Genomic DNA, 71,942 nt, shown 5'->3' with positions numbered 1-71,942 from the left:
GGTGAAAAAAAGACGTAATTCCCTTAGGTTGATGACTTTCACAATCAGTATTCCATGTTGAATTTTTTGTTGTTGAAATGACCTGGAAACAACATTGATTCAGCCAGTTTTTGTCGTTGTTTTTTCATGAAAATATTGTTATTGTTCTGTGAAGATTTACAGTTTTCCTTGCAGAGGCCGAAGAACAACAAGATTCAACATTCTAGACACTTTCAGGTTCTAGGGTGTCTAGGCTATTAACACAATTTCTATTGTTTTTCTCCAATACAAAATCATTAATTTTATTGTTTTTCAAAGTACTTTTCAGTCGCTGTATGTCCTGTTCCGAGTATAAAAATACCATTTATATAGACAAATGTCTGAAAGTATTTGTTTTGTGGTGTCGGTTCTGTCCCATACAAAGTCAAATTGGCCCACATAGTTTCCTCAAGGCAAGAAGCACGGCTCCTCTGTTTTACAGGGTTTCCACATGATTAATTGTATTATTCTTATTGTGCTTTCGGTTTATATTTCAACAGTAAAACCATTGGGTGTTTTACATTGTGACAACATCTGAGAGGGACACCAAACATATAAAGCTGGATTCCCATATACCGCACAATATATTTCTCTGGTTATTTACTTAAATAACTGTACACTGACTTTGTAGAATAATCCGAGCAATGCATATGCTATACAACAGTTATGTGCCAATGTATGTGACAGGGCTTGTCCTCGAATCAGTACAGAGCGGGTATGCTGCTCATACTTGTTTCATTCAACTTCTTTATCCCCAGACATACTTTGACATGAAATGGTTTGGGATACACACTATATATGCAAAAGTATGTGGACGCCCCTCCAAATGAGTGGATTTGGCGCAGAGCCCTGACCTCAACCCCATCGAACACCTTTGGGATGAATTGGAACACTGACTACGAGCCAGGCCTAATCCCCCAACATCAGTGCCCGACCTCAATAACGCTCTTGTTTGTGGCTGAATGGAAGCAAGTCCCTGCATCAATGTTCCTGCATCAATGTTCCAACGTCTTGTGGAAAGCCTTCCCAGAAGAGTGGAGGCTGTTATAGCAGCAAAGAGGTGACCAACTCCATATTAATGCCCATGATTTTGGAATGGGATATTCGTCGAGCAGGTGTCCACATATTTTAGTCTAGGTTATGGCAAATAGCTCTATCTCAGACAAATTGCCTTTGACTTAATTCATACTCTCCCACTTGCAAAAATGACCTGAGGACGGACTTAGTGTAGAAATCTAAAGAGATGGTCTGTTTATTTCTCCATGTCCTGTTCATTTTGAGTGGGGCTCTTGATTTTGTCATATAAACTCAGCACTAAAAGAAACGTCCCTTTTTCAGGACCCTGTCTTTCAAAGATAATTTGTAAAAATCCAAATAACTTCACAGATTTTCATTGTAAAGAGTTTAAACACTTTCCCATACGTCAATGAACCATAAACAATTAATGAACATGCACCTGTGGAACAGTCGTTAAGACATTAACTACTTACAGACGGTAGGCAATTAAGGTCACAGTTATGAAAACTTAGGACACTAAAGAGGCCTTTCTACTGACTAAAAACACCAAAAGAAAGATGCCCAGGGTCCCTGCTCATCTGCGTGAACGTGCCTTAGGCATGCTGCAAGGAGGCATGAGGACTACAGATGTGGCCAATAAATTGCGATGTCCGTACTGTGAGACGCCTAAGACAGCGCTAAAGAGAGACAGGATGGACAGCTGATCGTCCTCGCAGTGGCAGACCACGTGTAACAACACCTGCACAGGATCGGTACCTCCGAACATCACTCCTGCGGGACAGGTACAGTATGGCAACAACAACTGCCCGAGTTACACCAGGAAAGCACCATCCCTCCATCAGTGCTCACACTGTCTGCAATATGCTGAGAGAGGCTGGACTGGGGGCTTGTAGACCTGTTGTAAGGCAGGTCCTCACCAGACCTGACCAGCAACAATCTCGCGTATACTCAGAAACCCACCGTTGTTGGTCCAGACAGGACTGGCAAAAAGTGTTCTTCTCTGACGAGTCGCGGTTTTGTCTCACCAGGCGTGATGGTCGGATTCGCGTTTATCGTCGAAGGAATGATCGTTACACCGAGGCCTGTACTCTGGAGCGGGATTGATTTGGAGGTGGAGGGTCAGTCATGGTCTGGGGCGGTGTGTCACAGCATCATCGGACTGAGCTTGTCGTCATTGCAGGAAATCTCGACGCTGTGCGTTACAGGGAAGGCATCCTCCTCCCGCATGTGGTACCCTTCCTGTAGGCTCATCCTAACATGACCCTCCATCATGACATTGCCACCAGCCATACTGCTCGTTCTGTGTGTGATTTCCTGCAAGACAGGAATGTCAGTATTCTGCCATGGCCAGCGAAGTGCCCGGATCTCAATCCCATTGAGCACGTCTGGGACCTGTTGGATTGGAGGGTGAGGGCTAGGGCCATTCCCCCCAGAAATGTCCGGGAACTTGCAGGTGCCTTGGTGGAAGAGTGGGGTACCATCTCACAGCAATAACTGGCAAATCTGGTGCAGACCATGAGGAAGAGATGCACAGAAGTATTTAATGCAGCTGGTGGCCACACCAGATACTGACTGTTACTTTTGATTTTGACCCCCCCTTTGTTCAGGGGACACATTATTCCATTTTTGTTAGTCACATGTCTATGGAACTTGCCCAGTTTATGTCTCAGTTGTTGAATCTTGTTCTGTTCATACAAATATTTACATGTTTACATGTTAAATTTGCTGAAAATTAACACAGTTGACAGTGAGAGGATGTTTCTTTTCTTGCTGAGTTTAGCTTGCAGTATGTTACATTTTTGACCATTTATAAAAAATATATGATTTATTGACTTTCTCTTGGTGCAGTCCCACAGACTAGTTCGTCACAACTACAGTAATATGAAAGTTATGTCAAGTAACGTCACGACTTCCGCCGAAATCGGCCCCTCTCCCTGTTCGAGCGGTGTTCGGCGGTCGACGTCACCGATCTTCTAGCCATCACTGATCCATTTTTCATTTTCCATTGGTTTTGTCTTGTCTTCCATCACACCTGGTTCCAATCCCATCAATTACATGTTGTGTATTTAACCCTCTGTTTCCCCTCATGTCCTTGTCAGTGATTGTTTGATTGTATGTTTATGCAAGTTATGTGTTGGTGTGCGACGGGTTTTGTACCCACTTTGATTGTTTTATGTATTTTGGTTTTTGGAGTTTCATGAACTTTTATTAAACGAATTCGTTTATACCAAGTTCGTTCTCCTGCGCCTGACTTCCCTGCCACCAACACGCACCCATTACAAGTAATATGATCTCCTGTCTTTCATGTCACACTGACTGTACATGTATGAATTTGTGAAAACTCCACCACCCAAACACTTATATAAACCTATGGGGGTTTATGGAGACATTATGAAGACATTATGCGGTTAACACAGGCTGACGTATGGTAACACACACACACTGTTAATGACTGCATTGAAAATGGGGTTGTCTGGGAGAGTTCTTGTCGTAGTGGATATCCAACTCCCTTCCACCACTTGGCCACCTGTACCGGGTTCAGTAGCACTCTATTTGGATAGTCCATCTGTAGATGCTCTACAGACTATCTACTAACTATCATTTTCAATTTACTTACCCTAACCTTAATCCTTATCCTAATCCAAACCTTAACCCTTATCCTAACCCTAAACGTAATCTTTACCCTAACCCTACAGTAGCCCTAACGCTAACCTTAGCCCTTATTCTAACCCTTATCCCCAACCTTAGCAAACAGTTGCTTATCAACAGATTCTTGATAGTCCATCCAAATCTAGTCGGATCCTTGGTTCTTTCACTGTATGATAGTTAAGATAATACCACATTTACATGGTTTGGGTCAACAGCAGGAAATTCCTCACTGTGAATCAGCCTGATAGAGACCACATCTGATCTCAGCTTACTATTAACACTCTTGTATATTTTTTTTACGATAACAAAAGTTGATGGCTTAATTAAATATTCCAGTTAAACACTACACAATCTGCAATGACTTTAAAGAATATTTCCAAACTAAATGACCACAGAGCGGGATGGCCCGGGCCTAAGATGCATTTAACAACGTTGCTGCATGTCATTGAACACGGGTTCCACTTTAACGAATGACATCAGCTTCATAAACTAATGCTGTGCATTATGGCTCACTTTCCCTGATTTCAGCTTTGCTTTAAGGCAGCCAAACCTGCCAGCTCTGCATTGACCAAACTAGGATTACAGTAAGGTCCTCAACATGCTCTATGTAGATCGTAAAAGTGGTTCTCCTAATTCCACTGCAGACTTTCCACAATGCAAAGTGTATCAAGAATACGGGCCCTGTGATCCAGTGATGTGATATCCACATTGATAATGAATGGTGTGTTTCATGCCTGGTCTGGGACTGGTACAAACATTCTTTCTTTCTTTCTTTCTCTCTCTCTCTCTCTCTCTCTCTCTCTCTCACACACACGCAGCTTTTTCTATACTGTGTAGTAAATCAGATAATGATTGGCCTCGGCTGTCACGTAATGGGGAAGTTCTAAAATGTTCATGTCATTATTTGTGGTGTTGGTTGGGATCACTTCATTTGAATTGGCATTGTTTGTTGATACGAACGTTGAAGTACACGCTCCAGGGACTGTAGGTGTTGGGGTCATGATTGACTGGGAAAAAGTCTCTCATCTTGGGGTGGTGTTAGAGGTGTCTTGGTGTTCAGCTCCTGGTGAACCACTGGTTGATTTGACAGCCCGGGAATATCAGACATCTCCGTGAGAATTCCAGACACAACCTGAAGAAGATGGAACTGTTGTGACTTGACATCAAACCAGATGAAAACGTAGCAAATGCAACATGTTTCAACTTGACACATCCACTCTCAAGCTTTCCAGACATCTGTCTGGGAGTTTCACTGTACATGTCTGATGTTGTGTCTTGTCTTCCTTTTTACAACATTTAGTTATACACGAATACACCCTAAATCATTCCACTGAACACCAAAGCCACTGGAGCCTATTTTATTATGATCATACCGTAGGAAATCAAGCTATAATGGATCACATTCAAAGTACTAAAGCAGACTCAACATGTAGCAATGCATACTCCAGTGAGTACGTCAGACACCTGTCAAACACTAACACAGGAATCCTGACAAGTTAATTGCAGGGTTAGGAGAGATAGTTTGACAAAGAAACCAGTCAGGGGTGCTACCTTAGTCTCATACCTACTACTTTAGTGGGTCATATTTCAATGCTCTCTAACTTTTATGAGAAGTAATCATATTCTAGAATTCAGAGAATGCATACTGTGGGTGTCTGGAAGTTCTCTTCCTCAATGTGCACAAGGATTCATCCATATCCTTGCACTCTCCATACAATGTATATTTTCTATAAAATATAAAGCAACATGTAAAGTGTTGGTGTCATGCTTCATGAGCTGAAATAAAAGATCACTAATTTGTTTACATCCCAGTTAGTGAGCATTTCTCCTTTGCCAAGATAATCCATCCACCTGACAGGTGTGGCATATCAAGAAGCTGATTAAACAGCATGATCATTACACATGTGCACCTTGTGCTGGGGACAATACAAAGCCACTCTAAAATGTGCAGTTTTGTCACACAACACAATGCAAAAGATGTCTCAAGGTTTGAGGGAGCGTGCAATTGGCATGCTGACTGCAGGAATGTCCACCAGACCTCCACATCCGGCTTCTTCACCTGCGGGATTGGCGTAGGGTGTGCTGAGGAGTATTTCTGTCTGTAATAAAGCCCTTTTGTGGGGAAAAACTAATTCTGATTGGCTGGGCCTGGCTCCCCAGTGGGTGGGCCTGGCTCCCAAGTGGGGGGCCTATGCCCTCCCAGGCCCACCCACGGCTGCGCCCCTGCCCAATCATGTGAAATCTATAGATTAGGGCCTCATGAATTTATTTCAGTTGACTGATTTCCTTATATGAACTGTAACTCAGTAAAATCTTTGAAATTGTTGCATGTTGTGTTTATATTTTTGTTCAGTATATATTATTTTCTTTACAACCTTTAATTTATCAGATTAAAATGGGTATACCAGTAGTTATAGTCGAGCTTCACAGATAATGGCACTGAGTCGCAGTAAAAAGAAGACTGAGGGTCAAAATGAGTCCAAACTTATCTTCCATGCTGATTGGGGTGTAGAATTGTGATGTTAATGCTGGCTAATGATGTCTTGTATTGAGGCCAATGGAGATGGGAGAATATGTCCTCTCTCTACACTGTTAAATGTACATGAATGCATTGATTCACTTAACACTTCCACCTCCACTTTGACTTTGGCTCTTCTTTGACCGTGGCTTAAGGACAAAGTGATGTTAGTGTGTATTACCTTACAGACCCACATGAAAGTTGTTGTACTTCAACCCTGGTTCAGATGCTGAAACATCCTTAACTAGTAATAAAGCCAGTATCTCCACATTTAGTGTTTTCTAACGTCATGTGACTGTAAGCACTGTCATGTATTTGATCTCAATTTCACAGGGCTTGTGTCCTCAGTTTATTTCTGTAACAATACAGGATATGTGTTTTTTTTCCTTCCTCTGCCTTGTCGATTGGTGAATGTTTGCATTGAGTGGCCACACTAACCACAGGAAGAGTGGGAGAGGATAGGTGGGACAGAAGTGGTAAACCTCATGACATCACAAGGCACAAGCCCTGCTTCCATTGGCTGGAGCTGGAGGCAGCTGGGTTTATAAGCCAACCAGCAGCCTCCGTTCAGCAGCATCCATCCACATCCAAACTGAACTGTGCTGTTCCTCCTCTGGCATCCAAGAGAATACTGAGCAGCTCTCCACTCATCCTGACTGACTAGTGTAGTGCTATCCTGTGGATTCTCTGACGAACACATCCAGGTAAAAACAGCATGGCTTATCACTGATATTGGTGCTCAGGTGCATAGATGTTATTGATTATTTTGGGAAACTGAAGGAGTTATCACATAGACAATGCAACTATAGCGGAGTAAATTCTGACATTGACATGTTATGCATGTGCTTTGTGCACATTAAATTCAAGTTTAGCCCTTCTACATGCATAATCCTCTCCTGTAAAAAGCTCAAATAAAATTGTGGGGAATGTTATTACATTTTGTGCAAAGATTGAAAAAGCTAGTTAATTTCAGCATTTAGATAGTAAAATAATAACCCTTTCAATGCCTAAATGCTTTGTACATTTGGGGCTTTTTATGGAAATGAGAATAAATGCATTATGTTTAGTGGCAAATTCATAATTTACCAGGAAAGAGAGCTTGGTGATCTGTTGTAATAATAAATATTTCTGGTAACCTGATTGAGCTGACTCTATCATAAACTAGGTTTTATAGTGTTGATGAACGTGACAGCAGGAAGAGGAAGCTCTGGGCTCAGCTCTCAAACCCACAGCTAATTTATTGTCAACTACTTGACTCCTATGTTCCAAGACTAAACCACAGCATTTAAGTGCTGCTGTGAGAACAAATAATAATAGCAGCAAAACTGAAAGGCTGGATTAGTTACTTCAGAAGTCAGATCTCATCTACACACAACATCCTCTGGGCATCCCTAGTAGTATCTCTAGCCTCCGTCACACTTCCGTCTGTCGACACCACAAATTTAAGGGCTCTTCATTCTGGAACCCAAAGATCAAATGACAAAGTAGAGTTGGCTTCCAAAATAAAGCTGAGGGGCGTTCATCATGTTCCCCGCCTCCCTGGACCGACTGTGGTCTTCCGGACTTCCACTTTTAACTTAGGGAATTATACACTATGCAGAGATCATTATAGGTATAGCTAAAACACTGCCTACTTGATGTAATGTTGTTCTAGCTGAGAGTAGCTCAGCTGGAAAACAAGGGAGACGTTCATGCATGGGGGTAGGATAGCTAGGCTAGGCTGGATGTCATTAGCTGGGAGCGAAGCCCACGTTGTCTGCCAACGGTTAGGGACTGACTTTAAAATGAGTGCACTTCCGCCAGAGTTCCTCCACTTAGCCATGGTGGAGACTCATCATGGTCCATGGTTAGTTCTCCCTGTATACTAATGAAGTTTTTAATGGTTTAACCATTACAAAGCAGGACTTCACAGGCAATTTGCAGTTAAACTCAGTCTAACTGCCTCCCATCCCGGCATTTCTGCTGTAATTGAAAAGAATGGATCACATTTTCAGTTTAAAAGGGTGTTAAATGGAGCTAACATACTGTACAGCTTTCAACAAAGTTTGTATCTTCAGTTCACATCATTTTTGCTGGATTCTCTCTCGTTTCAGATACACATTGTGACAATGAAGGCTGCAATTGTTTTCGCCCTGCTCTTTGCAACGGTCCTCTGTCGCCCGGTGAAACGCTCATCCAGCAGCAGTTCAGAGAGCTCAGAGGAAGTGGTGAGTGTTCCTCTCATATGAGAACAATATACATTGACAGACATGCGAACGGACAGACAGACGTGTGCTTGGTATAAACTAAAATGTATGTTCATGGGCCTCCGAGTGGTGCAGCGGTCTAAGACACTGCAGTGCTTGAGATGTCTCTACAGACCCGGTTCAATCCCAGGCTGTGTCACAACTGGCCATAACTGGGAGTCCCATAGGGACCTGCACAATTGGCCCAGCTTCGTCCGGATTAGGGGAGGGTTTAGCAGGGGGGTGCTTTACTTGGCTCATCACACTCTAGCAACTCCTTGTGGCAGGCTGGCCACCTGCAGGCTGACTTCGGTGGTCAGTTGGTGCAGCTGGCTTCTGGGTTAAGCGGACGGGTGTTAAGAAGCGCGGTTTGGTGGGTTATGTTTCGGAGGACGCATGGCTCGACCTTCGCTTCTCCCAAGCCCGTTGGAGAGTTGCAGCGATGAGACAGGGGAGAAAAAGGGGGTAGAAATAGTGAATAAATAAATTAATATTCATGTTGGCAGGTTAAACCAGCACCGGTGCTTCGGAAAGCCCTAGTAGATCTCACCCAGGCTGCATCTGTACAGGTAAGAGCATGTTCACCTTCTTTCAGGGTACATTACTTTATAATCTGTATGTGGATTGAAATGTATACATTTGTCCTATAGGGAAAACTGCAATAAATATGACAGTTGTTATTGAACTCTTTTTAATGCTGCGGTTTTCTTGTAGAATGTGGGTGCTGGTACAGCATCAGATGAGAGCTCCGACGAAGATGAAACAGAAGTAAAACATCATTCTCTTGTACCATAATTAAGCAATAAGGCCCGAGGAGGTATGGTATATGGCCAATATACCATGGACACAGCCCTTAGCCGTGGTATATTGGCCATATACCACAAACCCGAGGTGCCTTATTGCTATTATAAACTGGTTACCAACGTAATTAGAGCAGTAAAAATACATGTTTTGTCATACCCATGGTATACGGTCTGATATACCACAGCTGTCAACCAATCAGCATTCAGGGTTCAAACCACCCAGTTTATAATGTAGCATGAGATGCTAAGTCCCTCTTACACCTGATATAGTTGTCTCTATCTTTACTTTTGATGGATGTTGTTGATGACATGCTGATGGGTCCTGTTTGTCTATTTTCCAGGGAGCTGATCCTACATCAGACCCAACAGTGGACAGCACATCATCGACAGACAGTGCAGACAGTGACGAAAGCAAGGACAGCACAGGCAGCACAGACAGTGATGTAATACACCAAGTATAAAACTATTCATATGTAGGATATATTGAGTCACATTGTCACGTGTAGTTACGGCTCCAGTAAGTCGAAAGGACCACACAGACTGTAGTTTATAGTTCAATGAAGACGTCTAGGTAACCTTGACAGACGAAGCTCTTATTTTAACTTCACATCTTATAAAGGTGTTGTTGTGATGTGTTTTCAGGACACAGAGGAGTCAGAGTCCGGGGAAGCAGACACCACCGCTGCCCCTCCCACCGCGGAGCCCACTGTTGAGCCCACCCTGGCTCCCACCGAGGCCCCCATCTACGACGACGGACGCGGGGACAGCATGGGCTACCCCGGTGACTACAAGAAGTCTATCTATGTAGATACCAACAACATCGAGAAGGGACCCTCCCCATACAAATATTATGGAAAGATGGACGAGGGCATGTATGCTGGCAAGAAGGTGTCCGTCTATGACACCGGGCTCGGAAACGAGATTGAGAAGACGCTGACCGTGTTCAAGGTACATTTGTCTCTCCTCTGTTAGAATTCTCCATCTAAAACTCACAGGCATTATTTCCTTCCATTTAGTTGTAAGAATTGTCTCTAAACATCCTTCCATCACCTCTCTCTAGGCCCTGCAGGTGCATGATTTGATGGAAGAGGACACCAGCACCCCCGAGGTGGAGAGCCAGGGTTTGGATGTCTCCAGCGGGACAGCCGAGGAGCCCAGCCTGCGCCAAGCGCACGTCGATGAAGCCAGCCAGGACAACGGTCCCTCTGAAAGCCCCGAGAGCCAAGGAGCTGAGAGCCTGGAGGAGGAAGAGGCAGATAGTGCCAGCGCTAGCGCCAGTGATGTGACTAGTGAGAGCACCAGTAGCGCTAGCAGCGACGGCACCAGCGAGAGCACTAGCGCCAGTGATGAGACTGACAGCAGCAACAGCAGTGAGGAGGCTACAGCCACGCCCGGGGCGGCAGACAGCGACGAGAGCCAGGAGAGTGACAGCAACTCGGCTGAGGAGGCGGCCACAGAGGCTACCATAGATACCGACGCTCCCGTTGTCATAGTTGCCTAGTAAAGGCCTGTCTCTCTCATCCTGCTGCTGTCGACAGTGAAGAATGCTACCAGGACCAGGACGGTGCTCTATGACCTTACATTAGGAGGTCAGAACAGAGAGAATAACAAACAGACGGCCCTTAAGGTCTAATACAGTACGTCAATAATTCCTGATAAGAGCAATACTAGCCAACACATCAGGACATACAGAACAGTCCATTTTTTCAATTGCACAATTATTTACACTACATGTTGTTTGTCCCATTTTTACTGTATGTATAATGTATCGTTTCTAAATAATTTCCTTTTTTTCATAAAACGCATGGTGGGTCTGTTATTTCACATTTGTATACTTTGTTGTATCTACTGAGCCATTGATCTCTGTGTATAGTACTATGCAGAGACTCATACATTACGAGCTAAATTACAGACTCAGCATTCACAGTTGTGTTCACCAGAGAAAGAGACTAGACACACAGTATTCTTTATGATATGAGGGCTCTCCTAAACCACACTCCATCACACACCATCATTCAGTTCATTCTGAGCTGAAATATGAACAAAAGGCCCTGTCATGGTCAACGTCTCATTCCTTACCCGAATGTCTCATCTGATGAGCTGTTGTCTCAGTCAGGAGGAAGACAGAGTTCATAAGAAGCTATGAACTCTTAGCAGTGTAGCACAGCAGATAACCACACGAGAGTGGAATGGATAACACCACCGTCAAATCAAATCACATCAAATTCGATTTGTCACATACACATAGTTAGCAGATGTTAATGCGAGTGTAGCGAAATCCTTGTGCTTCTAGTTCCGACGATGCAGTAATATCTAACAAGTAATCTAACCTAACAATTTCACAACAATTACCTTATACACACACAAGTGTAAAGGAATGAATAAGAATATGTACATAAAATATATGAATGAGCGATGGCCGAACGGCATAGGCAAGATGCAGTAGATGGTATAGAGTACAGTATATACATATGAGATGAGTAATGTAGGGTATGTAAACATTATATAAAGTGGCACTGTTTAAAGTGGCTAGTGATACATTTATTACATCAATGTTTCATTATTAAAGTGACTAGAGATGAGTCAGTATGTTGGCAGCAGCCACTCAATGTTAGTGGTGGCTGTTTAACAGTCTGATGGCCTTGAGATAGAAGTTGTTTTTCAGTCTCTCGGTCCCAGCTTTGATGCACCTTTACTGACCTTGCCTTCTGGATTATCCCCTGGGTGAACAGGCAGTGACTTGGGTGGTTGTTGTCCTTGATGATCCTTTTGGCCTTCCTGTGACATCGGGTGGTGTAGGTGTCCTGGAGGGCAGGTAGTTTGCCCCCGGTGATGCGTTGTGCGGACCTCACTACCCTCTGGAGAGCATTATGGTTGTGGGCGGAGCAGTTGCCGTACCAGGCGGTGATACTCTCGATTGTTCATCTGTAAAAGTTTGTGAGTGTTTTTGATGACAAGCCAAATTTCTTCAGCCTCCTGAGGTTGAAGAGGCGCTGCTGATGTTGTAGAGGTGTTTTGTTGACATTGAGTGTGAGGTTATTTTCCTGACACCACACTCCGAGGGCACTCACCTCCTCCCTGTAGACCGTCTCGTCGTTGTTGGTAATCAAGCCTACCACTGTAGTGTCGTCTGCAAACTTAATGATTGAGTTGGAGGCGTGCATGGCCACGCAGTCATGGGTGAACAGAGAGTACAGGAGAGGGCTGAGAACGCACCCTTGTGGGGACCCAGTGTTGCGAATCAGCGGGTGGAGATGTTGTTACCTACCCTCACCACCTGGGGGTGGCCTGTCAGGAAGTCCAGGACCCAGTTGCACAAGGTGGGGTTGAGACCCAGGGTCTCGAGCTTAATGACGAGTTTTGAGGGTACTATGGTGTTAAATCCTGAGCTGCATTCTTACATAGCTATTCCTCTTGTCCAGATGGGTTAGGGCAGTGTGCAGTGTGATTGTGATTGAGTCATCTGTGGACCTATTGGGGCGGTAAGCAAATTGGAGTGGGTCTAGGGTGTCAGGTAGGGTGGAGGTGATATGGTCCTTGACTAGACTCTCAAAGCACTTCATGATGATGGAAGTGAGTGCTATGGGGCGATAGTCATTTAGCTCAGTTACCTTAGCTTTCTTGGGAACAGGAACAATGGTGGCCCTTTTGAAGCATGTGGGAACAACAGACTGGGATAAGGATTGTTTGAATATGTCCGTAAACACACCAGCCAGCTGGTCTGCGCATTCTCTGAGGACGCGGCTGGGCGATGCCGTTTGGGCCGGCAGCCTTGCGAGGGTTAACACATTTAAATGTTTTACTCAGGTTGGCTGCAGTGAAGGAGAGCCCACAGGTTTTGGTAGTGGGCCATGTCAGTGGCACTGTGTTGTCCTCAAAGCGAGCAAAGAAGTTGTTTAGGAAGTTGACTAATAAAAACACTGTTAAACCAAAAAGTAAAACATTTATTTTGTAGAAATTATATTGTAACATAACATTTTTACTCATTATTCATATACAGTGGGGTGAACAAGTATTTGATACACTGTCAATTTTGCAGGTTTTCCTACTTACAAAGCATGTAGAGGTCTGTAATTTTTATCATAGGTACACTTCAACTGTGAGAGACGGAATGTAAAACAAAAATCCAGAAAATCACATTGTATGATTTTTAAGTAATAAATTAGCATTTTATTGCATGACATAAGTATTTGATACATCAGAAAAGCAGAACTTAATATTTGGTACAGAAACCTCTGTTTGCAATTACAGAGATCATATGTCTCCTGTAGTTCTTGACCAGGTTTGCACACACTGCAGCAGGGATTTTGGCCCACTCCAGCTGTCGCCGGGCAATACAGACTTTCAGCTCCCTCCAAAGATTTTCTATTGGGTTCGGGTCTGGAGACTGGCTAGGCCACTCCAGGACCTTGAGATGCTTCTTACGGAGCCACTCCTTAGTTGCCCTGGCTGTGTGTTTCGGGTCGTTGTCGTGCTGGAAGACCCAGCCACGACCCATCTTCAATGCTCTTACTGAGGGAAGGAGGTTGTTGACCAAGATCTCACGATACATGGTCCCATCCATCCTCCCCTCAATACGGTGCAGTCGTCCTGTCCCCTTTGCAGAAAAGCATCCCCGAAGAATGATGTTTCCAAACACGGCGAGTGGAGTTTAGACCAAAAAGCTCTATTGTTGTCTCATCAGACCACATGACCTTCTCCCATTCCTCATCTGGATCATCCAGATGGTCATTGGCAAACTTCAGACGGGCCTGGACATGCGCTGGCTTGAGCAGGGGGACCTTGCGTGCGCTGCAGGATTTTAATCCATGACGGCGTAGTGTGTTACTAATGGTTTTCTTTGAGACTATGGTCCCAGCTCTCTTCAGGTCATTGACCAGGTCCTGCCGTGTAGTTCTGGGCTGATCCCTCACCTTCCTCAGGATCATTGATGCCCCACGAGGTGAGATCTTGCATGGAGCCCCAGACCGAGAGTGATTGACCGTCATCTTGAACTTCTTCCATTTTCTAATAATTGCGCCAACAGTTGTTGCCTTCTCACCAAGCTGCTTGCTTATTGTCTTGTAGCCCTTCCCAGCCTTGTGCAGGTCTACAATTTAGCCCTGATGTCCTTACACAGCTCTCTGGTCTTGGCCATTGTGGAGAGGTTAGAGTCTGTTTGATTGAGTGTGTGGACATGTGTCTTTTATACAGGTAACGAGTTCAAACAGGTGCACTTAATACAGGTAATGAGTGGAGAACAGGAGGGATTCTTAAAGAAAAACAAACAGGTCTGTGAGAGCCGGAATTCTTACTGGTTGGTAGGTGATCAAATACTTATGTCATGCAATAAAATGCAAATTAAATACTTAAAAATCATACAATGTGATTTTCTGGATTTTTGTTTTAGATTCCGTCTCTCACAGTTGAAGTGTACCACTGTATTTGCCTCAAATATGTCATACCATATCTATGTAGGACAGCTGGTCTCCAACAAGTAAATTGTGAGCTAGCAATAGCTTATAGCCCACCTATGAGTATCTCACCAATCAATTCTGAAAGTACATGCATTTTTTTTACGTTTTCCATCACAAACTGTCATAAACATAAAGCTCCCTGCTACTAAACAATCAAAGCCACTTTGACATTATCCCATTGCTGGTTTGCCACTATTGCCTTCAAAAGCCAAACGTAAAACAATACACATTGCCTTGTCCCATGCCCTTCGGCACACTTCTCACACCTAGGAACCTCCCTCCAACACACTGCTGCCACGTGCCCTTAAGCCTGACACCTGTAACAACGTAACGTATTCGGCACAAAAGCTTGTATGGGATAACTTATACAGTATATCCTAACATCACTTTGTAGGGCAAACACTCAACATCAAAACTCAAGAGAACAGACATCGACTCTTCTGTTCCACCACTCACGCCACCCTTTCTCCGACGAGCATCACAAACACTGTAAATCTTCCCCTTCAGTTGGTCACATGTTCTGCTAGACCAGCAATCACTCAAATCAAATGTATTTATAAAGCCCTTCTTACATCAGCTGATATCTCAAAGTCTGTACAGAAACCAAGCCTATAACCCCAAACAGCAAGCAATGCAAGTGTAGAAGCACAATGGCTAGGAAAAACTCCCTAGAAAGGCCAAACCCTAGGAAGAAACCTAGAGAGGAACCAGGCTGTGAAGGGTGGCCAGTCCTCTTCTGGCTGTGCCGGGTGGAGAATATATCAGAACATGGCCAAGATTTTCAAATGTTCATAGATGACCAGCAGGGTCAAATAATAATAATCACTCTCAATTTTATTTGAGAAGACTGTACAACCACCACCAGTGTAACAAAACGGTGTGGTTAGCCTTAGTACCTACGATTTCCGGCACCAACAGAGATGGCCGCCTCGCTTCGCTTTCCTAGGAAACTATGCAGTATTTTGTTTTTTTACGTGTTATTTCTTACATTGGTTTCATTATGTTTCATTACATACAGTCGGGAGGAACTACTGAATATAAGAGCAACTTCAACTCACCATCGTTACGACCAGGAATATGACTTTCCCGAAGCGGATCCGGTGTTTTGCCTTCCACTCCAGAGACTGTAACGTTCTTTGCTTCACGAGAACCATGGCTCACTCGAGATACACTAACGGAGTCGGTGCAGCCAGCTGGTTTCTTCACTTATCGCGCAGACAGAAACAAGCATCTTTCTGGTAAGAAGAGGGGCGAGGGGATATGCCTTATGATTAACGAGACGTGGTGTGATCATAACAACATACAGGAACTCAAGTCCTTCTGTTCACCTGACTTAGAATTCCTCACAATCAAATGTCGACCGCATTATCTACCAAGGGAATTCTCTTCGATTATAATCACAGCCGTATATATTCCCCCCCAAGCAGACACATCGATGGTCCTGAACAAACTTTATTTGACTCTTTGTAAACTGGAAACCACATATCCTGAGGCTGCATTCATTGTAGTTTGGGATTTTAACAAGGCAAATCTGAAAACAAGACTCCCTAAATTCTATCAGCATATCGATTGCGCAACCAGGGCTGGTAAAACCCTGGAGCATTGTTATTCTAACTTCCGCGACACATATAAGGCCCTCCCCCGCCCTCCTTTCGGAAAAGCTGACCACGACTCCATTTTGTTGCTTCCAGCCTACAGACAGAAACTAAAACAAGAAGCTCCCGCACTCAGGTCTGTTTAACGCTGGTCCGACCAATCTGATTCCACGCTTCAAGACTGCTTTGATCACGTGGATTGGGATATGTTCTGCATTGCGTCCAACAACAACATTGACGAATACGCTGATGAGCGAGTTCATTAGAAAGTGCATCTGCGATGTCATACCCAGAGCAACTATTAAAACATTCCCAAACCAGAAATCGTGGATTGATGGCAGCATTCGCTCAAAACTGAAAGCGCAAACCACTGCTTTTAACCAGGGCAAGGTGATCGGAAACATGACCGAATACAAACAGTGTAGCTATTCCGTCCGAACAAGCTAAGCGTCAGTATAGAGACAAATTAGAGTTGCAATTCAACGGCTCAGACACAAGAGGTATGTGACAGGGTCTACAGTCAATCATGGATTACAAAAAGAAAACCAGCCCCGTCGCGGACCAGAATGTCTTGCACCCAGACAGACTAAATAACTTCTTTGCTCGCTTTGAGGACAATACAGTGCCACTGACACGGCCCGCTACCAAAACCTGCGGACTCTCCTTCACTGCAGCCAACGTGAGTAAAACATTTAAACGTGTTAACCCTCGCAAGGCTGCAGGCCCAGACGGCATCCCAAGCCGCGTTCTCAGAGCATGCGCAGACCAGCTGGCTGGTGTGTTCATGGACATATTTAATCAATCCCTATCCAAGTCTGCCGTTCCCACATGCTTCAAGAGGGACACCATTGTTCCTGTTCCCAAGAAAGCTAAGGTAACTGAGCTAAATGACTACCGCCCCGTAGCACTCACCTCCGTAATCAAGTTTGCAGACAACGCTACAGTGGTAGGCTTGATTACCAACAACGATGACACGGCCTACAGGGAGGAGGTGAGGGCCCTCGGAGTGTGGTGTCAGGAAAGTAAACTCACACTCAAAGTCAACTAAACAAAGGAGATGATTGTGGACTTCAGGAAACATCAGAGGGAGCACCCCCCTATCCACATCGACAGGACAGTAGTGGCGAGGGTAGTAAGTTTTAAGTTCCTAAGCATACACATCACGGACAGCGTTGTGAAGAAGGTGCAGCAGCGCCTCATCAACCTCAGGAGGCTGAAAAAATTTGGCTTGTCACCAAAAGCACTCACAAACTTCTAAAGATGCACAATCGAGAGCATCCTGTCGGGCTGTATCACCGCCTGGTACGGCAACTGCTCCGCCCACAACCGTAAGGCTCTCCAGAGGGTAGTGAGGTCTGCACAACGCATCACCGGGGGAAAACTACCTGCCCTCCAGGACACCTACACAACCCGGTGTCACAGGAAGGCCATAAAGATCATCAAGGACAACAACCACCCGAGCCACTGTCTGTTCACCCCGCTATCATCCAGAAGGCGAGGTCAGTACAGGTGCATCAAAGCAGGGACAGAGAGACTGAAAAACAACTTCTATCTCAAGGCCATCAGACTGTTAAACAGCCACCACTAACAGTGGCTGCTGTCAACGTACTGACTCAACTCCAGCTCATTTTAATAATGGAAATTGATGGAAAAAAATGTATCACTAGCCTCTTTAAACAATGCCACTTAATGTTTACATACCCTACATTACTCATCTCATATGTATATGTATATACTGTACTCTATCATCTACTGCATCTTGCCATCTTTATGTAATACATGTATCACCAAGAGGTAAAATATATAGTGAAAACAATAGTGGTCCTGAAACGGAACCTTGAGGAACACCGACATTTACTGTTGATTTGTCAGAGGACAAACCATCCACAGAGACAAACTGATATATTTCCGACAGATAAGATCTAAACCAGGCCAGAACTTGTCCGTGTAGACCAATTTGTCTTTCCAATCTCTCCAAAAGAATGTGGTGATCGATGGTATCAAAAGCAGCACTAAGGTCTAGGAGCACAAGGACAGATGCAGAGCCACCGTCTGACGCCATTAAAATGTAATTTACCACCTTCACAAGTACAATCATTCCTTTCAATGGCACCCTTTTCTTGAGAGCCAAACATTTCACATCTCATGTCCCCATTCTTTTGAAGTGGAGTGCCTGTCTGCTCCCTCTGACCAGCAGAAACACAAACAATTATCACAAGACCACTTCTGGTTACCTTCTGTTAATGCTGGGAGCTGCTGGTGAAGAAGTCATGTGCAGGAGAGCAGAGCGTTGTGAAACAAGCGCACACTTTATTTGGCAGGCAAAGTGTACAGCGTGAAAAATCACAACCTGATATATAGTTTTAAACAAACAAACCATCTACGTGAACAACATACACGGAACAAACCAGCTATACGCAAAACACCACGTAACACAAAACAATTTCACACAAAGACATGGAGGGGAACAGAGGAATAAATAAATGCAGTGTGATTAGGGGATGCAAACCAGGTGTGAAGCAAACAAGTCAAAACAAATGGAATGATGAAAATGAAGCGGCAATGTCTAGAAGACCGGTGATGTCGACCGCCGAACACCCCGAACACCGCCCGAACAAGTCGTGACACCTTCACCGATTCTACAGCACCCAACTCTGTTTTCACCCACCCTGAAACCACAAATGGATCAGCCAAAAGGCAAGGGTCCACTTTTTCAAAAAATGTCACTCCTACCGTCACAGACTGATCTTTATCCTGACCCTCGTTACAAAAGCCTCGGGTTCCAAGAACTTCACCACTCCTACCACCTCCGATAATTGGCCCTCACTTCCATTTCTCCTCCTGTCTTCGATCCGGCGTACAGCTCACTCTGCTAACACTTTCTACCATTCTTCTTTAACAAACCAGCTCCCTTTTATCCGCCATTCTTAACCGATTCATATCTCACCCTCTACGACTTCCTCTGCCTCTCTTTTTCCCTCCATTCCTCCTATGTATTCGAAGTATACGTCACCTTATGATAATATTGTACTTCCCCTAACATGCATCTCGTTCTTGCCCTCTCAAGTGACGCCATTCCCCTCGCTACCTGGGGAACCCTGATAGCAAATTTAAATCGTGTCCTGGTTTAATATTTATTGATTAACTTCGGAGACCTGTAAAAAGAACCGTGCGTCTATGATCTCGTGAGAGTAGCCTGGATCAAAATGTTCCTCTGCCCAGAGTACCTTAGGCCCGTTATTTTCTGGGTCTCCCAATATCCCAACTCAACACATTCATCTCTTGCTAGTTGCGCATTTATAGGGGAATTATACAACCAAAAAAACAAAACATTTAATGTAATTTTTTATTTTTTTTGTACTAAAAAATGATCTTCTGTTGTGATTTAAGAATTCGTATGGACTTAGAACATCCACAGACGAGGATGAGAATCACTACACATTCGTTGTTTCTCTATAAGTAATTGTAATAGTGAGAATACATGTTTTTTTAAGAAATCCCAAACCAGGAAAAATCTAATAGAGAAAACAGAATTCAGGAAAATACCAAATAGCATTTTAGGGGGGCCCCCTTAGAGTTGTTTATTAACCATCATTTTACCAAGTATATTGAGGGAAAACATGTTGTACAGCAAGGACCTAGGGAAGACTTGCAAGGATGAAGGAAAAGAGAAGAATGTACCTATTTGAAAGTTAAAAGAATGCTCTCATGCTGGAATAGGTTAGAGACCCCTGATGTGGAAAATGTCATAGTAGTCATATAAGTCAAGACATATTCAAATACACTACTGACATAAGGCAAAACATACAAAATCTTACCAGATACTCATTAGATTTTTGAAAAAAAAATATTCCCATGCCATACAAGATTCTTATTTGTTTTTCATTACTCTTTTCCATTTGGGAATGTACCTATAATACTATTCTGAAGCTGACAACAAAAGCTATAAATCCATTCAAAACTGTAAATACATTCAAGTAAATTTTCCATACAACAAATAATGATAAACTGGAAAAATGTAGCTTGAATTCTGACTAGTATTTATAAACATTTAAAGACGGTCTCCTCTGCTCTCTGTGACTGGAGGGGGAGTTGCTGGATTGGGAGTTGGCGGAGCTGGAGTTAGAATATCCTCAGTGACACATGCAGTAACGTCCCCTGGTGAAGGTGTCGTTTCATTGATGACTGGCCCATTTGTGGATGGTGGGATAGTTGACATGGCAGCAGTGGGTGGGTTCACTGTGGTTGGAGCAATTGGTCCAGGTGTCGTCCTCTCAGGGAAGATCTCCTCTGAACTTGATGAATCAGATTCTGAGGACTGGTTGGATTCTGAAGATTCTGAGGAAGAGGATACTGAAGAATCAAAGGCCTTTGGTGATCCCGGGCCTCTTCCCTTGCTGTGTCTGAAGACATCTTCAGAAGATTGGCCCCGCTCGTACCATTTCAACCATTCCAATGGATCTGATGCTTTATGGCCATTGTGGTGTCCACGCCTGCCAAACTGTGGAGTGAACAAAACACAAGACAACAGCACCTGAAAAATACTGTAACGATAGCCACTACCAGGGGAGCACCTTTGGTTTTAGAAGTGGGGGAGGGACATAATTATTATTATTTATTTTTTTATCCAGTCGGATAAACACTCCAAACAGCCTACCCGACAGGGGGGACAATTTGCAATTTCCCAGTGAAAGTTGCGCCTCTGGCCACTACTACTACTAATTATGGAAAAGGAAGGAAAATATCAAAATGTTCACCCACTTACCGGTTTTGTGAATGCTGTTGTGATAAACACAACAAGAAGTGCAGTCCTCAGTAGCTCCATCTTTGACAATTATTTTCTGATTTAAAAAAAATTAAAAATCAAATGTAGTTTACTCTGAGTAGAGGTCCTGTATGAGCCTACTGTGGAGGAGAACATAAAATGGACAGACATCCAAAGCTGGAGTTAATATAGCCAGTGTCAATGAGTAAACCAAGGGTTGGGCAGCCATCTAATCCTTGGAATGTTGCAGGAGGATGACTTGGCCGGATATTTCCCACTACAGTAGAATAGGCTTTCTGACTGTGTGTAACACCCATCTGCCATTTCATCACTGAAAATGTTCCTCTCTGAACTCCAAAACTGAAATAACTCCAGTGTAAACAAAATAGTAAATCAGCTAGGCAGCCCCTCCTTTGTTGAAGAGATCCATTGTGTTGAAACATCTGAAAATGAAAAAAGCTGCTACGATATCTGTCACTAGAAAGATTTATATATTTGCCAGAAGCAACACTGTGGTTTTATTTTACATAGTTTGAACTATTTGATTAGTCAGGTTCTTGCCTCACTAGCTCAAACTAGTGACGATAATCATTTAAACCACAAGCTTAGCCAACAATATATCATGGAAATTCCCTGAAACCAACTAATTTATGATTCAAAATGTGTAGACATGCCTTGCGGCAGGTAGCCTAGCGGGTTGTGCATTGGGCTGGAAACTGAAAGGTTGGTGGTTCAATTACACAAGCCGATAAGGAAAAACCTCCGTTGATGTGCCCTTGAGCAAGGCACTTAATCCTAATTTTCTCCAGGGGCATCATACTACTATGGCTGACCTTGTAAAACAACAGATTTCCCTGGATCCTGGTATGTGACAATATGTTACTCATTGACACTGGCTATATTAGCACCAGCTTTGGATGTCTGTCCATTTTATGTTCTCCTCCACAGTAGGCTCATACAGGACCTCTACTCAGAGTAAACAATATTTAGATTTTTGGACTTTTTTTATCAGAAAATAATTGTAAAATATGGAGCTACTGAGGCCTGCACTTCTTGTTGTGTTTATCACAACAGCATTCACAAAACCTGTAAGGGTTTTCGTCTTCCTCCTCTGACGAAGAGGAGTAGTAGGAAGGATCGGAGGACCAATGTGCAACGTGGTACATGTCCATTTTAATATAAAAAACTGAACACAACAAAAATACAAACTAACACCGTGAATGCACAAACGAAAATCGAAACAGCCCCGTATGGTACAGACACAGGAGACAATCACCCACAACTCAAAAGTGAAACCAGGCTACCTAAGTATGGTTCTCAATCAGGGACAACGATTGACAGCCCACCCAACTCACGCCCTAACCATACTAACACAAAGACATAACAAAAGAGCTAAGGTCAGAACGTGACAAAACCGGTAAAGTGGTGAACATTTTGATATTTTCCTTCCTTTTCCATAATTAGTAGTAGTAGTGGCCAGGGGCGCAACTTTCACTGGGAAATTGTTAATTGTCCCCCTGTCGGGTAGGCTGTTTTGAGTGTTTATCCGACTGGATTAAAAAATATAAGAATAATTATGTCCCCCCCACTTCTAAAACCAAAGTTGCTCATTGGGTTGATCCAATATGGGTTGGGGCTAGGAAAACATAATATAGGGTTATGCTGTGGATGTTAAATACATTTTAAAATTGAAGATAATGTTTGGTGGCTCCTCAGACCCTCTCACTACACACACAAAATCAAACACTCAAATGAGGCTGATATACACTGAGTGTACAAAACATTAGGACCAACATCCTAATATTGAGTTGGACCCCCTTTTGCCCTCAGAACAGACTCAATTCGTTGGATCATGGACCTCTACAAGGTTTCGAAAGCGTAGCACATAGAAGCTGACCCATGTTGACGCCGATGCTTCCCACAGTTGTGTCAAGTTGGCTTTATGTCCTTCGGGTGGTGGACCATTCATGATACACACAGGAAACTGTTGAGTGTCAAAAACCCAGCAGCATTGCAGTTCTTGACACACTCAAACTAGTATGTCTGGCACCTACTAACATATCCGGTTCAAAGGCACATTCACCCTCTGAATGGCACACATACACAAGCCATGTCTCAAGGCTTAAAAATCCTTCTTTAACCCGTCTCCTCCCCTTCATCTAGGCGGATTGAAGTGGATTTAACAGGTGACATTAATAAGGGATGTCGTGTAAAGAGCAGATGTTCTTAATGTTTTCTATACTCAGTGTATTTTGATACCTTGCCTTAGAGATCTTACAACACAACAAAAACAGTTGAGTATCAACAGCTAGTGTAAACTAAACAGCGCCAACTAAAACAGATATCAACACTACAGAGTAGATACATTTCCTGGGACATTCCCCCTGACTGTGTTTCACTGAACCAATCATCATCGTCATCCTTTAGGAAAGTTTCTTCCCAGAACCAAGGTTGATGACAAATGGGGGAATTTTGGTGTCAGAGAATAGGGATAATGTGTTTACATGTCTAATGGAAATTCCCTGTTAGAAACAACTCATTGTTAATTACCGTCGAAGAGTAAACCTACTGGGCAAAAACTGGTTGAATCAATGTTGTTTCTGTGGAAAACTGATTGGATTTGAAAACGTAAAGGAATTTAGCTTCCCCCTCACCCAATTTAACCTAAATCCAATGACAGTGACATTTTTGGTTGATTTCACGTTAGTTGAAAACTCAACCCATTGTAAATCAAAACTTGAACTGACATTCCTTGTCAGTACCCTGTCAACCATTTTGAAAAATGTACTATATTGAGACTGATGACAATGACAAAAAGTCAATTAAATCCAGTCATAGCTGCTGTAATCTCATGCAAGGAGCTGTCAAAAAGGTAGCTGTCAGCGTCAGTGGTGTATAGGTGAGGACGGAGTCAAGCGCAGGACACACAACTGAGTAAAAATAACGTACTTTACTCTGGGAAAATAAACAGTACAATAAATTCACGTAGGGATAACAAACCCTAACACACAAGACTAACAAATAACAGGAACAATCACACACAAAATATAATGAGAACCAGAGGGTTAAATAGGGAAATAATAATAACGTAATGGGAACCAGGTGTGTACAATCAAGACATAACAAATGGGAAAAGAAATGTGGATCAGCGGCAGCTAGAAAACTGGTGACGAAGACCTCTGAACGCCGCCCGAACAATGAGAGGCACAAACTTTGGCGGAAGTCGTGACAGTAGCAGTCTAAAATGGAGATAGAAATATCTAGGGAATCTATGTAATGAAGAATCATGGTTTGTTAAGCAATTTCCTTTTATAACGTCAGAAATATTGACTAACAAGTTCAATCTTGCCCAACCTGTTGCATCCAGGGTGGTTCCTACATGAACCTTGGTTCCAACCACCGACAGAGGGTAGATGTGAGGACGCAGAGCCTCGAAGCAGATCGATGGCACAGTCCCGGGGCGATGAGGAGGGAGACAGGTGGTGCAGGTTTTGGAAGATACTTCCCGCAGGTCCTGGTATACCTCCAGGATGTTGGGCTAAAGGGCAACCACAGGACTCTCAACCAACGTGGAACCACAGGGGACGGGAAAGCAGGTCCTCCGGCATTTGGGTCCCCAGTCCGTGGTTTTCATCCTCGACCATGAGATGGTGGGGTTATGGCGTTGAAACCAAGGGAGGCAGAGGATGATCTTGTGAGCTGGTGATGAAAGGCAGTGTTCTCCTGATGGATGGACTCCACAGTGAGGGTGAGTGGTTTGGTGATGTGCGTGATGGTCCCGGAACCTAGTGACAGATTATCGAGGGCTTGAACTGGGAAAGGAGAGGAGAGCGGGGATGAGGTGATGTTAAGAGAGGAGGCAAGGGTCTGGTCAATGAAGTTCCCCGAATACACTAACGCTGTAGAAACAATACATGAGGGACAGTCAACTAGTGTAATCAAATCCAAAAAGGGTTTGGCGGAAAGTGATGAAGAGGGGATACTCACTCCTGCCATAGGAGGTGGAAGATCACGTGATCGTCCCTCTGCTCTCGTGGATCCCGAATTGGGATGTACCGGACACTGCTGGAGCTGGTGCCCTCCTTCACCTCAATAGAGACAGAGCCCCAGCTGTCTTCATCTGCGTCGCTCCGCCACAGAGAGGCGTGTGACCCCTACCTACATGGGTTCAGGATCTGATCCAAAGTGTTCACTGGGGATGGGGGGGGGGAAGTGAGGAGAGCACCGACGCTACTGAAGTAGGTTATCGCGATGAGTGTGTCCACGGAGAGGTTGTCATCTCGACAGGACAGTGCCGGCTGGACCTCCTCGCACAGTCCTATTCAGAATAGCGTATAAAGCTCTGGCTCATTCCATGCACTGGATGCTGCTACTGTCCGGAAGGTGAGCGCGTACTTGGCAGCCGTCTGGTCCTCCTGCCAAAGATGGAGTAGGCACTCACATCCCTCTCTGCCCTCCGGTGAAGGATCGAAGACAGCCATGAACCCCCTCATACAAATAAAGCTCCTCCTCTCTAGGAAGCCACAGCATTTAGATGGGGTGCCGTCATATTTATCTGGGATCGTGGTGTTGACGAAGTTGGTATCAATTCTCGTCGACCGACTGGGAGATGTTCGGATTTCCTGCTGCTTCCATTTGTAGAGGCAGTTTTCTATAAAGTAGACGCTGGGAGTCGAGAAGCAGGTGCAGGTGGTAAGATTAATATAACAAAGAACATGGAACAATACAACATAAGAGTAGTGTCTTGACACAAACACAGAAACAATACTGACTAGGGAATGAACCTAAGGGAGTGCCAGATGAAGGGGAGGTAATGGAGTCCTGGTGTGCCTTGTGATGAAGCACAGGTGATGGTTGATGATGGACACCAAGGAACTCTCAACCTTCTCCACTACAGCCCCGTCGATGAGAATGGGGGTGTGCTCGGCCCTCCTTTTCCTGTAGTCCATAATCATCTCCTTTGTCTTGATCATGTTGAGGCAGGGGTTGTTGTCCTGGCACCACACTGCCAGGTCTCTGACCTCCTCTGGCTGTCTCATCGTTGTCGGTGATCAGGCCTATCACTGTTGTGTCGTCGGAAAACTTAATGATGGTGCTGGAGTCGTGCCTGGCCGCGCAGTAATGGGTGAACAGGAAGTACAGGAGGGGACTGAGCACGCACCCCTGAGGGGCCCCCTTGTTGAGGGTGAGCATGGCAGATGTGTTGTTACCTACCCTTACCACCTGGAGGTGTCCCGTCAGGAAGTCCAGGATCCAGTTGCAGAGGGAGGTGTTTAGTCCCAGGGTTCTGAGCTTAGTGATGAGCATTAAGGTCACTATGGTGTTGAACGCTGAGCTGTAGTCAATTAATAGCATTCCCACACAGGTGCTCCTTTTGTCCAGGTGGGAAAGGGCAATGTTGAGTGCAATAGAGATTACGTCATCTGTGGGTCTAGTGTTTCTGGGATAATGGTGTTGATTTGAGCCATGACCAGCCTTTCAAAGCACATCATGGCTACAGATGTGAGTGCTACGGGTCGGTAGTCATTTAGGCATGCTATCTTAGTGTTCTTGGGCAGAGAGACTATGGTGGTCTGCTTGAAACATGTTGGCATTACAGACTCGGTCAGGGACACGATGAAGTGTCAGTGAAAACACTTGCCAGTTGGTCAGCGCATGCTCGGAGTATACTCCTTGGTAATCCGTCTGGCCCTGCGGCCTTGTGAATGTTGATCAATATCAGAAGCACACATTCTTTACAATCACAAACACTCACCCCAAAATTGACTGGTTATTCCACTCCCCTTGTTTTGTCATCCACCTATGTTGAGAGAAAATAATCTAATATATCAGAACTGATGTTCAGGTGACGTACCATTTTGATAAATGTGTTACATTATTTTAATCACGCACTTACTGGGGCAGCAAGACAGAAGCTCACAAGTAGAATAACCGTCATTATAAGGCTACCTGTATGAAGGATAATCAGAATTGTATAGATCAGAATTACCTGACATGCCATTTACAATGAATAAAGTGAATCTACAAAATGTTCAAAGAGTATGAATCCAGTTAGATGACTGTGTATCCTACAATTCCAATTTGACATCTTAGTGGGCTTATATAAATGGTTCACCTATACTGAGCTATCCAATCAGATCACTGCCCTGTTATTTGTTTAATTAGTTTCAAGTCCCACCATAACTTAATTCAATATGAATCACTGATCAGTTATTATGAAATGAAAGATGTCTCCCATTGATTGTTTTAAAAAAAGTGTTTTTTTTGGGGGGGGGGGGTTGTTCCAATACTGCTGGACAGGAAACAACACACAGTACTGATGTATTTTCTGAGGTGAGCATATCATAGAAAGGGTGGAGCAATGCTGTGATGGTAAAGTCTAGACTTGATTCTGGTGGGTTCAATTGTAATTTGGGATTGTGGAAAAAAATAAATGAGCTTGGTTTGAAGTTTAATTCACATTCATAATGTTTAGGTAGTTGTCACGTTTACTCCTGCTCCCCCTGTCTCCTGGGGTGGCAGGGTAGCCTAGTAGTTAGAGTGTTGGACTAGTAACCAGAAGGTTGCATGTTCAAACCCCTGATCTGTTGTTCTGCCCCTGAACAGGCAGTTAACCCACTGCTCCTAGGCTGTCATTGAAAATAAGAATTTGTTCTTAACTGACTTGCCTAGTTAAATGAAGGTTAAAAGAAATCTCCTGCGCTTGACATTTTATCATCATTACGCACACCTGCCACCATTGTTATGCTCACCTAGACTCCATCATCTTCCTGATTACCTCCCCCATATCTGTCACTCCCCTTGGTTCTTTCCTCAGGGGTTATTGACTCTGGTTCATGTCTGCATTCCGCCCCCCTTTTTTGTATGTGTCTTGTTTTGGGCGAGAAATTATTAAATTTGCACTCTATACTTGCTTCCTGACTCCCAAGTGTGTATGTTACTGTAGATGGCTTTAGGTGTTTCATTATAAATGTTGACATTTGGATTGGTTCCTGTGGATCATGTTGGTGGATTTCATAGTGATTTCTATTTTTCATTATAAACTGGTTGGTTTGAGCCCAGAATGCTGATTGGCTGACAGCTGTGGTATATCAGACAGCACACCACGGGTGTGACAAAACATGTATTTTTACTGCTCTAATGAATTATTGGTAACCAGTTTATAATAGCAATAAGGTAGCTCACGGGTTTGATATATGGCCAGTATACCACAGCTAATTGCTGTATCCAGTCACTCCGTGTTGCATCGTGCATAAGAACAGGCCTTAGCTGTGGTATATTGGCAATATACCCCACCCCCTCTGGCGTTATTGATTTTATATTGTACAAGTATACTATTCTGCTTTTATCGAACCGCTAATCATACCCCTCAAAGCCCTCATAATCCTTGACCAAGCGCTTTATGCTAAAAGGATGTAGCTAATCCTATAGAGTAGACACCATTGGATTCCCAGTAGAGCAGTGTTTCCCAATCAGGGGTACTAGGACACAGGTGCTCCTTGAGAAGACTCATGAGACCACAGGGGTACTCTGGGCAGAGCAATATGTACTTGGTGGTACAGTAACCAAAAAAGGTTGGGAACCACTGATATAGAGGAATAACTGTAGCCCACATTAACTCCAGTCTGTATGTCATTGTCCTTCTCACAGAACAAACTTTTCAGTGTATGTCTTACTGCTCTGGCAAGTCTAATGGATCCTGAATAATAGCTAAGCACTTGAGTATTGCTATCTGTCTGATACCAGGGGACACAAGTGTATAAAATACATTTTCTGTTTATAATACTATAATATAGGTGGATCAACAAGAACCTGAAAAGAGTGGAAATGTTGAGGTAAGAGAACATTGCCATGTCTTCTTCACACTTTAAAGCATGTCTGTACTTACACGGCCATAGTGACGTTGTATTATCTGTTAGGAGGAGGTGGTGTTGGGAAAAGTCTCGCTCATGATTTATTTCTCATATCATTGATGATGTCTTCTCTCCCAGAGTCCAACTCTTATTGGAGCTCCATTGGCCCAACCCACTGGCACTACAGCTACCACCCGGACCATTACCAAACAACCCCTACAACCCTTACTACACATACCCCAACTACTACAACCCTTAGAATGTGCTCAACATGTATAACTACGGCTTGAACCCTACTATAAACAACCCTCTCAGTGCCTACACTCTGCCCCCATTGTGACCAGTCTGCCCAAGCTAACCCGCTGAGGGGAGAGGAATAGGCCTACTCATCATCATGTGTACATAGCCCACCTATAATTTAGCCCAAACAACTACCTCTTTCCCTAATGTATTTAATTAATTTATTTATTTTGCTCCTTTGCACCCCATTATTTTTTATTTCTACTTTGCACATTCTTCCACTGCAAATCTACCATTCCAGTGTTTTACTTGTTATATTCTATTTACTTTGCCACCATGGCCTTTTTTGCCTTTACCTCCCTTATCTCACCTCATTTGCTCACATCGTATATAGACTTGTTTATACTGTATTATTGACTGTATGTTTGTTTTACTCCATGTGTAACTCTGTATCGTTGTATGTGTCAAACTGCTTTGCTTTATCTTGGCCAGGCCGCAATTGTAAATGAGAACTTGTTCTCAACTTGCCTACCTGGTTAAATAAAGGTGAAATAAATGTATAAATACATAAATAAATGTGGTCTCATGAGCTGTGCAGTAATTTGAGCCATTTCTCAATACAATAAAGACTTCAATCAAATTCAGACATATCGTTTTTTTTTTTCGTTGTCGGGGCAAGGTGGATTTCAATTGTTTTTTAAATAGTCAAAAAACTGACAGGAGAAAGCAATTTATTGCATGAGTCAGGTTAACGTCATTGTACTGAAGCCTCCATCACTAGTGGCTAGCGACATCTAGTGTCCGATGAGTATATTGACTAAAACAACTGTTCTGAGAGGTGAATTGTCTGTTGAACCAGAAGTGAAGAAAAGCAGCGAAGGGACGGTGACACAGCAAGTTAGGTATGTAGGTGCGGTATGTCCAATAGCATGTCCCCCCCTATGCATAAAAACGAGTTTACACATGCAAAATGTCCAAACAGCCTTAACAGCGTGCACGAAGGTACATTTTCAAGACACTTGAACAATAATATGTTGGTATTGAAAGAAAACCAGTGTGTGTGTGTGCGGCCTACAAGCAGACAGCTGTGTCCTGTGTCCCATAAGTGTATGTCCCATAGTGTGTGTCCCATAAGTGTGTGTCCCATAGGTGTGTGCCGGCATGACAATAATACTACACTACCCACAACACCATGCGTTAGACAGACACAGCCATGTTGTAGGAAATCCGTTTGTGGTGGATTACAGTAATCCGACAGCAGAGTCTGGACGATACATTTGATCACGACCAAAACCCAAACCGAGAGGCCTGGACCAAATGAGGTACAGCCAAGAACAAACAGATGAAATTAAGACATGAACTGATGCGCGGTGTGTAAACCTGAGCAAAGTGACAGTGAGATTGGCTGGAAATCGTTTCCTGGACTGGAGCGGTCGATTCATCTGACAGAAATTGACAGCAGCTGGCTAGCTAACGTTACCTCCGCAGCGCAGGGCAGAGAGACAAGGCAGGAAAAAAGCTTTAATTTAGTGGTTAAAGTGATCTTCCCCTTTCCCTCCCCCTCACATCTATAGCTAGCTAACTAATTTACGCTCCTGCCTAGTTGATCTGCACTGCCCTAGTCTACAAGCCCGCTGCCGTAGAGGAAGGCTGCGGATCCAGAGGTGCTGTTCCAGCTAGCTAGCTAGCAGCACGGCTAGCTCATTTTACCAGCTAGCCTGCTAGCTACGCCGAGGAATTCACACCATTAGCTAGCTGTTTCCTGCTGGGGAAGACACACCGAGATGTCGGTGACGAAAGACCAAACGCCAACCAAACTGTCCACCACCGAGCGGCCCATTAAAGGTATACAGTCGTATCTCTATTAATTCAGCAAGTGGTTGCAGAGAATTTAACGTTAGCTAGCTTGTTACACGATTATTACAGCTAGTTAGTTAACTAGCAATCAAGCTAACTAGCTAGTTAGGTCATTGTTGTTCACTGTTTGGCGCAAGTGGGATAATATGGCATCTTTTTATTTCCTAGCATCCCTTGCTAGCTTGTTAGCCTGCAGTACAAGTAGGAGGACATGACATGTCATGATAGAATGTCAAGCAGCTAGCTATTAAATATTTGACACCGTCAATCTTGGACTAACAAACTAGGTAGTCAACTGTTTTTGAGCCTCCTAATTGATTCTATTTTTGTTGAATCTGACTGAACTGAAATAAATGTGTGTATGTCTGGTTCAGTAGACGTGTGTGTGTGTGTGTGTGTGTGTGTGTGTGTGTGTGTGTGTGTGTGTGTGTGTGTGTGTGTGTGAGAGAGAGAAAAAGAGAGGGTGTGTGTGGGTCTACACACACACACACACACACTGTTCCTGCGGCATATGCTGAATGACTGTCAGTGGATTGAGTGCCATAGAGCGGGTCTTTTTGATTTACAGCCAGGGTGGCCTATTAGGAGGTGTGGATTTGCTTTGCTACCAAATTGCAACATTTGCTTTTGAAGAATCTGCTTCTATTTGTAATGGACTTGAATGGTACAGCATGCAAATGGCAGGCCTAACAGTGCATAGCTACTGCTCTGTCTCAACTGTAACAGGTAGCAGGTACTGCGTGTAGCCTGATCTAACCCGGATCTATATTATGAAAATAACAGGACTCATGGACTTTGGGTTTGGCCACAGGGATTGACGAGGAGTAAGTAGTGACCTCTGGCTTTATGACAATGTACTTTGTTGTGGACCCAAAAAGAGAGAGTGTGAGTGAGTGATAGGCTCAGTGGGTAAGTGGTGCTTAGGAGCATGAAGATGATGTCATTATACCTGCATCTCTCTGACGCTGCCAGGCTAACCATCATCCGACAGAAAGCACTAGGCTATATACGACCACATTGCTAGCCCTCACAACCTCATACATAGGTCTATTGCATGACTCTGACATGACCACTGACCTCCCTGGCTGTGACTGACCAAGATGCTCCCCTCTCCCTCCACCGCTCAGACTGTTCTACCTCCATTCTTGCTTCTTGCTCCCTTATCTTTTGATTTTGTTGTATTTCATCTTATTAATTGAAATGTTTTTCTTGTATGTGTTAGTGTACTCTAATTCAGCTTGTAGCTGGCATAGTACACATTCAATTACATTTCAAAAATATTCTTTAAATTATATACACACACGATGTAACTTGTGTAAATCCAAATCTGCTTAATCTGATGTTACCTGTAGTTTTAAATGCAATTTTTTTATAGCTTTTAAAATCAAATAGAAAGTTGGCATCTCTCATGCTAATATTTTGATTAGTGGGGGACCGTTCTTTTGTCAAAAATAATGCGGCCTATGCCTTTAAATGTTTCTAGTGCGACGCGAGCATGCTTTTTAAAAGAATTGGCTGCGATCAATAATCCGTTTTTGGTCAGAGGTGTGTGTGTGGGCGCCTGTGTGAGTGGGTTGTCAATGCTCTGTGAGGGTTGACGTTTTGACCTTTTGGCTTATTTACCGAAGGTAACCTGATCAGGCCAGCCAGCTGCATCACTGCCCGTGTAACGACTATGTCACACATGCATGTATGGATATGGGCACTGATGCAGGTCCCAGGGAAGAACTCTATGGATATGGGCCCGGGACTAGAGTGTGTTGAGTGTGGAGTCACTCTGGATAAGATGAACCAGTATTCAGTGTATGGGTTACATATGATGAACTAGTTTAGTGTGACATGATTGGCTCAGTCTGTCTGTGTGACCTGCTTCTGTTTTGAAGTTTTACACTAACTAGATCACTCGGCCGAGAAAGCCAATCAAGATATAGCTAGACCGAAGAGAATTAATATTTTTGCTATTTTCATAGCGGGAATTATGGATGCAATACCTGGCGCCACGCCGACGATAACATAGACCGGGTTCTAATGAATGAATGGTAGAATAATAATGTGGCTAGGACTTAACATTTAATATAGCCTGGAGACAGACAGAAGAGAGAGAGACACAGATAGAGATGGTTATTTGCCAGTCAAACCTGCTCTTCCTGACAGAAGTAACTAGTCCTAATGCAAATGTGACGCTCTATTCTTACCCACTCACTCAGCCATGCAGTACACCCATAAACGCTCTCTGTCTTTCTCTAGAGCCAACACCTCTCTGTGAAAGGATGGGCACCCTGAGGTCTCCAGAGGGTGTGTCCTGGGGTTCAATTGAACAATAGATACATTAGGGGGTGGGTCCTGGGGTTCAATTGACCAATAGATACATTAGGGGGTGGGTCCTGGGGTTCAATTGACCAATAGATTCTGGAGGGTGTTTAATGCACCAATTATTTACAGCGGTTAGTGTTAGTAGTAGAGGTAGACCGATTATGATTTTTCAATGCCGATAATGATTATTGGAGGACCAAAAAAAGCAGATACCGATTACTCGAGCCAGACGGCCCAAGCGGTTGCATATACCCTGACTCTGCTTGCACTGAACGCAAGAGAAGTGACACAATTTCCCTAGTTAATATTGCCTGCTAACATGAATTTCTTTTAACTAATATACAGGTATAAAAATATATACTTCTGTCTATTGATTTTAAGAAAGGCATTGATGTTTATGGTTAGGTACATTTGTGCAAAGATTGTGCTTTTATCGGCAATGTGCTTTTGTTAAATCATAACCTGTTTGGCGAAGTTGAAGTAGGCTGTGATTCAATGATAAATTAACAGGCACCGCATTGATTACAGTTAAAGTCGTAAGTTTACATACACTTAGGTTGGGGTCATTAAAACTTGTTTTTCAACCACTCCACAAATTTCTTTTTATCAAACTATAGTTTTGGCAAGTCAGTTAGGACATCTAATTTTTCCAACAATTGTTTACAGACAGTTTATTTCACTTATAATTCACGGTATCACAATTCCAGTGGGTCAGAAGTTTACATACACTTAGTTGACTGTGCCTTCAAACAGCGTGGAAAATTCCAGAAAATGTCATGGCTTTAGAAGCTTCTGATATGCTAATTGACATCATTTGAGTCAATTGGAGGTGTACCTGTGGATGTATTTCAAGGCCGACCTTCAAATGCAGTGCCTCTTTGCTTGACATCATGGGAAAATCAAAAGAAATCAGTCAAGACCTCAAACACAATTGTAGACCTCCAAGTCTGGTTCATCCTTGGGAGCAATTTCCAAACGCCTGAAGGTACCACATTCATCTGTACAAACAATAGTATGCAAGTATAAACACCATGGAACCACGCAGCCCTCGTACCGCTCAGGAAGGAGACGTGTTCTGTCTCCTAGAGATGAATGTACTTTGGTGCGAAAAGTGCAAATCAATCCCAGAACAACAGCAAAGGACCTTGTGAAGATGCTGGAGGAAACAGGTACACAAGTATCTACATCCACAGTAAAATGAGTCTTATATCGACATAACCTGAAAGTCCGCTCAGCGAGGAAGAAGCCACTGCTCCAAAACCACCATAAAAAAAGCCAGACTACAGTTTGTAACTGCACATGGGGACAAAGATCATACTTTTTTGAGAAATGTCCTCTGGTCTGATGAAACAAAAATAGAACTGTGGGGCCATAATGACCATTGATATGTTTGGAGGAAAGGGGGGGGGGCTTGCAAGCCGAAGAACACCATCCCAACCGTGAAGCACAGGGGTGGCAGCATCATGTTGTGGGGGTGCTTTGCTGCAGGAGGGACTGGTGCACTTCACAAAATAGATGGCATCACGAGGGAGGAAAATGATGTGTATATTTTGAAGCAACATCTCAAGACATCAGTCAGGAAGTTAAAGCTTGGTTGCAAATGGGTCTTCCAAATGGACAATGACCCCAAACATACTTCCAAAGTTGTGGCAAAAAAGGACAACACAGTCAAGGTATTGGAGTGGCCATCACAAAGCCTCGACCTCATCCTACAGAAGATTTGTGGGCAGAACTGAAAAAGCGTGTGCGAGCAAGGAGGCCTACAAACCTCACTCAGTTACATCAGCTCTGTCAGGAGGAATGGGCCAAAATTCACCCAACTTATTGTGGGAAGCTTGTGGAAGGCTACCCAAAACGTTTGACCCAAGTTAAACAATTTTAAAGGCAATGCTACCGAATACTAATTGAGTGTATGTAAACTTCTGACCCACTGGGAATGTGATGAAATCTGAAATAAATCATTCTCTCTACTAATTATTCTGACATTTCACATTCTTAAAATAAAATGGTGATCCAAACTGACCTAAGACAGGGAATGTTTACTGTGATTAAATGTCAGGAATTGTGAAAAACTGAGTTTAAATGTATTTGGCTAAGGTGTATGTAAACTGCCAACTTCAACTGTATATGCAATGCAGGACAAGCTAGTTAACTATACATGGTTGATGATATTACTAGGTTAACTAGTGAATATGTGAAGATTGATTGTTTTTAGTAAGAAGTTTAATGCTAGCAACTTACCTTGGCTCCTTGCAGCCACAATATCCTTTTGACTCTGCACTCGCGTTACAGGTGGTCAGCCTGCCATTGCAATGTAATCGGCATCCAAAAACTCCGATTTACCAATTTGTTATGAAAACCTGAAATCGGCCCTAACCTCTAGTTTTTTGTTTTTTTTTGTAATTTTTTTTTTAACCTAGGCAAGTCAGTTAAGAACAAATTCTTATTTTCAATGACGGCCTATGACGGTGGGTTAACTGCCTGTTCAGGGGCAGAACGACAGATTTTGTACCTTGTCAGCTCGGGGATTTGAACTTGCAACCTTTCGGTTACTAGTCCAATGCTCTAACCACTAGGCTACACTGCCGCCCCTTAGTAGTGTTAGTAGTGTGTATTCCGTTAATCCAGGCTGCATCACATCCGGCCGTGATTGGGACTCCCATAGGGCAGCGCACAATTAGCCCAGCATTGGTAGGGTAGGCCGTCATTGTAAATAAGAATTTGTTCTTAACTGACTTGCCTAGTTAAATAAAATGTAAAAAATGACATGTTGTTTTTATTGTGTTGTAGCGGTGCCCTACCCCCCTGGTTCCAAGCTGACTGTAAAGGACCTGTATGTAGATGGGAAGCCCAGTGTTGAGGTACTGAAGAGCCATCTGGTTAAGGAGGGCCGCCTTGAGGAGGAAGCAGCTCTACGCATCATCACTGATGGAGCCAACATCCTGCGACAAGAGAAATGCATGCTGGAGGTGGAAGCACCTATTACAGGTAACCTCTGACCTCTAATTAACCCCTAACATATTCAGACAGACGGACCTCTAACGTGTGTGTGTGTGTGTTGCAGTGTGTGGGGATGTCCATGGCCAGTTCTTTGACCTGATGAAGCTGTTTGAGGTGGGCGGCTCGCCCAACAGCACCCGCTACCTGTTCCTGGGGGACTATGTCGATCGAGGTTACTTCAGCATCGAGGTCAGTGTGTGTTTCAGCATCTGCTGTTTCATCTGACATTTGGAGTCATGGCCTGCTACACAGCCTTGAGTCGCAGGGCTTAGGAGCACATCTTTAAATAGACAGGAAGCACACTACCCAGTACCACCGCCCTCCCCCACACAGACGAACAGAAATGCACACTACCCTCCCTAACCCAACACACACTGTTGGGTTTAAAAATATTGTGGGAAGGCTGTGAATAGCATGTATTCTAATGAATTAAAGAGATTCTCCGGTACTTTTGTAGCTGTGAAAGTAGAGCTTTAGAGCCAGTAGCTGTGAAAGTAGCGCTTTAGAGCCAGTAGCTGTGAAAGTAGCGCTTTAGAGCCAGTAGTTGTGAAAATAGCGCTTTAGAGCCAGTAGTTGTGAAAGTAGAGCTTTAGAGCCAATAGTTGTGAAAGTAGCGCTTTAGAGCCAGTAGTTGTGAATGTAGCGCTTTAGAGACAAGTGGTCCCTGAAAATTCCGTACTACGTCACATAGTGTATGTGAAGGTATGTGCCCCACGTCATTGCTCTCTTTCTTTCTGCTGTGTGTGCGTCTTGCAAGCCCTTAATCAAATGGCAAGGAACTGAATCTCATTGTCTTGAACTTGATTTGCTAGGTGGCTGGCGCATGGGAGGAAATGTGAGAGAAGTTGGCTTTTATCATAGCTAACGCTAGCATCATGATAGGAATCGTAGCTAACGCTAGCATCATTATAGGAATCGTAGCTAACGCTAGCGGCATGGTAGGAATCGTAGCTAATGCTAGCATCATGATAGGAATCGTAGCTAACGCTAGCATCATGGTAGGAATTGTAGCTAACGCTAGCATCATGATAGGAATCGTAGCTAACCCTAGCGTCATGATAGGAATCGTAGCCAACGCTAGCGTCATGATAGGAATCGTAGCCAACGCTAGCGTCATGATAGGAATCGTAGCCAACGCTAGCGTCATGATAGGAATCGTAGCCAAGGCTAGCGTCATGATAGGAATCGTAGCCAACGCTAGCGTCATGATAGGAATCGTAGCCAAGGCTAGCGTCATGATAGGAATCGTAGCCAAGGCTAGCGTCATGACAGGAATCGTAGCCAATGCTAGCGTCATGACAGGAATCGTAGCCAATGCTAGCGTCATGACAGGAATCGTAGCCAATGCTAGCGTCATGACAGGAATCGTAGCCAATGCTAGCGTCATGACAGGAATCGTAGCCAATGCTAGCGTCATGACAGGAATCGTAGCCAACGCTAGCGTCATGACAGGAATCGTAGCCAACGCTAGCGTCATGACAGGAATCGTAGCTAACGCTAGCGTCATGATAGGAATCGTAGCTAACCCTAGCGTCATGATAGGAATCGTAGCCAACGCTAGCGTCATGATAGGAATCGTAGCCAACGCTAGCGTCATGATAGGAATCGTAGCCAACGCTAGCGTCATGATAGGAATCGTAGCCAACGCTAGCGTCATGATAGGAATCGTAGCCAAGGCTAGCGTCATGACAGGAATCGTAGCCAATGCTAGCGTCATGACAGGAATCGTAGCCAACGCTAGCGTCATGACAGGAATCGTAGCCAACGCTAGCGTCATGACAGGAATCGTAGCCAACGCTAGCGTCATGACAGGAATCGTAGCCAACGCTAGCGTCATGACAGGAATCGTAGCCAACGCTAGCGTCATGACAGGAATCGTAGCCAACGCTAGCGTCATGACAGGAATCGTAGCCAACGCTAGCGTCATGACAGGAATCGTAGCCAACGCTAGCGTCATGATAGGAATCGTGGCCAATGCTAGCGTCATGATAGGAATCGTGGCCAACGCTAGCGTCATGATAGGAATCGTGGCCAAAGCTAGCGTCATGACAGGAATCGTGGCCAACGCTAGAGTCATGACAGGAATCGTAGCCAACGCTAGCGTCATGATAGGAATCGTAGCCAACGCTAGCGTCATGATAGGAATCGTAGCCAACGCTAGCGTCATGATAGGAATCGTAGCCAACGTTAGCATCTTGGTAGGAATCGTAGCCAACGCTAGCGTCATGGTAGGAATCGTAGCCAACGCTAGCGTCATGATAGGAATCGTAGCCAACGTTAGGGTCATGATAGGAATCGTAGCCAACGTTTCCGTCATGGTAGGAATCGTAGCCAACGTTAGCGTCATGGTAGGAATCGTAGCCAACGTTAGCGTCATGGTAGGAATCGTAGCCAACGTTAGCGTCTTGGTAGGAATCGTAGCTAGCTATCGTTAGCGTCTTAGCTATGATTCTTATTATGATATTAACGTTAGCATCATGAGAGGGATCTCACACACACTCTTTCTATCTTCAGTGCGTGTTGTTCCTGTGGACTCTGAAGATCAACCACCCCACCACTCTGTTCCTACTCAGAGGAAACCATGAGTGCCGACATCTCACAGAGTACTTCACCTTTAAACAAGAGTGTGAGTGGTCCTTGTGTATTTAGTGTGAGTGGCCCTTGTGTATTTAGTGTGTGCGCCTGTGGGTGTGCCTATGTGTGGGTGGGTGCATGGGTGTAATAGTAATAATGTCCTCTTCGTTGTGTTCTAGGTAAGATAAAGTACTCTGAGCGTGTGTATGATGCGTGTATGGAGGCGTTTGACTGCCTTCCCTTGGCTGCGCTCCTCAACCAGCAGTTCCTATGTGTCCACGGAGGCCTGAGCCCTGAAATCACCTGCCTGGATGACATACGCAAGGTATGACCCCTGACCTCTATCCCCTGACCTGCTCTGGGTTAACTTAGCCAGCTAAACCAATTCAAATGATTATGTTAACTCATTAGACCAGTGTTTTAATTGGGAAACCCTGTAGATCAACTTTGTTTAACTCTTGTGTTGACCAGCTGGATCGGTTTAAGGAGCCCCCTGCATTCGGACCCATGTGTGACCTGCTGTGGTCAGACCCTGGAGAAGACTACGGCTCTGAGAAGACCCAGGAACACTTTGCTCATAACTCTGTTAGAGGCTGCTCCTACTTCTACAGTTACCCAGCAGTATGTGACTTTCTGATGAACAATAATCTGCTGTCAGTAATAAGAGCACATGAAGCCCAAGACGCTGGGTGAGTATTATCCATAATATGACGCATGAATAAATAATAATATTAGTAGTAGTATAATACTGTTTTGTGATATTAAAAGTGTATTTCCTGTTTAATTTGTATTTCAGGTATAGAATGTACAGGAAAAGCCAGACGACAGGTTTTCCTTCTCTGATCACGATCTTCTCTGCTCCGAATTACCTGGACGTGTACAACAACAAAGGTAAAGAAATGACCAAGGCCACACTCCATTTCAAACCATGACAACAGGGAAGAAACCATGACGACAGGATAGAAACCATGGCAACACATGGGTAGATAGATTATGTATATATGTGTGTGTGTGTGTGTCCTTGTAGCGGCGGTGCTGAAGTATGAGAACAACGTGATGAACATCAGGCAGTTCAACTGCTCCCCCCACCCCTACTGGCTGCCCAACTTCATGGACGTCTTCACCTGGTCTCTGCCCTTTGTAGGCGAGAAAGGTGAGTGTGTGTGTGTGTGTCTGATAACTTTGGGCTGCATGTTACCTTTGCAAAACTGACCTGTGAGATAACGTTGTGTGTTCGTGTGGTAACCCTGTGTGTTTTCTCCTACAGTGACAGAGATGCTGGTTAATGTGCTCAACATCTGCTCTGACGACGAGCTCATGTCTGAAGGAGACGACACCTGCGAGGGTAAAAAAAAAACACGCCCTGTTAAGAACTCTTTTTATTTATTTTTATATTTTTTTATATATATTGACTTTCAATGTAAGCAAATGATGAGAAGAGGCTGAAATAGCAGCATTTTGTTTCTTCAAGGAGGAACTGAAACCTTGGAAGTGAAGTTGTTTTTGACTGAAGTGCGTTATTGCTCATCACAGAGCAACGGTAGATGTGAAGGTAAATAGACAGACCTAAAGGGTTGTTAGAACAAAGATCTGTATATAATGACTAGGGATGGGGGTTTGAAATAATTTCACTATTGGAATATAGTATCATGCATTTTTTTTGCCGGATATTCGAAATACATGTGACTCTTCTAAACTGAGCACTGCTGCGTGAGGGATAAAGGCTGCCGCGCTATTGCTGCAGCTGGGCCGGTTTGTAATTTATGAGATGGGAACGAGCAGACGGGGGAAGAGAGAGCAACTCTACTACAGCCTAGACTATCTCACTTGTAGCAGCCACAATGTTATTTATGATCCCATATAACAGTGCCTGTCTTGACTGGAGTAGCCTAGCTAGAGAAGCTAGCTCCGCTAGTCAGCTAGTTGAGGCCACATGCTGCACTTTTTCCCAAACCCCCATTCAGATAAAACAACAGCCTACCTGTTGGTTGCCCTACTCCTTCTCATTTCTGTAACTTTTAATTCTGTAATTTCATCCATTTTGCATTGCTTTAGTAAACTCTCACTCCACTTGCTACACGCTGAGCCTCTTTGCCCCCTTGATTGGCCAACAAAAACAGCAAGTTACACACATGAAGGCTACCGGTCATCTGTCAGTATTTGTATGGGGCGCACCGTGCACATTGTAAAAACTAAATTGAAAATTTTGTTTTATGAAATTAATCATTTGAAAATCATGGTATATTCTTGTATGCAACTATGTCACATGAATATTACATTTTTTTTTAATTAGAAAAAGCCTTTTTAGTTATAAAATAGGCCTATCATTGTTTTCTCGCTACAATGTATACTCTCACAAGTATTCGAATACTAGCATCCGTTCAAATATTCAAAGAACCGTACACATCCCTAAAATTGACGCAATGCTCATCTGCCGCCCTTGAGTCCTTGTCTCAAAGGCAGGAAGGCAGGCAACAAGCTTAGGTGCAAGATAAGCCCATAGAAACACATTGGGGTATTTCTGGACAGATTTTGGCAAAAGTGAAACCTCTTGTGTCGCCTCTTCCCCTGGTTAAAAGCATCAATTCTAAGTTTGAGACTGAAGGTCTGCTTTTAAAGAGCAACTGCCCCTAAAAACCAACTTCTCATTTAGAAAATAGCCTATTAATATTAGTCAGAATATGAGTCAGAAATATTTATTCTACTCTCAAAATGTACTATGAAGTGTAAATAAGAACATTTTGGTCTTAAAGTCTGTCTCATCCAAAACAGAGTGTTGTGAGATTTGTGGACGAGACTGTGTTGTGAGATTTGTGGACGAGACAGTGTTGTGAGATTTGTGGACGAGACAGTGTTGTGAGATTTGTGGACGAGACAGTGTTGTGAGATTTGTGGACGAGACAGTGTTGTGTGATTTGTGGACGAGACAGAAACAGAACGTGAATGAAAGTGGGGTTTGTTTCAAATCAAACCATATGCCCCCAGCTGGCTGCACACAAGTAATTATCAATCCGGAGTGCAGCTGCACGCCACCGTATCGTAATACCTGTGGTAAATTTAGCCTAGGGACCATCGGTAAATTATGATTTATAAACCTCAAACCAACTATATATGTAAAAAAAAATCATGTACACATTTTGAAAGCATTTAATGATAACTAAAAGGTGTGCCAGCATGAAAATATGGACTCATTTACATTGTGTACTCTTTTGACAAACACAAACTAGCCCCGGAGATATAGTGCCAAAATGACAACATTTTGTTGTTTGACAGCCTGAATGTAAAAAAAGTTCTCTATTTAAAAGATAAATAAAAAAACTCACCCATTTTACACAATCGCCATATACAGTTGAAGTTGGAAATTTACGTACACTTCGGTTGGAGTCATTGAAACTCGTTTTTCAACCACTCCACAAATTTCTTGTTAACAAACTATAGTTTTGGCAAATCGGTAAGGACATTTACTTTGTGCATGACACAAGTAATTATTTAGATTATTTCACTTATAATTCATTGTATCACAATTCCAGTGGATCAGAAGTATACAATACACTAAGTTGACTGTACCTTTAAACAGCTTGGAAAATTCCAGAAAATTATGTCATGGCTTTAGAAGCTTCTGATAGGCTAATTGACATCATTTGAGTCAATTGGAGGTGTACCTGTGGATGTATTTCAAGGCATACCTTCAAACGCAGTGCCTCTTTGCTTGACATCATGGGAAAATCAAAAGAAATCAGCCAAGACCTCAGAAACAAACTTGTAGACCTCCACAAGTCTGGTTCATCCTTGGGAGCAATTTCCAAACGCCTGAAGGTACCACATTCATCTGTACAAACAATAGTATGCAATTACAAACACCATGGGACCACGCAGCCGTCATACCGCTCAGGAAGGAGACGCGTTCTGTCTCCTGGAGACGACCATACTGTGCAAATCAATCCCAGAACAACAGCAAAGGACCTTGTGACGATGCTGGACGAAACCGGTACAAAAGTATCTACGTATATCCACAGTAAAACGAGTCCTATATCGACACAACCTGAATGGCTGCTCAGCAAGGAAGAAGCCACTGCTCCAAAGCCAGACTATGGTTTGTAACTGCACATGGGGACAAAGATCGTACCTTTTGGAGAAATGTCCTCTGGTCTGATGAAACAAAAATATAACTTTTTGGCCATAATGACCATTGTTATGTTTGGAGGAAAAAGGTGGATGCTTGCAAGCCGAAGAATACCATCCCAACCGTGAAGCACGGGGGTGGCAGCATCATGTTGTGGGGGTGCTTTGCTGCAGGAGGGACTGGTGCACTTCACAAAATAAATGGCATCATGAGAAAGGACAATTATGTAGTTATATTGATGCTACATCTTGAGACATCAGTCAGGAAGTTAAAGCTTGGTCGCAAATGGGTCTTCCAAATGGACAATGACCCCAAGCATACTTCCAAAGTTGTGGCAAAATGGCTTAAGGACAACAAAGTCAAGGTATTGGAGTGGCTATCACAAAGCCCTGACCTCAATCCCATAGAACATTTTTGGGCAGAACTGAAAAAGCATGTGTGCACAAGGAGGCCTACAAACCTGACTCAGTTCCACCAGCTCTGTCAGTAGGAATGGGCCAAAATTCACCCAACTTCTTGAGGGAAGCTTGTGGAATGCTACCCAAAACGTTAAACAATTTAAAGGCAATGCTACCAAATACTAATTGAGTGTGTGTAAACTTCTGACCCACTGGGAATGTGATGAAAGAATTCAAACCTGAAATAAATCATTCTTTCTACTATTATTCTGACATTTCACATTCTTAAAATAAAGTGGTGATCCTAACTGACCTAAGACATGGAATTTTTACTAGGATTAAATGTCAGGAATTGTGAAAAACTGAGTTGAAATGTATTTGGCTGAGGTGTATGTAAACTTCCGACTTCAACTGTTTTTCCAAGTAGATATAAGTCAAAACTGTAACTCGGCCACTCAGGAACATTCACTTTCTTCTTGGTAAGCAATTCCAGTGTAGATTTGGGCTTGGGTTTTAGGTTGTTGTCCTGCTGAAAGGTTCATTTATCTCCCAGTGTCTCGTGGAAAGCAGACTGAAACAAGGTTTCAGTATTTGTATTTTTTTATGGATTTGCATTAGCCAAGGCAGCAGCTATTAGTCCTGGGGTACAGCAATATTTAGGCAGTCATGTACAATTTTAAAAACATTACAATACATTACGCAACATATTTCACAACACATTAAGTGAAAGCCCTCAGGCCACTCCTACTACCTCATATCTACAACATAAAATCCACGTGTGCGTGTGTCTTCACAGTCCCTGCTGTTCCGTAAGGTGTATTTTTATCTGTTTGTTTTTTTAAATCAAATTTTACTGCTTGCATGAGTTATTTGATGTGGAATAGAGTTCCATTTAGTCATGGCTCTATGTAGTACTATGCGCCTCTGGTAGCATGTCTTGTGGTGTATGCATGGGTGGCCATGCTAGTAGTTTAAATAGACAGCTTGGTGAATTCAACATGTCAATACCTCTCTCAAATACAAGTAATGATGAAGTCAATCTCTCCTCTACTTTGAGCCAAGAGAAATTGATGTGCATATCATTAATGTTAGCTCTCTGTGTACATTTAAGTGCCAGCCCTGCTGTACTTGGCCAGTTGTAATTTTCCTAAATCCCTCTTTGTGGCACCTGACCACACAACTGGACATTAATCCAGGTGCGACAAAACTAGGGCCTGTAAGACCTGCCTTGTCGATAGCGTTGTTAGGAAGGCAGAGCAGTGCTTTATTGTGGGAAGACCTCTCCCCATCTTAACTACTGTTGCATCAATGTGTTTTGATCATGAGTTTACATTCCAGGGTTATTCCAAGCAGTTTAGTCTCCTCAGCTTGCTCAATTTCCACATTATTCATTGCAAGTGAATGATTTGTTCCAAATACAATGCTTCTTGTTTTGAAATATGTAGGACTTATTTTTTACCACCCATTCTGAAACTGACTGTATCTCTAAGTGTTGCAGGGGTTTCACTTGCTGTGGTAGCTGATGTGTCTAGTGTTGAGTCATTAGGATACATAGACACACATGCTTTACTCAGAGCCAGTGGCAGGTCATTAGTAAAGATTGAAAAAAGAAAGAGGCCTAGACAGCTGCCCAGGGGAATGCCTGACTCTACCTGGATTATGTTGGAGAGGCTTCCATTAAAGAACACACTCTGTGGTCTGTTAGACAATTCACAATATAGCAGGGGATGTAAAGCCAAAAAACACAAGTTTTTCCAGCAGCAGATTATGATCGATAATGTCAAAAGCTGCACTAAAGTCTAACAAAACAGCTCCCACAATCTTTTTATTATCAATTTCTCTCAGCCAATCATCAGTCACTTATATATGTGTTGAATGCCCTTACCTGCTTCCCTCCAGGCCTATAGGCACACACATTCCAGTAGGCTTAGATTGAAGAGATTGCAAATAAAATAAAATCACATTTTTTGTCACATGCTCTGAATGCAACAGGTGACCTTACAGTGAAATGCTAAAGGAGTGGCAATATCGTCCGCTATCATCCTCAGTCCTTGTTATTTTTTTCACCTCTTCCACACTTACTTAACGGAATTTAAAATTACAATGCTTATCTTTCATACTTTGGTCAGTTGTGCATGTATGTGTAGGTTCAGAATATGTTATTGGCATGACATGCTTAAGTTTCCTAACCCTGCCAATGAAAAAATAATTTTAAGTAGTTTGCGATATTATTGGGTTTTGTGATGAATAAGCCATCTGATTCAATGAATGATGGAGCAGAGTTTGCCTTTTTGGCCCAAATTTAATTGAAGGTGCTCCACAGCTTTTTACTATCATTCTTTATATCATTTATCTTTGTTTCATAGTACAGTTTCTTCTTCTTTTTGTTCGGTTTTGTCACAGGATTTCTCAATGTACAGTGTATTTGCCATTCGGCTGTGCAGCCAGATCTATTTGTCGTTCCCTTTGCCTCATCCATCTCAACCCTACAATTTTTCAATTCCACATCAATCCACACGGATTCAAATGTTGTTACATTAATTCTCTTAATAGGTGCATGCTTATTTAGTAACTGCAATAAGCAATTTCATAAATGTGTGAAGTGCAGCATCTGGTTGCTCCTCATTATCCAGGCTGCATCACAATCGGCCATGATTGGGAGTCCCATAGGGCGGCGCACAATTGGCCCAGCGTCATCCTGGCTTGGCCAGTGTAGGCCGTCATTGTAAATAAGACTGACTAGTTAAATAAATAAAATGACACACCACATTTTCAACATAGGAATCACTAGAAAACATCTTGTAAAACGTCTTGTATCTTATACACACTATATTAGGCACCGCTTTTGGAACTTTGGTTTTCCTGGGTATGGCTGCTATGTTATGATCACTACATCTGTTGGATTTGGATACTGCTTTAGAGCAGATTTCTGCAGCATTAGTAAAGATATGATCAATACATGTTTAGGATTTCAATCCTGTGCTGTTTGTAACTACCCTGGTAGGTTGACTGAACCATGTTGCATGCACTGGTTACAGTTTGAAGCTTTTTCTTGAGTGGGCAGCTTGATGAAAGCCAGTCAATATGTAGGTCACCCAGAAAATACCTCTATGTTGATAGCACATACATTATCAAACATTTCACGCATTATCCAGATACTGACTGTGTGCACTTGGTGGTCTATAGCAGCTTCCCACGAGAATGGGCTTTAGGGGAGGAAAATGAATCATCTGTAGCCATATTACATCAACAGCATTTCCTCTCTAAGCTTTACAGGAATATGACTGTGAACATACACGGCAACACCTCCACCATTTGGCATTCCTGTCCCTTCTGAAGATGTTGAAGCCAAGTATTGCTACCACTGTATCATCAAAAGGCATTATCTAAGTGACTTTCAGAGGTAGTCCGTATATGAATCTTATCAGTTACTCGCAAGTTCTTTTTAGCACTTTTTGGTGTTTCTTTTTTTTATTGCTTTACTTGACAAGCTTATTAGAGGTAGACATGACAGTGATATTTATGTTTGAGCTGATGATGCAGGGAGAGCTGCACACAGTGGACTTCCTTCTAAGGCAAACCGGATCAGTGCTAGCAGTGTAACTCAGGTTCAAAGGCCCATGATTACTGCATACAAAAGATGTAGGATTGGCAGGGGCATTCAGAGGAGTTAGAGGGACAGAAATGAGGTTACTTACATTATGACTGCCAACGCCCCTGGGACAATGTACATTTGCAGCAGCACTACGGCGACTCAAGGGTAGGGATTATCTGAGTTGGGCTTGGGTCACTGATAAATCATTTTCTCAAAGCAACCTTTAAATGCATGGACAGGGTTAGGGCTGGGCGATATGGCCAAAATATCATATTGAGGTATTTCAACAACAAAGAAATGACGATTTGCCTGTATTTTATGTTTTTAAATAGCCTAGGGACCATCGGTAAATTACATTTCCACACTGCCACAAAGGGATGCACGATATGGGCAAACAATCTAGGCCATATTTTTCAGCAAATGTTGCAATTGCCAATTTGACTTGCAATTTAGAGGAAAACACTTGGGTGACCTGTTGTAATCATGGAAATAGAATGATTCATCTAATTATATAGGTAGAATATAATGGTGTGCACTTTTAATACAGTGTTTGACATGATAACAAATTAAAATGCAAGGGAGGAGTTATTGTGGCAGGGTAGGATCCAAAGTGTTAAGTTTTTCCTCTGGAATGCTATAATCTTTGGCTACATTTAATGTTTTCTCTTAGCTAGTTCATGTAGCTAACATTAATTCTTTGCATATTCCTCTTTGATTTAGAAGGTACTGTTGCACAAACAACATGCTGATTTAGGTCTATATCACTGGTATTATCAGGCTGTATAGCTAATTACGTTTGCTCTGACTCAGTACATTTATTAGCCAGCCAACCAGCTAAAACGATTTAGGCCCAACTTGCTAAGAAAAGACAAACTAGCTGTTTGCAGATGTAACAGACACAAACTACTAGTGAATTATGGAACGCTACTGGATTTATACTAAGTTGCAAGGTAAAAACAGAATTGTTGTCATCAACAATGACCTTAACTGGTGCCTCCAGAGATAAAACCTCTCTCATCGTCACTCAACGCCTAGGTTTACCTCCACTGTACTCACATCCTTCCATACCATTGTCTGTACATTATGCCCTGAATCTATGCTGCCACGCCCAGAAATCTGCTCCTTTTATTCTGTCCCAACGCACTAGACGACCAGTTCTTATAGCCTTTAGCTCTACCCTTATCTTACTCCTCCTCTGTTCCTCTGGTGATGTAGAGGTTAACCCAGGCATGTAGCCCCCAGTTCCACTCCTATTCCCCAGGCGCTACCATTTGTTGACTTCTGTAACCGTAAAAACCTTGGTTTCATGCATGTTAACATCAGAAGCCTCCTCCCTAAGTTTGTATTATTCACTGCTTTAGCACACTCTGCCAACCCTGATGTCCTAGCCATGTCTGAGCCCTGGCTTAGGAAGGCCACCAAAAATTCAGAAATGTCCATCACCAACCACAACATTTTCCGCCAAGATAGAACTGCCAAAGGGGGTGGAGTTGCAATCTACTGCAGAGAGAGCCTGCAGAGTTCTGTCATGCTATCCAGGTCTGTGCCCAAACAGTTCGTGCTTCTACTTTTAAAAATCTACCTTTCCAGAAATAAGTCTCTCACTGTTGCCACTTGTTATAGACCCCCCTCAGCCCCCACTGTGCCCTGGACACCATATGTGAATTAATTGCCCCCAATTTATCTTCCTTGTTTGTACTGTTAGGTGACCTAAACTGACCTAAGGTTAACAACCCGGCCGTCCTACAATCTAAGCTAGATGCCCTCAATCGCACACAAATTATCAAGGAACCTACCAGGTACAACCCTAAATCCCTAAACATGGGCACCCTCATAGATATCATCATGACCAACTTGCCTTCTAAATACACCTCTGCTGTCTTCAACCAAGATCTCAACGATCACTGCCTCATTGCCTGCGTCCATAATAGGTCCGCTGTCAAATGACCACCCCTCATCACTGTCAAATGCTCCCTAAAACACTTCAGTGAGCAGGCCTTTCTAATCTACCTGGCCCGGGTATCCTGGAAGGATATTGACCTCATTCCGTCAGTAGAGGATGCCTGGTTATTCTTTAAAAGTGCTTTCCTCACCATCTTAAATAAGCATTCCCCTTTCAAAAATTGTAGAACTAGGAACAGATACAGCCCTTGGTTCACTCCAGACTTAACTGTCCTTGACCAGCACAAAAAGATCCTGTGGCATACTGCATTAGCATCGAATAGCCCCCGCGATATGCAACTTTTCAGGGAAGTTAGGAACCAATATACACAGGTAGTTAGGAAGCAAAGGATAGCTTTTTCAAACAGACATTTGCATCCTGTAGCACAAACTCCAAAAAGTTCTGGGGCACTGTAAAGTCCATGGAGAATAAGAGCACCTCCTCCCAGCTGCCCACTTCACTGAGGCTTGGAAACACTGTCACCACTGATAAATCTACGATAATCGAGAATTTCAATAAGCATTTTTCTCCGGTTGTCCATACTTACCACCTGGCTACCCCTACCCCGGTCAACAGCTGTGCACCCCCTACAGCAACTTGCCCAAGCCTCCCCATTTATCCTTCACCCAAATCCAGATAGCTGATGTTCTGAAAGAGCTGCAAAATCTGGACCCCTACAAATCAGCTGGGCTAGACAATCTGGACCCTCTCTAAAATTATGAGGCAATTGTTGCAACCCCTATTACTAGCCTGTTCAACCTCTCTTTCGTATCGTCTGAGATCCCTAAAGATTGGAAAGCTGCCGCGGTTATCCCCCTCTTCAAAGGGGGAGACACTCAAGATCCAAACTGTTACAGACCTATATCTATCCTACCTTGCCTTTCTAAAGTCTTCGAAAGCCAAGTTAACAAACAGATTACCGACCATTTTGAATCCCACTGTACCTTCTCCGCTATGCAATCTAGTTTCCGAGCTGGTCGTGGGTGCACCTCAGCCACGCTCAAGGTCCAAAACGATATAACCCCCATCGATAAAAGACCGTACTGTGCAGCCATTTTCATCGACCTGGCCAAGGCTTTCCACTCTGTCAATCACCACATTCTTATCGGCACACTCGGCAGCCTTGGTTTCTAAAATGACTGCCTCGCCTGGTTCACCAACTACTTAGAGTTCAGTGTGTCAAATCGGAGGGCCTGTTGTCCAAACCTCTGGCAGTTTCTATGTGGGTGCCACAGGGTTCAATTCCCGGGTCGACTCTTTTCTCTGTATACATCAATGATGTCGCTTTTGCTGCTGGTGATTCTCTGATCCACCTCCAGGCAGATGACACCATTCTGTATACTTCTGACCCTTCTTTGGACACTGTGTTAACAAACCTTCAGACGAGCTTTAATGCCATACAACACTTCTTCCACGGCCTCCAACTGCTCTTAAATGCAAGTAAAACTAAATGCATGCTCTTCAACCGATTGCTGCCCGCACCCGCCCGCCCGCCCATCTACCATCACTACTCTGGACGGTTCTGACTTAGAATATGTGGACAACTACAACTACCTATGTGTCTGGTTAGACTGTAAACTCTCCTTCCAGACTCACATTAAGCATCTCCGATCCAAAATGAAATCTAGATTCAGCTTTCTATTTCGCAACAAAGCATCCTTCACTCATGCTGCCAAACACCCTCGTAAAACTGACTATCCTACCGATCCTTGACTTCGGCGATGCAAAATAGCCTCCAACACTCTACTCAGCAAATTAGATGTAGTCTATCACAGTGCCATCCATTTTGTCACCAAAGCCCCATATACTACCCATCACTGCGACCTCTATGCTCTTGTTGGCTGGCCCTCGCTTCATATTCGTCACAAAAACCACTGTCTCCAGGTCATCTATAAGTCCTTGCTAGGTAAAGCCCCGCCTTATCTCAGCTCACTGGTCACCATAGCAGCACCCACCCGTAGCACGCGCTCCAGCAGGTATATTTCACTGGTCATCCCCAAAGCCAACTCCTCCTTTGGCCGCCTTTCCTTCCAGTTCTCTGCTGCCAATGACTGGAACGAATTGCAAAAATCACTGAAGCTGGAGTCTTATCTCCCTCACTAACTTTAAGCATCAGCTGTCAGAGCAGCTTACCGAACATTGCATCTGTCACAGCCTATCAGGAAATAGCCCACCCAACTACCTCATCCCCATATTGTTTTTTTTTCCTTCTCCTTTGCACCCCAGTATCTCTACTTGCACATTCATCTTCTGCACATCTATCACTCCAGTGTTAATGCAACATTTTCATTATTTCGCCACTATGGCCTATTTATTGCCTTTACCTCTCTATTCTTACTACATTTGCACACACTATATATAGATTTTTCTATTGTGTTATTGACTGTATGTTTGTTTATCCCATGTGTAACTCTTGTTTGTCGCAGTTGCAAATGAGAACTTGTTCTCAACTGTCCTACCTGGTTAAATAAAGGTACAATTAAAAAAGCATTGTTAAATGTGCTGTATTGACCATGTATTGTTCGTCTCATGGTCGACGAACAACACGTGCTCCTTTAGTGAGAGGGGGCAGGGCTATGTCTGTATTGAAAGCAGCAAGGGCAGAGAGAGAAGGCTCAAATAGCTAAGTAAAATATAAAAATGGATGTTACACACGGCGTATCGCATTTAACAAACCAAACATTCAAATACTGTTATAGAAGGTAAAGTAAAAACCCAAACCGGTCCGTGCATCAATACCGGTATATCGTAAAATATGGTATACCGCCCAGCCCTAGACAGGGTCCAGGAGCCAAGATGATTTGGATGGACTCCGTCATTCCTATAGAGCATCTTCTGTTTCCAAAAGGTATCTATGAAAGTTATGACAACAGAACTACAGTGTTATTTTAGCGAAGTGTGTAATGCCAGCTGAATCTGTGCTTAGCTACATTGTTACTTTTTTTATCCTCAAACTCCCCAGTCCTTAACGATTACAAGCATACCCAACATGATGCAGCCACAACTATGCTTGAAAATATGGAGCGTGGTACTCATTAATGTGTTTTGGATTTGACGCAAAAATTACACTTTGTATTCAGGACAAAAAGTCTAATGCTTTGACACATTTTTTTGCAGTATTACTTTAGTGCCTTGTTGTAAACGATGTTGCACACTTTCCTTTCCTTTTTTTGACTGTCAATTAGGTTAGTGTTGTAACTACTATGTTGTTGATCCATCCTCTGTTTTCTCCTATCACAGCCAGTAAACTGTTTTAAATTCACTATTGGCCTCATGGTGAAATCCCTGAGCAGATTCCTTCCTCTCCGGCAACAGAGTTAGGAAGGGCGCCTGTATCTTTGTAGTGACTACAGTTGAAGTCGGAAGTTTACATACACCTTAACTAAATACATTTAAGCTCCGTTTTTGACCATTCCTGACATTTAATCCTTGTAAAAATTCCCTGTCTTAGGTCAGTTTGGATCACCACACTATTTTAAGAATGTGACATGTCAGAATAATAGTTGAGAATGATTTATTTCAGCTTTTATTTCTTTCATCACATTCCCAGTGGGTCAGAGGTTAACACATTTAATTAGTATTTGGTACCATTGCCTTTTAAATTGCTTAACTTGGGTCAAACGTTTTGGGTAGACTTCCATAAGCTTCCCACAATAAGTTGGGTAAATTTTGGCCCATTCCTCCTGACAGAGCTGGTGTAACTGAGTCAGGTTTTTAGGCCTCCTTGCTCGCACACGCTTTTTCAGTTCTGCCCACAAATTTTCTATAGGATTGAGGCCAGGGCTTTGTGATGGCCACTCCAATACCTTGACTTTGTTGCCCTTAAGCCATTTTGCAACAAATTTGGATGTATGCTTGGGGTCATTGTCCATTTGGAAGACCCGTTTGCGACCAAGCTTTAACTTCCTGACTGATGTCTTGAGATGTTGCTTCAATATATCCACATAATTTTCCTTCCTGATGAAGCCATCTATTTTGTGAAGTGGACCAGTCCCTCCTGCCAAAAAGCACCCCCACAACATGATGCTGCCACCCCTGTGCTTCACGGTTGGGATGGTGTTCTTTGGCTTGCAAGCCTCCCCCTTTTTTGTCCAAACAAACGATGGTCATTATGGCCAAGTAGTTCCATATTTGTTTCATCAGACCAGAAGACATTTCTCCAAGAAGTACGATCTTTGTGCCCATATGCAGTTGCAAACCGTAGTCTGGCTTTTTGATGGCAGTTTTGGAGCAGTGGCTTCTTCCTTGCTGAGCGGCCTTTCAGGTTATATCAATATAGGACATGTTTTACTGTGGATTTAGATACTTTTGTACCTGTTTCCTCCAGCATCTTCACAAGGTCCTTTTCCTGCTGTTCTGGGATTGATTTGTACTTTTCGCACCAAAGTACATTAATCTCTAGGAGACAGAACCCATCTCCTTCCTGAGCAATATGATGGCTGCGTGGTCCATGGTGTTTATACTTGCGTACTATTGTTTGTACAGATGGACGTGGTACCTTCAGGCATTTGGAAATTGCTCCCAAGGATGAACCAGACTTGTGGAGGTCTAAAAAAAATAATTAAAATGCAGAGTTCTTGGCTGATTTCTTCTGATTTTCCCATGATGTCAAGCAAAGAGGCACTGAGTTTGAAGGTACATCCACAGGTACACCTCCAATTGACTCAAATGATTTCCAATTAGCCTATCAGAAGCTTCTAAAGCCATGACATAGTTTTCTTGATTTTTCCAAGCTGTTTAAAGTCAGTCAACTTGATGTAACTTGATGTATGTAAACTTCTGACCCACTGAAATTGTGATACAGTGAATTATAAGTGAAATAATCTTTCTGTAAAAAATTGTTGGAAAAATTCTTGTCATGCACAAAGTAGATGTCCTAACCGACTTGCCAAAACTACAGTTTGTTAACAAGAAATTTGTGGAGTGGTTGAAAAACAAGTTTTAATGACTCCAACCTAAGTGGATGTAAACTTCCGACTTCAACTGTAGGTGTATTGATCCAAAGTGTAATAACTTCACCATGCTCAAAGTGATATTCACTGTCTACTTTTTCTTATTTTTACCCATCTACGAATAGGTGCCCTTCTTTGCAAGGCATTGGCAAACCTCCCTGGTCTTTGTGGTTGAATCTGTGTTTGAAATTCACTGCTCGATTGAGGGACCTTACAGATAATTCTATGTGTGGGGTACAGAGATGAGGTAGTAATTAAAAAATCATGTTAAACACTATTATTGCACACAGAGTGTGTCCATGTAACATATTACGTAACTTTTTAATCACATTTTGTATTCCTGAACTTATTTAGGCTTTCCACAACAAAGGGATTGAATACTTATTGACTCAAGACATTTTAGCAATTTTGAAAAACAATTCTACCTTGACATTATGGGGTATTGTGTGAAGGCCAGTGACAAAACATAAAAATGGAATCCAAGTCAAACTACAACCTGGGGCGGCAGGGTAGCCTAGTGGTTAGAGCGTTGGGCTAGTAGCCGGAAGGTTGCAAGTTCAAATCCCCGAGCTGACAAGGTACAAATCTGTCGTTCTGCCCCTGAACAGTTAACCCACTGTTCCTATCATTGAAAGTAAGAATTTGTTCTTAACTGACTTGCCTATTTAAATGAAGGTAAAATAAAAAATAAATAAAAAACGTGGCCAAATCACACTTCAGTCTTCAATACCTGTTGTTGCACAATACCTTATCAAAGCTTCTATTGATGCCACATGCCAGCTGAGTATCAGCTGAGCTGTGTGCGTGTTTGTTCGACTTTAAAGGAGAGTCGAGACGGACTGATCTACTGATCTAGCGTCATGAATAACTATTCAATAATATTTATAGATCACAATTTACCCATGAGTTTTGATGCTCTTGAACACTTCCAGTGTGTGTAGTGATGGGTAATTTTAGTTTCACCAGTCCCTTACCCCCCCTCTCTTTCTCCCCATTCCGCTCTCTGTCTCTCTCAGCTGGAACTTCTGCTGTGAGGAAGGAGGTGATCAGGAATAAGATCAGAGCGATCGGGAAGATGGCCCGCGTCTTTTCTGTACTCCGGTAAGTGTGTTTGTCTCTATATGGTTTTATTGATGACGTAATCAACCTCTGTAAAGGTTTTTTTTAATTTTATTTTTCCATTTTATTGAACCAGGAAGGGCTCATTGAGATTTGAAATCTCTTTTTCAAGAGCTTCCGGGCCAAGATAGGCAGCACCAAGTCATTACACAATTACAGACAGACAACATGAAACACTACAAGTAATCTAGTAACAACCATAGAATTCACAAGAGTATAACAAAATCATAAAACGGCAAATTAAAAACATTGACAGGTCAGGGAATCCGTCTCAAGATCATTCATTAGTGATTTAAAAATACTAATTGGGACAAGTTCTTCCAGTTTAAAAGTATTTTCTAGGGTGTTCCAAGACGATGGCGCAGAGTACATAAAAGCCGTTTTACTAAATTCAGTTCGGACACTTGGAACAGTTAGCAGGATAAAGTCCAGCGAATGAAGAGAGTACCCACCACATTTCTGAACAATAAAAATGCCCAAATAAAAAGGTAGTAAACCCAAAATGGCTTTGTAAATAAAAGTATACCAGTGACAGCCTACGAGTGACTAGAGAAGGCCAGCCAACCCTGGTGCAGTGGTGCTTAAGGGTTTTTCAGTTTAAAATAAATCTCAAAGTGCCATGATAAAGGGTGTCAATTGATCCCAAACACTGAGCGGTAGCATTCATATATAAAATATCGCCATAGTCTAGTAAAGGCATGAATGTAGCTGATACTAGCCCCCTGGCTTCAAAAGAAAAACGGGCCTTATTCCTAAAATAAAAACTTCAATTTTAAAAGAGGCCGTTATATCAATTAAAATTCCAAGATATTTATTTATATAAGGTTACAGTCTCAATCTCCTTGCCCTGACAGGTAGTAATGGGTGAAAGGTTCAGAGATTTATTTCTTGCTTTAGAAAACACCATTAGTTTAGTTTTGTCAGTATTGAGGATGAGCTTCAATTGACACAAGATATGTTTGAACCGTATAAAAAGCAGTTTGCATGTTCTGGAAAGCTTTTGTGAGAGACGAGGCACAACAATAAATAACAGTATCATCAGTATTAAAGTGAAGTTGCACATTTTTGCCTTAATTATTTATATAAATAGTGAATAAGAGAGAACCAAGTACAGAGCCCTGGGGCACACCATTACAGACCGTATTGATGAAAGACCTGCCAACAGATTATATCTGGCCTTGGTTAGGTTCAGCTTTCAATCCAATCTTTCTATGGTGCCTCCCTTGTAACAACCATGCGTTTGAATTGAAAATGGAATTTGTGTGTGTTGACAGAGAGGAGAATGAGAGTGTGTTACAGCTGAAGGGGCTGACCCCGACTGGGGCCTTGCCTGTAGGAGTTCTGTCTGGAGGACGGCAGACCCTGGAGAGCGGTACGTATGCACACCTAAACCTACACACAAACATACACCTACACTCTAACCTGAATTACTATGGCATCATGCTTTCTCTTTTGCCTGCACTCAAACCCACCAACAGACAAAATCTTCATCACCCCCCCTCTCGTTCTCTCTGACTCACACACTCATACACCCACACTACTAAATCACTCACTCCCTCTCTCTCCCAGAATGCACACTACCTCTCACTCACACACACCAATCCCTAATCCACATTCTCCTTTAACCGACAAAAATATATTTCAACCTCGATCAAGCTCTTAAACCAAAAACATTCCTGCACTCTTTCTGCACTAACCACTGTGACTGGGTGTATGTGTGAATGTCACTGTAAATCCTAGTACTCCTGTGTCGGGGTTGAGAGGGGAGAGGGCAGTCGGTAGGTTGGGGATGTGGTTGAATGATCATTGACTGACTGACTGGATTGATAACAAGTCACTGACTATAGATGTTTGACACTCTCTAAATGCATTGATAACATACACTGCATGGCCAGTATGTGGACACCTGCTCATCGAACATCTCATTCCATAATCATGGGCATTAATATGGAGTTGGTCCCCTTTTGCTGCTATAACAGCCTCCACTCTTCTGGGAAGGCTTTCCACTAGATGTTGGAACATTGCTGCAGGGACTTTCTTCCATTCAGCCACAAGCCTTAGTGAGGTCGGACACTGATTGGGCGATTAGGGTTGGCTCGCTGTTGGTGTTCCAAATCATCAAAAAAGGTGTTTGATGGGGTTGAGGTCGGGGCTCTGTGCAGCCCAGTCAAGTTCTTCCACACCAATCTCGACAGACCATTTCTGTATGGACCTCGCTTTGTGCCCGGGGGCATTGTCACGCTGAACAGGAAAGGGCCTTCCACAAACTGTTTCCACAAAGTTGGAAGCACTGAATCGTATAGAATGTCATATGCTGTAGCGTTGAGATTTCCTGTCACTGGAAGGGGCCTAGCCCAAACCATGAAAAACAGCCCCAGACTATTATTCCTCCTCCACCAAACTTTACAGTTGGCACTATGTATTGGGGCAGGTAGCGTTCTCCTGGCATCCGCTAAATCCAGATTCGTCCATCGGACTTCCAGATGGTGAAGCGTGATTCATCACTCCAGAAAACGGGTTTCACTGCTCAAGAGTCCAATGGCGGCACGGTTTACACCACTCCAGCCGATACTTGGCATTGTGCATGGTGATCTTAGGCTTGTGTGCAGTTGCTCGGCCAAGGAACCCATTTCATGAAGCTCCGGACGAACAGTTGTTGTGCTGATGTTGCTTCCAGAGGCCGTTTGGAACTTGGTAGTGTGTTTCAACCGAGGACAAGACCATTTTTACACGCTTCAGCACTCGGTGGTCCCATTCTGTGCGTTTGTGTCACCTACCACTTTGCGTCTGAGCCGTTGTTGCTCCTAGACGTTTCCACTTCACAATAACAGCACTTACAGTTGACCAGGGCAGAAATTTGACAAACTGACTTGTTAGAAACATCGCATCCTATGACGGTGCCATGTTGAAAGTCACTAAGCTCTTCAGTACGGGCCATTCTACTGCCAATGTTTGTCTATGGGGACTGCATAGCTGTGTGCTCGATTTTATACACCTGTCAGCAAGGGGTGTGCCTGAAATAGCCGAATCTACTCATTTGAAGGTGTGTCCACATACTTTTGGCCATGTAGTGTAACTCACTATAGATTGTTTAACACTGAATGCATTGAAAACATAATTCACTGACTATATATGATGTTTAACACTCTCTGAATGCATTGATTACTCACTGATCTGGTTCTGTTGGTAATGTTAACACTCTCTCTCTGTATGTTTTGGGCATGGCTCTACTACTCACGCTTACACAGCTACCGTAGAGGCAGAAGAGGCACGAGGTACGCAAGTCATTTGTCATCTCCCTTTCTCTCTCTTTTTCTCTCTCTCCACTCCTCCCTCTTCAAAGTTTGAGCTTATTGTTGTTTATGTACATATTACCAACTCTACCTTCAACCCATCAGAGACTAAGGGGGGGTCTACTAAGATATATGGAATTGGTTATGTGATTTGAAATTAAGACCCCTTGAAGTAACCCCCAAAAATATGTAAAACATTTTTTGATTAATTATTATTTTGGGCCTTACTGCTATTAGCCTATACAAAAACAGTGAATAACAGATGGTTCCAAAAAAAATATCAAAAGGAAGTTTGTTTTGAAGTGTCTCTCCTATATCGGAGCGATATTAGAAAGATCAGGAAGTGTTTTTAATTTTTTTTTTTTATGTTTACATGTATTTAACCCTATATTTTTGGCATTAAATAGTCTCTATATATACTGCACTTCCATTCATTTTTGTCAACTGATACCGGGGACCTACAGACGAATCTTGTGAGGCCAGTGGGCATCCCCGGGCAAAACAACCGACATGTACATGTTTGTGAGAGTCATCTTTGCACAGAGGGGTCATATTAGTTTGTCGACCAAACGGTTCGGACCTTACAGACAGAAGTTGGCAGATCAGCTGTACCAACTTCAGCCGAGTCTGACACTTGTGGAGGTCGTAGAGCAAAATGGAGAACGCCATTGTGAGAGTCATCTTTCCATAATAGTTTGTAGGCCATTCGGACGCTACAGAGGATTTTTTGAGAAGACCAATTTTCGGGATGTCTCATGGTCTGACAAACACTGCTCTTGCGCTATCACCTTTCACCTCCGATGCGGAAGTGCGACATAGGCAGATGCGGTGGATTGAGTTGCATCCATTTAAAAAAAAAAAAAAAAAAAAACGTCTCTAGCTTATTTATTATGCTCATTTGATTTCCCCGGGGGCGCGGACATCAACCTTAGGGGGTTTAAGGTATTTTTTTTAACGGGGTTAATTGCAGTTTTGTGGACAAAATGTTGCCCATTAGTCAGTATTGATCTACATAACCACCATGTAAACAGTGTTTCTCATTTTTTTTTGTTAGCTTAACTAGCAACACAAAATATCAGGCTATTGACCTTAAAGTATCAGACAGTTTATGCCAGTTTGCTCCCCTCCACTCCTTCTTTCTCTACCCTGCACTCCCTCTTTTTCTCTTCCACCTGGTCTCAATCTCTCTCTCGTTTGTTTGCCCATGCTGCCTTGATGTTCTTGAAGTAAGTGTCTTACCTCTAACCACCAAATCTAACAACTAAACCTCTCTCGTCTGAGAAAAAAAGAAGAAACCCACACACTGCTCTTTCTAGTATCACAGTGATACTAACAAGAGCAGTGTGCAGGTTTCTTCTTTTTTCTCATGTTACCATGCACCTGCAACAAAGAGCTCAGATTGGGGAGTGCCATTTGAATAAAATATCAGACTACTTTACCATGTATTAGTGACTAAACATTACCATATTAAACTAGTTTACCATGTATTAGCGACTAAACAGTACCATATTAAACTAGTTTACCATGTATTAGCAACTACCATATTAAACTGCTTTACCATGTATTAGAGACTAAACATTACCATATTAAACTACTTTACCATGTATTAGTGACTACATTACCATATTAAACTAGTTTACCATGTATTAGCAACTAAACATTACCATATTAAACTACTTTACCATGTATTAGTGACTACCATATTAAACTGCTTTACCATGTATTAGCGACTAAACATTACCATATTAGACTATACTAGTTTATCATGTATTAGTGACTAAACATTACCCTATTAGACTATACTAGTTTACCATGTATTAGCGACTAAACATTACCACGTTAGACTAGTTTGCCATGTTTTGGCGACTAAACATTACCATATTAGACTATACTACTTTACCATGTATTAGCAACTAAACATTACCATATTAAACTAGTTTACCATGTATTAGAGACTAAACATGACCATATTAGACTAGTTTACCATGTATTAGTTACTAAACATTACCATATTAAACTACTTTACCATGTATTAGCGACTAAATATTACCATATTAGACTATACTACTTTACCATGTATTAGCAACCTAACATTACCATATTAGACTATACATATGACCACTACCTAGTACCTTATCCTTTCTCTTTACCCATATACCTCCCTTACCCAGCATCATCCCAACCTAGAGTTGTATCCCCCTTACCCTCTTTATACCCTGCAACTGTGGTGTGTGTTGGGTTCCTGCACTGATGCTAAACTCTACATCTCTCCACCAGCCATCCAAGGGTTCAACCCGCAGCATAAGATCCAGTCCTTTGAGGAGGCCCGAGGTCTGGACAGGGTCAATGAGAGGATGCCCCCCCGCCAAGATGCTCCTCCCCCTTCCAACAACCTTACAGCCAGCGCCCCACCCGACAAGAACGGGACCAACACACAGGCCTAGACACCTGGCCCACCTCCCTCACTCTCTCCCTCTGTTTTTCCCTCTTCTCCCTTTTTCTCTTGTGCCTTTCTCCCTCTCTGCTGTCCTCTCTTTTTTCACTGTCTCCCGTTCCCTCTTCTTCTCCTCTTCGTCTCCTCTTCTTTCTCTCCTCTCTTTTCTCCCTCTCTTCCTCTCCTTCTCTCCCTCTCTTCTCTCTGTGAGGGGCAGTAGGATGGGTCTTTCTTACTTGGCCTCCAGAGAATCAGTCCAACATCATGTTTATTTATTTCATCTAGAATGAATCTAATGTCATCAGTTTAAAAATGGATCTGAACAAATGACACATGATGATTTAAATCTACAGTGTACATTTCTATAAATGATACATAACGATTCAATATACAATGTACATTTCTATGTAGACTGGCCCTAGGCTGGGGCTTCACTGCCGTATTAAATAAAAGGCAAATCCATTTTGTAATTTTGAGTTGATATTTGGGATAATATTCAGAACACATTTTTATCTGTTACTACTTTGTGTGCTTGGCAAAGGAAGACCTGTGCTGTAACTCATATAAAGGTCTTTACTCATCTAAGATATAAAGTATCTCAGCTATGGTACCTAAAATATGAAGTACCTACGCTATGGTGCCTAAGATAAAGTTTAAAGTACATTTGCCGTGTCTGTTTGTGTCCCACCCAAAAAGAGCAAGCAAGAGCACTTGAGTAAAAAAGAATAATCGATTGGAACCTCCATTGCATTAAATCCATCCTTTCTTATGCCAATGATAGTGTGACAGAGTATTGACATTTATATTATATATGTACATTATAAATGTTCCCTTCTCTCAATGTGATTTTGACTTTGTTTTTATTATTTTTTTTATTTTTACGAAAAGTAGAATTAGGCGTTATACCTAGATCAGCCAGGGGGGTTGAAGTAAAGATGAGAGTTGTCTCTTTGCGAAGATGTCAGATGGTTACCAGTGGAGGAGTTGAAGATTGTGTGTGTGTGTGAGAGAGAGAGAGCAAGATGTATGAGTGAAAGTTTTGTGTGTGGAGAGGATGGGAGTAGGTGGATGATGACTAAGTGGAGGTGAGTCGGTGAGACGAGTGGCTGTTTGCAGTGTGGGTTTTTGGTTGTGGGGGAGGGGGGCGTTAATAGAGAATGGTTTTGTGGAGGTGTACTGTATGTAAGGGGGTGGGAGAGGGGGGCCGGGGCCTCATTTTGTTTCTGACTTCTGTTCCAGCTCCTCAACATATCTCACAGAATGTACAGAGATTGTTTAATCAAGGTTTTTCTTAATAGCTGAATAAAAAAAATGTTTTTTTTTGTCAAGTACTTGTACTGCGAGGCCTCTGATTTCTGTAGATGTATCACTCCATTCAATAAAAACTGAAAAGGAACAATTTTGTTAACTTGTAAAATTTGTTGAAAACAAGTTTCTTTTATACATTTCGCATTCTACAAATTAAAAAAAAAACACAGCTTTATTTTATTCATATTTTATTCATTTTCTAAACTCGGCATATACACTGTAGGGTTGGGAGGTAGGGGTTATGGGTCTGGTCCTTGGTTCGATGTGGGATTGGAATGTTTGTCATTTCTGATGTTCCACATGGAAAAAAGATTGCTCTACTGTTTTGCGAGACGAAGAGATATAATCTCTCTTGGTCAACCTCAATCTTGGGTAACACATTAACATGAATTAAGAACTAATACGTTACAGAAGACAAAGATCCCAATCGATCAATCATTAACCACATTTACAAGATCTCTGATAATGTACATGGATTTATCATGAAAATAATATTTCCAGTTTCTGAGTGTATTAAAAGCCATAATTTGTATTGTGTGTGTGTAGGCGGTTGCGTCTGTGTATGGGGGTAGGAAGGCAGTAGATACTAGGAGATTCTCATTGCAAATGATAGGGTTGGTTAGGGTCAGGCTTGTCTCTATACTGATGCTCTATAGTAAAGCTAGTGGTGACTAAAGGAAACTAAGGAACATACAGATAGAAGAATATGTGTACGATATGATATAGGATAAGTTAGTATGTGATATGGATAGTTAGGGAGTGATAGTTTGGTGTTGTGTGGTATTCTTCGTTAGGCAGTGCAGCGGTTCCTGTTTCCTGTCTGACGGATAAGGTCACTTCCTGCTAGAAAAGTTGAACGTTTTTCTTCAGATTATTTCGTTTCCATAGCGACAGGCGGTCGAACTCAGCAATGGGCATTCCGAACAGACGCTCAAAGTCCTCAGGAGAAAGGTGTCTCTGAGGAGAGAACACACAAACACTTAGTAACACACACACACAAACTAACACATTTCAGTAGTAACACACATATGACATACATACAGTTGAAGTCAGAAGTTTACATACACCTAAGCCAAATACATTTAAACTCAGTTTTTGACAATTCCTGACATTAAATGCTAGTAAGAATTCCCTGTCTTGGGTCAGTTAGGATCACCACTTTATTTTAAGAATGTGAAATGTCAGAATAATAGTAGAGAGAATGATTTAAATCAGTTGGGTGAATTCTGGCCCATTCCTCCTGACAGAGCTGGTGTAATTGAGTCAGGTTTGTTGGCCTCCTTGTTCACACACGCTTTTTCAGTTCTGCCCACAAATCTTTTATAGGATTGAGGTCAGGGCTTTGTGATGGCCACTCCAATACCTTGACTTTGTTGCCATTTTGCCACAACTTTGGAAGTATGCTGGTGGTCATTGCCAATTTGGAAGACCCATTTGTGACCAAGCTTTAACTTCCTGACTGATGTCTTAAGATGTTGCTTCAATATATCCACATCATTTTCCTCCCTCATGATGCCATCTATTTTGCGAAGTGCAGCAGTCCCTCCTGCAGCAAAGCACCCACACAACATGATGCTGCCACCCCTGCTCTTCATAGTTGGGTTGGTATTCTTCGGCTTGCAAGCCTCCCCCTTTTCCACCAAACATAACGATGGTCATTATGGCCAAACAGTTCTATTTTGTTTCATCAGAGCAGAGGACATTTCTCCAAAAAGTACGATCTTTGTCCCCATGTGCAGTTGCAAACTGTAGTCTGGCTTTTTTATGGCAGTTTTGGAGCAGTGGCTTCTTCCTTGCTGAGCGGCCTTTCAGATTATGTCGATATAGGACTCGTTTTACTGTGGATATAGATATTTTTGTACCTGTTTCCTCCAGCATCTTCACAAGGTCCTTTGCTGTTGTTCTGGGATTGATTTGCACTTTTCGCACCAAAGTACGTTCATCCCTAGGAGACAGAACGTGTCTACTTCCTGAGTGGTATGACAGCTGCGTGGTCACATGGTGTTTATACTTGCGTACTATTGTTTGTACAGATGAACGTGGTACCTTCAGGCGTTTGGAAATTGCCCCCCAAGGATGAACCAGACTTGTGGAGGTCTACAATTTTTTGCTGAGGTCTTGGCTGATTTCTTTTGATTTTCCCATGATGTCAAGCAACGAGGTACTGAGTTTGAAGGTAGGCCTTGAAATACATCCACAGGTATACCTCCAATTGACTCAAATGATGTAAATTAGCCTATCAGAAGCTTCTAAAGCCATGTTAACTTAGTGTATGTAAACGTCTGACCCACTGGAATTGTGATACAGTGAATTATAAGTGAAATCACCACCTTCCGGAGACACCTGAAACCCCACCTCTTCAAGGAATACCTAGGATAGGATAAAGTAATCCTTCTCACCCCCCCTAAATGATTTAGATGCACTATTGTAAAGTGGCTGTTCCACTGGATGTCAGAAGGTGAATTCACCAATTTGTAAGTCGCTCTGGATAAGAGCGTCTGCTAAATGACTTAAATGTAAATGTTAAATGTAAATAATCTGTCTGTAAACAATTGTTGGAAAAATTACTTGTGTCATGCACAAAGTAGATATCCTAACCGACTTGCCAAAACTATAGTTTGTTAACAAGGAATTTGTGGAGGGGTTGAAAAACTAGTTTTAATGACTCCAACCTAATTGTATGTAAACTTCCGACTTCAACTGTACATGCACACACAAACCTCCAGCCTGGTACGGTCCACGCCCGGCGGAAGCTTGCAGCGTCCTCTATGGGTGACTATGAGCATTTCATATGGGTAGATCTGAGGAGAAAACACAGTGTTGGCTGGGTCTTTTTTTTTTTATGGAAAAGAATTTAGTATCTTAAAGAAATTTCACTGTGATTTTAGTGGGGTTTTGTCTGTGTGCATAGTGGGTGCTAGTGCTCACCGTCTGTTCCAGCATACTTGGCAGTGAGTTTCCTCTGTCCATCCTTTCCCGCGGTGCCTCTCCATTCTACACACACACACACACACACACACACACACACACACACACACACACACACACACACACACACACACACACACACACACACACACACACACACACACACACACACACACACACACACACACACACACACACACACACACACACACACACACACACACACACACACACACACACACACACACACACACACAGTTAGTGAAATCCAAAATGCACTATAGGTAGATAGACATGACTTGAGCAGAGGGAAGAGTCGCTTTGAAAACACGTCCGGGATTCAATCGGATCGTGCTTGTAGACAATGAAGACATCGGTTCAATTAGAAATTGCCTTTAAAGGTCAAGCATGTTATTACGCAGATCTAGCGCATATCAAAATGAATCTCAGCCTAACCTCTTACCTCTTCAGTTGCACAACACGACAGGGAGGGACAAGAAAAAGGAGAGTGAAATAGTTATATTCATACATAAATATAGACTTAAATATATATATATATTGGTGAACTTGCTTGTGTGGGCCCAACTTCACTACCACAAGTGCTTTTGTAACACATGCTAATAGCCTACCTGCTCTGCCCTGATCCCCCTCTATAGCGAACTCTGCTGACTGCATCTGCATAGAGGTAACACGCGTAAGTTATCAACCACAAACACACACACATACACCTACTGCAACGCACGCACACACACACACACTCACCCTGGTCAGACCTGTGCGGGAGGAGGACTTCAAGGAGGAACCTGTAGTAATCAGAGCAACCAATCAGAATCAGGTTCTTACACACGCACACACACACTGGACTGTAACTTACTGGTGTGCATGTGCGTTCTATCTGGCAGTGACTGAGTCTTCCTGCGTCCAATGCCAAGTAGAGCCTTCTCCTTCTCCTCCTTCTCCTCCTTCAAGATCAGCCTGCCCAGGTTAGACTTGATCTGGCACACCCACGTCACACACACGCACGCACACGCACACACACACACACGCAGACATACACACCATCAATCAATACATATTGACTAGTGAAGACGGTTACACTTCCTATGATAATATGTTTTGCATTATAATGCATTATACATAGCTGAAAAGGCGTTATGAAAGCACTTATAAGACGGTCTCCGTGGGATGGGTTACCTTGTGGAGCTCCTGCTCCTGCAGTGTCTTGGCGTCATCAGTCAGGTCTTCAAATTCATCCTTCCCCTCTTCCTCTTCCTCCTTCTTCCTCCTCCACTCGATCTCTGTGGCAACAACAGGAGAGATTAGACCACACACTACCAGTACCTCTCCAATCACGCGTGCGTGTGCGTGTGTGTGTGTGTTACCCATAGTAGCTAGTGAAGGAGGACAAGGCCAGTACTCTGTCTCTATCTTTGAGGGCAGGTTGGGGTCTGGTTTCTGAGCTGCTGGGAACATAGACGACTGGATGATGCTGGCCATCACGTGCTGCTTGCTGACCTCTACAGACAGGCAGAGAAAGAATCAGACACGCAAAGACACACACACACACACTCTTAGAATTATCAGACACACACAAGCTCAAACAAATATACTGTACCCTGTTTAAAATTTGGCAGCTTCTTGTAGATGTTGGCACCATTATCTAAAATAAAACACAGAATTAGAAAAGTAGATGTGTGTGTGTGTTTGTTTGTGTGTGCAAGTGTGTGTGTTGTTTGTTTGTACCTGGCGTGTGGAAGTGTTGCTGTACAGGGGTGGCTGTCTTTCGGAGCTGCAATGTGGAGCCTCCTGGAGACCCTCCCCCCTCTCTATACTCCTTCAGCTGAGAGAGAGAAGAGAGAGAGAGAGAAAGAGATACGGAAAGAGAGAGAGAGTTACTACTGCTGGGTAACTGGATTAAAAGAAAGACCCACCCAACACAGAGAAATAAAGGGAGGAAGAAAGGGGGAGAGAAGAAGGGGAGAGAAGGAGAGGGAGGGAGGGTCACAGAAGTGTCTTACCTCAGGAGAGGGAGGAGGAGAGATGGAGGAAGGAGAGAGGGATCTCTGGAGAAGGAAGAGGAGAACACAGTCACATCCCACTCTCCCCCCTTTTTATACAGCCGTTATGAGTTACTTACTCTAACACGAAGTGTGTGTGTACCTCTCTACGGGGCGTACGCGGCGCGTCTAGCGGTGAGAAGGTGAGGTGGGGTTGGTAGGTCATCAAATCTGGTCTCTCCACCTCCAGAATAGCACAGACAGCATTGAATCACAAACACGCATGTACACATGCACCAATAAACCACACACACATACCCCCCACAAAACCATGCACACACAGACCCCCCACAGAAACCATGCACACACACACACACACATACCCCCCACAGAAACCATGCACACACACACATTCCCCCCACAGACACCATGCACACACACACAGACCCTACCTGTAGAATACTTTTATCTCTGGGCAGAGCAGCAAGATCCCTGTACTCCACCACTTCGTCATTCACACGGGCCTGGAGGAAGAGCAAGAAAGTGTGTGTTGGTGCTATGTGTGTGTGTGTGTGTGTGTGTGTGTGTGTGTGTGTGTGTGTGTGTGTGTGTGTGTGTGTGTGTGTGTGTGTGTGTGTGTGTGTGTGTGTGTGTGTGTGTGTGTGTGTGTGTGTGTGTGTGTGTGTGTGTGTGTGTGTGTGTGTGTGTGTGTGTGTGTGTGTGTGTGTGTGTGTGTCTCTCTCTTACTATGATGCTGGGTGAGCCAGGAGCACTTGGACCCCGCAAGGAGGAGGATATGCTGCCCGGGGCTGGCCGTCCCTCCACCTACACACAGACATTATAAATCATACCTAACCCTTCCCTCCACCTACACAGAGGAAGACGTATGTGTGTGTGTGTGTGTTACCTTCTGCATGATGGTGAAAATCTCTCCTGTGGTTTAAACCAGATGGCTTTGAGAGAGAAAATAGAGGGAGGTTAGGAGGAGCGGAACAACTCAGTCATGTAGATAAGGATCAAGATTCATAAAGCCCTTCTTTCTGATGGAGGATATTGTTGCCACTGTGAACTGCATTCACAAGCTCCTCACAACAACATCCCACTCACACTGTCTCACACACATACAGCCCAAAACCACTGCCCTCAATAGTCACTCGACATAGTGTGACACACGCACCCTCTGGCTGTATGTGATGAAAACAAAGATTCTCTTCAGTGGCGGTGTGTGGGTAAAATCACTGGGGAAGTCTAGCCAGAAAACAAAAAGCCATATTACAACCTATGTGTTGTGATAATTGCGTTGTTTGCTCTATAACCTGTTAGTTCATATGCCTATCGACCATGATACATAGGCCTAAGGCCGAGACAATAAGAAGACACCGTGGAATAAATTCAACCACACCTTTGTTTCATCACAAAACAGGAGAACAACTTCTGTCCACAAAGCACAATGAGATGCAACAATTCAAGTTGTTTCTGTCAATGACGTATTGCTCTTGATGTAATGTGATTGGAGTGACGCCAAATCCAAAATGGCTTCCCTTGACACTTTTTTTTGGTGCGCCATGACCATTCACAGTTGAGCTCAATCAGTTTAGCTCAACGCTGATTGGCTGTTATTTTATACTTTTTTTACTAAGGGAGGCCTAATGCCCGCTGACTTCCCTTGCATTCAATGCTACTGACAGCAACAATGTCATACTCAGATAGAATCGCCTACACATACAGAGACAGCGATGTTTCGCTCGCTCAGATGCTTTCTATGATGAGATACATTCAGCCTCCTGCGAATTGAAGTAAAATTATGAAACACATAGCGACGAAAGATCAATTATTTTATACAAATATTTTGCTCTGTCAATTTTTGTTTGTGCACGATGACTCCCTTGGCATGCTAAGTTAACATATGGAATTATTTTAAGATGGTCATACCAAGGATCATTTAGCTATGTGATTTTTTATTTTAAGACACCTTAATGTATGAAAAAAATATATACAAAAAATATTTGATGAAACGTTGAATTTGGCCTTACTGCTATTAGCCCACCGAAACCGTTTGAATAACAGATTCACTACATGGAACAACAGATAGTCTAGAAAAAAATGTAAAGGAAGTTTGTTGTGAAGTGTCTGTCCTATATCTGAGAGAAAAAAGAAAGATCAGGAAACAACTTGTTTTTTTTTACACCTTTTTAACCCTTTATTCTAAACAATAAACTACTTCCATATATATTCCATTCATTTTTTCAACTTGTACCGGGGTATCTTCAGATGAGGCGTGTGAGGCTTGTGTTTGTCCTAGAGCAAAACAACCAACGTGTACTTCTTCGTGAGAGACTCCATTAGACGGGGTCATAATATTTTGTAGGCCAAACCGTTAGGCCGCTACAGACGTTTTCGTGAGAAGACCAATTTTCAGGATGTCTCGTGGTCTGAAAACCACTGCTGTAGCTCTGCCACCTTTCGCCGCAGATACGGAAGGGCGACATCGGCGGATACGGTGGATTGATGCATCTAATGTAACAAAATAGATATCTCTAATTTAAACCAACGGATTTTGATGGGGACTTTTGTATTTTGCTAATTAGATTTGCACTGTGGATCGGACATTGGCTCTAGGGGTTAAAGAAAGAGAGAAATGTTAATAGAGAGAGGGAGAGCGAGTGAAGGAGGAGATTGGGGGTAGAGGGATGAATTCCTCTGCTGAAGGATCTATTCATCCTCTTACCCTCCTTTCCCATCGATCTCTTTACTCCCCTTTCTCTCCATTTGCCCTCTCCCTGGCTAGGTTCTGGTTGGCCTCACCTTCTCTCTGAAGTGCACATGTTTGTCAGATTTTTTTAAACCATTCCTTAAAGATTCAGGCACCCACCTCCATCCTTCCCCCTCCCCCTCTCCTGCCTCCTCCCGCTCTCTCTCTAACTGAACTGTTTATCAGTCCTGCCAGTCAGGCCGACGCCCAGCCAGCCATCACCACGGTTACACTCCCCACACTGGGGATCATCACTTTGGAGAGGCCTCCTCTCCTCTGCTTTCTCTCTCCCTCTGGCTTTCTATGTCCCTCTCCCTTTCTGTCTCCCCCTCTTTCTCTCCCAGTCCCTCCTTCCGCCTTTCTCACACAAACACACAGATGCACACACACACACATTGGTACAGTGTGTAGACAGCAGTGTGGGGCAGCTCTGAGCTCTCTGCAAACTGTGTTAGCAGATTAATATTGATCTATTGGGATCTGGCCTGGGATCTGTTGCTCTGAGAGTGGATCCGGCTTAGGAGATCTATAGTGAGCAGGCAGGCCGCAGACGCCACAGTAAAATATAGATGGGGTCTAGTCTATAGGGTAATATAAGAGTTAATAGCTCCACCTTGCCCTCTTATAGGCATTGCTTATACCTATCCAATCTGTTCAGATCTACGTAAGTGCTTACGGGTTGGGGGGGTTAAGGGTTGTTTGTTTGTGGACAGTGCCCTTGAGGACAGACTCAAGTTCCCAACCCTGCTCACAGAGGAATTTCCTTTAGAACCACATCCTGCATGGCCACTGCCCCCCAAAAAACACACACTTTCTCCTCTCTCTCTTTCTTTCTCTCTCTGTCTCAATTCCATGGGCTTTATTGGCATGGGAACAATATATTTACATTGCCAAAGCAGGTGAAATAGATCATAAACAAAAGTGAAATAAGCAATCAAGGTCTAATTAAGCACAGTCAGATGGCTGGCCTGGTTTGAACGCGTAGGGCTCGCAATAGAGGGGCCGCGTAAACATGCGCAGCATACAACATCACGGAGTGGGCTGGCTGGTGCCCTTGTCTGATTAAAGATACAGTTTGGAGTCGCTTTCAAGGAGTCATATTTGCTATGATAAAGATGTATAACAATATAGCCTCAAAATAGATAAGCATGTTCAACGCACCAGATGAACATAGGCTCATTTAGGTTATAGCAGCCTATTAGTAACATATCATGTAAGCCTATCATATTATAGGCTCTCTATCCAATAAGACTATAATAATCACGTCATACGGCTTTCCGTCGATAAATGCGCACGAGGGTGAATGAGACAAAGAGCTGCCCGTAGCAAAACAATATGCTTGAATTATTTACATGAAATGTGCTTATCAGCCCCTGTAATAATATGATATAGGTCATTATTTATCCTTCCCGGACGCCCTCGGGCCAATAGCCCTAGTTGATTTTCAAATGCAATGTTTTTATAAACGTGCCTAATAATAAAATGAAATCAAATAATCCGATTTTACCTGCCAATCAAACCGATCGATCCGCTGTCATCAACAAAATAACACGAACTATAATGATGGGAACAGATCAAGCATGCCAGAATCCCATCAGTCGCGTGCCATGGGCGAGAGGCTTTCGGTTTAACGGCGCTCCTAGACACGGAGGACAGTGGAGGAAGGGAGGATGTACGCGTGCGTGAGTGCGTGTATTAAAACGGGGCTTGGGCTGCAAAGAGACTGCCCCTGGGCTGCATCTCAATCTAGTAGCTTCCTCCTCTCTTCTCTTCTTCTATTCTCTCTAGTCTTTCATCATCCCCACCCAACCAGTGGCGGTTGGTGCCATTTCAGATGAGGGAGGATAAAAAAAAATTTTTATGAGCATGGCCTTATTTCTATTACAGCATATTGGATGACTGTCATTCATATTCCATTAACCCAGCTCAATGCAACATCAACAGGTTTAGTATACTACATGATACTCGAATTTCCCCTGTGCCCATCATGAGGTTTCTACAACCTAGCCTATGAATGTAAGTTTACAACATAGAGGATTTTGAGTACCTAAGGTGACAGACAGTGACACATTCAATACCACCTTGCACACTCTTGCCTGCATCTAGCTGATCCAGACAGTAATCATTAGTTCAACAGTTGCAAATGTACATTTCTATTGGACAAATTCAGGTATTTTTTATCTCAGTTTCGTTTCGTTTGCTTCCGTTGAAGCATTTG

The 71,942-nt window shown here is 43.1% G+C and overlaps 3 protein-coding genes and 1 long non-coding RNA gene across 6 annotated transcripts; 2 read left to right on the top strand and 2 right to left on the bottom strand.

Moving 5' to 3' along the window:
• The first annotated feature begins 6,780 nt into the window (after positions 1 to 6,780).
• Positions 6,781 to 11,730, top strand: spp1 (secreted phosphoprotein 1). The gene is made up of 7 exons (XM_064942318.1): positions 6,781 to 6,906; positions 8,296 to 8,409; positions 8,934 to 8,996; positions 9,142 to 9,195; positions 9,572 to 9,673; positions 9,873 to 10,178; positions 10,291 to 11,730. The coding sequence occupies exons 2-7, from the start codon at positions 8,311 to 8,313 to the stop codon at positions 10,729 to 10,731; spliced, it is 1,065 nt and encodes a 354-aa protein (XP_064798390.1). The 5' UTR covers positions 6,781 to 6,906; positions 8,296 to 8,310; the 3' UTR covers positions 10,732 to 11,730.
• An 8,101-nt stretch (positions 11,731 to 19,831) lies between these two features.
• LOC135518599 (uncharacterized) lies at positions 19,832 to 21,462 on the bottom strand. The gene is made up of 2 exons (XR_010452183.1): positions 21,047 to 21,462; positions 19,832 to 20,782 (listed from the first exon to the last, which is right to left on the bottom strand). It is a non-coding gene; the product is annotated as an uncharacterized LOC135518599 (long non-coding RNA).
• An 8,887-nt stretch (positions 21,463 to 30,349) lies between these two features.
• On the top strand, positions 30,350 to 62,124 carry LOC135517743 (serine/threonine-protein phosphatase 2B catalytic subunit gamma isoform-like). 3 transcript variants are annotated; one of them, XM_064942315.1, is made up of 13 exons: positions 30,350 to 30,984; positions 36,100 to 36,297; positions 36,374 to 36,498; positions 38,824 to 38,935; positions 39,063 to 39,208; positions 39,355 to 39,572; positions 39,680 to 39,774; positions 39,911 to 40,036; positions 40,151 to 40,228; positions 54,910 to 54,994; positions 56,287 to 56,384; positions 58,261 to 58,287; positions 60,592 to 62,124. In XM_064942315.1, the coding sequence occupies exons 1-13, from the start codon at positions 30,924 to 30,926 to the stop codon at positions 60,747 to 60,749; spliced, it is 1,527 nt and encodes a 508-aa protein (XP_064798387.1). In that variant the 5' UTR covers positions 30,350 to 30,923; the 3' UTR covers positions 60,750 to 62,124. The 3 variants fall into 3 exon arrangements, with proteins under 3 accessions (XP_064798387.1, XP_064798386.1, XP_064798388.1); XM_064942314.1 differs by having other exon boundaries at positions 30,351 to 30,984; positions 60,583 to 62,124; XM_064942316.1 differs by lacking the exon at positions 58,261 to 58,287 and having other exon boundaries at positions 30,351 to 30,984; positions 60,583 to 62,124.
• Positions 62,125 to 62,218: 94 nt separating this feature from the next.
• Positions 62,219 to 71,404, bottom strand: LOC135517744 (dematin-like). Its single transcript, XM_064942317.1, has 16 exons — positions 71,232 to 71,404; positions 67,880 to 67,925; positions 67,720 to 67,797; positions 67,425 to 67,496; positions 67,136 to 67,216; positions 66,994 to 67,038; positions 66,719 to 66,815; positions 66,591 to 66,635; positions 66,358 to 66,492; positions 66,170 to 66,273; positions 65,850 to 65,970; positions 65,738 to 65,778; positions 65,605 to 65,650; positions 64,976 to 65,043; positions 64,768 to 64,848; positions 62,219 to 63,004 (listed from the first exon to the last, which is right to left on the bottom strand). Exons 2-16 carry the CDS (start codon positions 67,886 to 67,888, stop codon positions 62,891 to 62,893), a joined length of 1,137 nt encoding a protein of 378 aa, XP_064798389.1. The 5' UTR covers positions 67,889 to 67,925; positions 71,232 to 71,404; the 3' UTR covers positions 62,219 to 62,890.
• Positions 71,405 to 71,942: the final 538 nt, after the last annotated feature.

This window comes from Oncorhynchus masou, chromosome 28, assembly GCF_036934945.1.
Source record: "Oncorhynchus masou masou isolate Uvic2021 chromosome 28, UVic_Omas_1.1, whole genome shotgun sequence".
In the NCBI taxonomy this organism is placed as follows: Eukaryota; Metazoa; Chordata; class Actinopteri; order Salmoniformes; family Salmonidae; genus Oncorhynchus; species Oncorhynchus masou.
This window is presented reverse-complemented; position numbering and strand designations above follow the sequence as displayed.

Coding starts and splice junctions, on each gene's coding strand:
- spp1 (XM_064942318.1), top strand. CDS start 8,311: ATGAAGGCTGCAATTGTTTTCGCCCTGCTCTTTGCAACGGTCCTCTGT. Junction 8,997..9,141: donor CCCAGGCTGCATCTGTACAG/GTAAGAGCATGT, acceptor GTTTTCTTGTAG/AATGTGGGTGCTGGTACAGC. Junction 9,674..9,872: donor CAGGCAGCACAGACAGTGAT/GTAATACACCAA, acceptor ATGTGTTTTCAG/GACACAGAGGAGTCAGAGTC.
- LOC135517743 (XM_064942314.1), top strand. CDS start 30,924: ATGTCGGTGACGAAAGACCAAACGCCAACCAAACTGTCCACCACCGAG. Junction 39,209..39,354: donor GCCTGGATGACATACGCAAG/GTATGACCCCTG, acceptor TGTGTTGACCAG/CTGGATCGGTTTAAGGAGCC. Junction 58,288..60,582: donor AGAGGCAGAAGAGGCACGAG/GTACGCAAGTCA, acceptor TCTCTCCACCAG/CCATCCAAGGGTTCAACCCG.
- LOC135517744 (XM_064942317.1), bottom strand. Junction 67,217..67,424: donor GAGATAAAAGTATTCTACAG/GTAGGGTCTGTG, acceptor GCTATTCTGGAG/GTGGAGAGACCAGATTTGAT. Junction 65,971..66,169: donor AGGAGCAGGAGCTCCACAAG/GTAACCCATCCC, acceptor TGGGTGTGCCAG/ATCAAGTCTAACCTGGGCAG.